The 72089-nt window shown below is 42.4% G+C and overlaps 1 protein-coding gene across 3 annotated transcripts; it reads right to left on the reverse strand.

The window, feature by feature from the left end:
- Positions 1 to 34049: 34049 nt before the first annotated feature.
- On the reverse strand, positions 34050 to 55364 carry E2F7 (E2F transcription factor 7). 3 transcript variants are annotated; one of them, XM_053405786.1, is made up of 13 exons: positions 54833 to 55364; positions 54096 to 54188; positions 49878 to 50156; positions 47139 to 47307; positions 43922 to 44209; positions 42782 to 42940; positions 41658 to 41795; positions 41116 to 41310; positions 39578 to 39644; positions 37848 to 38322; positions 36613 to 36859; positions 35522 to 35949; positions 34050 to 34343 (listed from the first exon to the last, which is right to left on the reverse strand). In XM_053405786.1, the coding sequence occupies exons 2-13, from the start codon at positions 54186 to 54188 to the stop codon at positions 34167 to 34169; spliced, it is 2715 nt and encodes a 904-aa protein (XP_053261761.1). In that variant the 5' UTR covers positions 54833 to 55364; the 3' UTR covers positions 34050 to 34166. The 3 variants fall into 3 exon arrangements, with proteins under 3 accessions (XP_053261761.1, XP_053261763.1, XP_053261764.1); XM_053405788.1 differs by lacking the exons at positions 54096 to 54188; positions 54833 to 55364 and adding an exon at positions 51512 to 51613; XM_053405789.1 differs by lacking the exons at positions 42782 to 42940; positions 54833 to 55364 and having other exon boundaries at positions 54096 to 54240.
- Between the last annotated feature and the right edge of the window lie 16725 nt (positions 55365 to 72089).

Raw genomic sequence — 72089 nt, forward strand, 5'->3', positions numbered from 1 at the left:
AGAACTCAAAAGGGCCTACTTCAGAGCAGAATTGTTGCCCTGCCATCCACAAATTAAATGTGGATAGGATTGCAGCATAAATTAGTTCCTCAGCTGATCAGTGTTTAAAAGTTCAGTTAAGTTCAGTTTCTTTAAACTGTGATTCGTTTTCATATGCCTTTTATTCACTTCCAGCAAGTTTCGCTTGAAGCTCTTATAAATACCAGAGCCAGGCAGCCTTTGCTAAAACTACAGCTGACATGTTTTAACAATGCTTGCTGGAAGTGGTGGAATAATCTGAAGATTTCCCCCCCAGTGTGACTCACCTTTCAGTTCAGGAACCGATTTTGCTAAACAAGATCCAATTGCATGACGAAAACCTTTATATGTTTCTTCTTATTTTGGATTTACATATTAAAGTTTTTTATATTTCTTAATTTTTCTCCAATTTATGTAGCACTTTAGATAATATTTCGGTATTTATTTTCATTTATTAAAATATGTTTAGTCTGCTACCATGGGACCACCAAGGGTGGTTCATGACATTAAAAGCCAAAGGAAAGGAAAGAAATATAGTATGTAAAATAGAAACATTGCCATCTCCCCCCCACCTCTTTCCCCCTTTTCTTCCTAATGTCTCAACAAATGAAACTGATTTGTAAAAATGTTACATGGGGGGGGGGGAATACGAGAGAGAGACATTGCAAACACTTTTGTAAATCAAGAAAATATTTAATAAAAAATAAATAAATAAAAGCCAAAGGAAAGTTGACAAACATAAAAAAACATAGCACCTTTCCATACATGTTTACTCAGAAAGAAGTCTAGCTTCAGTGGACTTACTCCCAGGTAAGTCTGCACAAGGTTGTATATTGTTGTGGAACAGCAGCACGAGTGACAGTAGCAAATATTAAAAACAACAAGTGAACATCATAACTAAAAATACAAATAGTTGCTTTCATCACAGAAAGGAACATCTAAAAAAGCACAAGTTGCACTTGAGGACTTATCGAGAAGAGGCTAGTGAATTCTCATAGTCAGGTGTTCCACAAGCTGGGTGCAACTACCACAAAGACCCTGTCCCTCATGCCCATCAGTGGCACCTGAGATGGAGGTGGAACACACAGCTGGGCCTCCAGTGCAGACAGACATGTGCAGGCGGGTTTAGGCAGCCTTCTAAGCTACCAATGTTCTGCTAGCCCTTACATATTTCAACATCTAGATGGGGGGAAAACATTCTGCCAGCACTCATCATGGACCAGTTCATTACATGTAATGGAAGCTGAACATCTAAAATGGCAATAACCCACTCCAATCTCAGAGCTGCGTGAAATTCCAGGGGTTCCAGGCACTTACCCAAGGTCTGTGTTTCATTTTGGGAATAAGGCACAGCGGAGAGTGTGGTGTTTTTATGATACATGGCTTATTTACACACACACACACACACACACACACACATATATATATACATCACGCGGGTGGCGCTGTGGTCTAAACCATGGAGCCTAGGGCTTGCCGGTCAGCAGTTCGAATCCCTGCGATGAGGTGAGCTCCTGTTCTTTGGTCCCAGCTCCTGCCCACCTAACAGTTCAAAAGCACATCAAGTACAAGTAGATAAAGAGGTACTGCTCTGGTGGGAAGGTAAACGGCGTTTCCGTGCGCTGCTCTGGTTCACCAGAAGCGGCTTAGTCATGCTGGCCACATTACCTCGAAGCTGTCTGCGGACAAACGCCGGCTCTCTCGGCCTATAGCACAAGATGAGCGCGCAACCCCAGAGTCATCAGCAACTGGACCTAACGGTCAGTGTTACCTTTACCTTTACCTTTATATATAACTATATTATATATTATATAATTATATAATTATATATATATTATATGATATATTATATAATTATATATAACATATATAGTCTATGATGGAGGGGTTTAAAGCATTAACACCCCACAAGGTTCCTGCTTTTCCCAGTTCATTCTTCCTTTGATTCAAGCAGAAATCAGCCATGGCTCTCTGATCATCCGCTTGTTGTCGGTCCCCCGCCCTCCCAGCTTCTAGCTCACATTGCAGCAAACTCTGGCCTTTTGTCTTTCTAACTGACAGACAGTTGAGGGATGGAGACCCATTCATTTGCCCTCTGGCACAGAGTCATTCCTTTGTTTCCCTTAATGATCCAACTTTAGCAGGCTATTACCAGGCTGGCCTGACTATTCCAGCAATTGAATCAGTGCTGGATCCAGGATTTAGAAGGGTGGGGGGAGGCATTCAGCCTGACGCCCTGTCCCCCAAACTCATAGCAATATGTAGAGAACACAGCAATCCAGACAATAGACTTTGATCTTTGTGCAGCACTGTTGCTTAATATTTAGGCAAAAACAACCTGATGAATAGCTCATCCCATTCTTTAGTTTTTATTAGAGCAGAAATATTCTTTTTAAAGTGCCCCTGCAATTATGCATCTTGTCCTGACATCTGCCAGGTAGCATGAAAAGACTATTCTCTCCTAGTCAGGAGACGGACGCGAGCTAAACTGATGGCCTTCATCAGATGTTGCTCTACATAATGCTGCCTTTCATGGCTGTTACATGGGTCTGTTCCAGAAGCACAAAATGAAAGGTAAACAAGATCACAAGTTCCAGGAGTCATTAGTTCTGGTAATGGTTATGCTGCTTTTTCCTGTGCAATTTACATCTCTAAATGTACACTTGGGGAATCAATTATCTGATGTGCCACAGCATAGTAATTTCCTATATAATTTCATCCAATTGCTAGAGGAACTCATTTTGGGGTTGGAACAATTGTTAATAAATCATTAACAATCATTAACTTTGAGGTAGCAAGTGACAGCTAATAAAGATTTCCGGACTACATTGTTGCCTTTGTAGGTTCCACATTAATCAAATTACTGACAGGAGCGATTGACATCAGGAGTGTTCGAGGGGAATTCCCCCCTCCCTCCTGTATCTAGAAATGTTAAAATTCCTCCTCTATTGCAGTGATAAAGCAAATACCATTCCTCCTCTGTTCAGTGAAGAATTAGATCGCTTTGGGGTTTGTTGGTTTGTTTTAACAGAGAGAGACTTCAGCTTAATTCAAAAGAGAAGTGCTAATTGCATAATTCCCCCTGAATGTCCACTCTCAACTTCTTGTGTGAAGCAATAAAGGCAAGATAGACAGAAACCCCTGGTTTGTGAAATTATTTCCACCCCAGTCTAAAGTAGTCTGACATCTACCAAGTGCAGCTTCCCGGATAATAGTGCTTTAAAAGCTGCATGGAAAGCGGGAAGAGGAGACCCAAGTGGCTTCTGCATCTGTTTTCCTTCTTTTCAAACATAATGCCTAAAACAAGTGTCACATAATGTTCATTCCACACTTGCAAGGAATCAATCCTTCAGCGTGGCCACACCTGCTCTCTTGAGCTCCTTGCCTATGAATATTAGGCAGGCAGCTTGTCTGTTTTGTTTTTTGGCTTCCACTGACAAATGCTTTGTTTAGGCAAGTAAAGTTCAGCAGAAATGTTTGCTTTTCATGTTTGCTTTTATTGGTATTTTTAATGAATATTTTATATTGTTTTATTTAAGCTGCTTAGAGGTATTTGTTGATTAAATTGCATATAATCCCATTAAGTAAATAAAATAAAACAAGTAAAACTTGTGTGCCAACCATAATCTATCCCAACCACGTATAAATCCCATTTATTTTAATGGGACATTTACGGACACAGTTATATAGGGCATTAAAACTGTTTAATATTGGCTGGATCATGTTGCCGATATGTAGTTCTTAAAACCAAAATGTTACCCATCAGGATATTTCATAGTAAGTTGCCTTATACCAGGTTAGACTGGAATAAGTGTTAGTGTTGAACCAATCAGGGGAGTGAGAGATACTACAAATAATAGAAAGGAACAATACAAATAACAAATGAAATACAACAAAACATTGTGAGGTTTTCAAGTAACTCATCCCATCAGCCAAGGACATTTGGCTGCATAAGGGAACTTCTTCTCCTCTCCCATGTTAATCTGTTCTGGGTTCCTCCCAAGCTTCAACAGCAGAACACAGGAAGAGTAGGGGGGAGTTCCACTGCACAATCTAAAAAAATGTAGTATAAGCACTGATTACTTGAAAACACTGGCCTGCAAGTGCTCCAATTGGAGAACAGCCTTTACCCAAAGGTGTTGCAGACTTTGAAGAAGCACGAACTCAGAACGAAAAGAAGAACGAGCTAAGAGGAAGGCACATCTGGCAAACCCTCACCGTGATCAACTCCCACCCGGAAACCTATGATCCCACTGTGGAATCTAGAATTGGCCTCCACAGTCAAGGACTCATGGTTAAGATTGTTTTCATGGAAGACAATCTTACTCGGCTACAAGCGATCGCCAAAGAAGAAGAAGGAAGTATCTTCATCATAGAGTGACCGAGAAACTCATACTTAACATTTACATTTGCTTAGATAACATGTAGATTATACACACCTGATGCCTGAAAGATATAATAAAATAATGCAAGAGTTCCTAGACAACATTTGTTCTTATCTCACCATTCTGGAACCCTGTCTTCCCTTTGGTATTCACCAGTATTGAATCCAAGGCCTGTGCTTGCTGCCAGCTTGGAAGCCCTGCCTAACTGCTAATACTCTTTGGCTCTGGAGCCCTGCTCCCTTCCCTCAAGAATCTCTGCATGTAAGGATCCTTTCCAAGCCCCTGCAGGCAATATTGAATCTGTCCGCTGATGTGCCAGTAATACTGGTGTTGGGTTGGAGAGCAATGTGCTTAGCAGAGAATGACTGGCGAGCACCAGGATTAACAGATTAGCCACTGGGATTAATTTACTTAGAGAGCTAAACTGCTTATAGATGTACCTCACAGGGTAAAGGGACGTTTAATTGGTTCACATTTGCCAAGTTCCGAAATGCTACAGCCCTATTGCCGCACAGCACTGCCTTTTGTTAACACTGTTGCTTGCCATGCAAACACTGGCTTTTCACAGATTTCCCCTATGACATCACTGCCACATGCATAATACCAGACTTTATTAATAGTACTGCTGTTAATAATGGAGCGAAGGAGAATTTGCCTCTAATGGTCATGTTGCCTAGATAAAGGCTCCAAGTAAATGGATTCCCAAAGGCACACGTTTTCCACAGCCTAAATGGTAAAATTTAGTAATAACTATAACAACCATTAACAGTAATGTCAAATGCCATCTACAGTTACTCACATCCACACCACAGCTGTGCTTTTATTCTGATTTTTCATAAATCTGTGGTGCTTGAGTTTGCACAGTGGAACTTTGGAGACAATCCAGCATGTGAACGGCCTCAGGAGATGTGATTAGCTTTCAGAGCTATAAGAATTCCTTACTAGACTTCCTTTGGGAAAGCATGAAGAAACCTTGGTGTCTTGGGGTTCTTCTGTCAATTGGAAACTTGACTGCAGCTCCACAAAAACTGCCACCTGTAGACACTTGGGGAGCCCGCTGGCTGATATTCTAACTGCACTGCATAAGCCTACGCATGGTTACACAGGAGTAAGTGTAAATCCCAATCCATTCAATGGAATTTACTTCCAAGTGTTCCAAAGGTTGCAGGCTCAATGTGTGGCTGGGGCAATCGAGTCAGATGGGTGGGGTACAAATAATAAAATTACTGCTACTACCACCACCACCACCATCTCATTATTGGGCATAAAGGCCCGAAAAACGAAGAAATGAAAATAACATTTGTTAAAACTTCATTCATTATTTGTACATTATTAGTTCTGTGGAATAGCATTTCTGTTGAGATACAACAGGCGCAATGGTTTCTGAAAACAACTGAAGACATTTTGGTTCTGATGGGCTTTCCCAGCTGAATGAATGGGTCTCTGCCACATGTTTTGACTTTGTATTGTTTTTAGAAATATATATCTGCTGTTCTCTGTGTTGTGTTTAACACACATAGAACACTAGAGCAGCCTTGCAATTATTCACTTATAAAGAAATTCTTGTGTATGTAAGAAATATTATTCAAATATGACAATTCTGTTTGTTTTGGTGGTAATCAAAGGAACAGCATTGTCTAATGCCAAATTGGCAAATGTGCAATGGCACATCATGACGACAACAAAGTAAGCAAAGAAAAATTACTGATGGGTTGCAAACTTACTGCAGTTCCTGTTGCATATTTCACTCTCCTGAAGAGATTAGCAGATGTCATTGAAAGTGCAGTCCTCCGTCTGTCTACAATCCCATAACCAGTTCAAGTGGTTCTGCAAAGAATAAAATCATGTGGCTCCTCCTCGGAGCATGAACCGTTTACTCTGGTTTGGCAGTCATCGGTTCCTGCTTGCCTTTGGCCTTCCTTGACCTTCTGTGGACGGCACTTAATGGAAATAACCGAGAAAGGAATAGAACGGAGGTGGATGTGAAACAAAGGGAGCAGCAGAAGGGAAAGCCCTTTGAAACGCACGTCAAAACTCAGCATGGAGTAAAAGCCAGCGGTTGGAGATGTAAAAGGTTGACAGTGATTCCCTGCCCAGATGAAGGCAGTTTGCTCTTGCGGTGAGTCTCTCTTGTTTTGGCTCTACCTTCTAGCTGTGTACTCGGTTCAACATTCATGTACACACCCCACCAAACACGCAAATCCTGACGCAAGGTTGCCACTCTTGGGCTCCTTTGGGAGGGAAGGGTGGGATAGACATTTAATAATAAATCAGTGTGCATGTGTACTTTTTACCAGGTAGGGATTCTGCATCTTTAGTGCCTATATCACAAGAAGCAGTTCGGCAAATGATGCCTTTCTTGGCACAACTGGGAAATGGCTTGCTGAATTTCTGCAGGAAAGGACACAGGAGCCTTACCATAAATAAAAGTGGATGATCTATATATGTGTACCTATGACTTCTTTGACTCAGTCATTCCTTAAACTAGCCAGATGTTACAGATCCATATTTAATGCAATTTTCTTTTCCTGGAATAAATTTTTCGCCTGGAGGAAGTGCTCGTAGCAGAGTTTGGAAAATGACCTCTATTCATTATTTACGTCACAAACTGCTAAATTTTCCAGAACTTCCTACTACTCAAATGCTAAAACAATGTTAATTACGCAGTTGGGGAACTTTTATCCCTTTACAACAAGATTACCAGATAACGTACATAAAGTGGGCTGAATGATCATACTGTAAAAATTTCCAAGTATTAAGTATGATTATAATATTTATAAACCAGACTTGACACAGCAAAGTCCTTGTAACAAAGTCGCTTTACATTTCCACAACTGAACTACTATTCTTCGCTTAACACACACATCCCACACATTCCCTTTTAAGAAGAAATAAAATACTGCTTCTGTTCTAATTTACATAAGTTTTGGACCTTTTCAGAATACCCTTCATTTTCTTATTAGATCCCCCACTGCATGTATAATTAAAGACAAATCAGATTAAGGTGATTAACATAAATTATAAGCCATTTTACTAATTTCTAAGGGCATATTCCTGCAAGGAATAACAGATACATTAGAGGGCTAATTAGGCCAAAATTACCTTTGCTAATGAATCTTAGCAGTCATTAAATCCTCTAATGAAAGGGACCTTTTTGTGTGTGAAATAGAGGTTGAAGGTGTAATTCGTCAAATAACCTGCTGTAAATCCTCAAAATCCTTTAAAAAGATTATTCAAGAAGGTCCATCCTTGAAAAGCACCATTTCTGTTAAATTCTTTTCGCCATTTGTCCTTACAGTATTAAGTTGCGTATTTTGATCACTTTTCCCATCAAAGGCAGGTAGGTCATTCCTCCAGCGCCACAGTACAAAAACTCCAATCAAACAAATGTGTTTGGGATGCCAAGAAATGCTGGAATCCCAAATAACCACAGTTTTAAATATTTATTCCTAATCATCTGTTTGACATCCATACCAACAGGCAGAACTTGACAAAATGTATCTGGAAGTGTTTTCCCTTCTCCCATTCCCTCAATTATTGACCCTTCACTATCCTTTTCTGTCCTGGATATGCATGCAGGTATTTATGTACTTTTTGAAAAAAAACACCCGAATGGTTCAAGAGCAAATGTTACCAGCCCTTAGTTATCATAACAGACAAAATAGAGGCTTGTGCTTTTTACAGGTGTGAAGGCTGTTAATACCCATCTCCAGGTTGTTGGGTTTTTTTAAAATAACTAAATCAAAACTGAGGTCTTAATATGATGTTATAAATGTGCACATCAGTACTTTTGACCATGGGATTATGAATGGTGTGGCTTGTTGTTTCACTGCAGTTTACAGAAATCTTCCATTAGTGCAGAATATCTAATGAAAATTACATCATTAACATAACAGATTCATATACAAACAACTCCCTACTGTTCCTACGGTATATGAATAGAAAGAGCCTTTCAAATGAACTGCATATGTGCAAAACAAGGAATCCCTGAAACAGCCAAAGAGATTGTGAATATATATATATATATATATATATATATATATATATATATATATATATATGAGAGAGAGAGAGAGAAAGAAACTGAACTGCAGCTATCATTTCTGCTTTAAGGCCTGTTTAATTTGTTCATAATTTCTTGAAATGTCCCCCACATTCCAAAGCTGAAATTTTCCAGCCTTTTTCTTCCTGGGGGCCAAAATCCAAATGGTTGGAGTGTGTAAATGAAGAATTATCAATTTATCAATATAGATATACACATGCACATAAACATGCATGCAAACCAGTGGGGGCTGGCAATCAGACGTGGCAGTGCTCTAGGATCTCACAGAGATGTGGCCCAGTTATTCTGGTTTTCTCCCCAACCTCCTCCCTTGCAAAGATACTGTAGTCACCTAAGCAGTTGCAGTTGTACTCAGCACCTAATTAAACTGCAAGGTGTCTTACTTGGGTTCAGAAGCTGTCTCTGCTGTCACAGTTGCTTGTCTCCTGGCAGAAAAAATTATGTGGCCTCCCGCTGTTCTGGTTCTCGCCCTGTCCTCCAGCTGTTCAAAGAAAGGCTAGTAAACACTTCAACATTTCAGTCGTATAAATACCTAATAGTTTACAACAGATGTCACAATTTCTAGAGACATCACAATAAACATACGTTACTCAGAAGTAGGTCTTGCTGAATTCCAGTGCATACGTACAGGATTGCAAGATGGCTTGTTCAGACTTGCTGGGAGTTGTAGTTCTGTGAGGGGTAAACAACGGTGCCCAGAATTCTTAAAGGGGGAGGCACTGGATTCGTCCAAATCCTGAACCAAATTGGGTTGATTTGGATGGAACTGGGCTTTGACCAAGTGAAGACAGACTGCTCCAGTTTGAACAGGTACACCTCCTGGAGCTGTCAGGTGGTGGCATGTTGTGCAGAAAGAGCGAGCTTTGGCTGCATGTGCCTGTTCCCAGCAGGAGAACACACACCACACACAACATCAAATTCAGCAGGATTGAACCCTCTGCTCATCATCTGGGTGCAATCCTTCAGGCATCGTTCCCTCCACCCTCTCAGAATAAGGCTTTTCCAATTCCATCAGCATCAATCGGAAGTAAACTACTGCAGGATTGGCAGACACATGTTTAAAAACAGTTTAAGTCCTTTCAGTCTCCATTCTTAAAACAAAAACGATTTAAGTAAAAAAAAATAAATTCTACAAACAAGTGATTTTTCTGCCTGGAGATGGATGGGAGGGACCATCTTGGCCTTAGCAATATCGTTTTGGATTCAGTTTGCCTGAGTGGTGCAGAGAGCAAATTGGCCAGAGAACAGGAGGTTGATGGAAATATCTCCAGGAGTCTCTTTAAGTACAAATGGAAGAAATACAAGTTTGTGGGGGACAGGAAAGGGTGTGGATTTGAGCTGTGGACGGTGGAGAATTTAACCAACTTTCCTTGAATTTTCACTTGGGAGAGCAGTGTTGCAGGGGGCAGGCCTCTACTGATGCAGATGGCACACACACAATTTGTAGGAATTTTTGAGCAGCTCTTTAGTATTAAAATATGGTGGGTGGAAAGTAAGAGGAGCATAGTCTGCTCGGAGGAGAAGTACCTTTCAGCATTATTCCAGTAAAGGTAGCCAAATAGTGGGAAGGTTTGCAGTGATGGTTTCCACATGTACGATTCTTTCACACACACCTCTTCTTCAAAACGCTTAATTATTATTCACTAATGCCCTAGAGGATATCTGGCTATGCTGCATGTGAATGGTAAGCTGTACAACAAACAGAGCGGAAGGCACAGCCCTCTGTTTCTGGAGAACATCAGAAACATTGAGGTAGAAAAATGTGTCGATAATTGCAGTGTAAAACAAAAGCAGTTGGCTCCAGGTCTGAGGGAGTCCTAGGCAAAGTGTCCTCTCATGGGGCCTCCTCCAGCATTCCAGAGTTAGGCTTTGGTGGAGATACTTGGCAGTGATGGTAGGTGGCAACAGCTGGATCTGGCCACCCCTTACATTTTCCAAATAGCCCTGGAGAACTGTTTTTACCATTCACCAGCCAAGGGGGTTGAATTATGCCATATTTTTCCAGGGTACTTGCCTCCATTGTTGAACTTTTCGAGTCCTGTTAGATATGTGAAACACATTGAATATGTTATACTAGTTAGCTTGGTAATGTACATACTAATATGCCGTTCATGTGTAATATGTAATACGCAATTCTCCATCTCCTACTAAAGGTCGAGGAGTAGAAATGTAAATCACTGTGAGTAGTAGCAGCATTGTACTTACTATTTTTATGTGTGTAATGGCTGTTTGCTAGACACAATTAACCGAACTGACTAACTGAATCCTCCATCTCCCCAAACATCTCTTTAACTTTATAATAGTAAACATGGTGAAACAGGTAGAAGTTTTGATTAACACAGATTCCCACAATATATTAAAAACCATGATAGGGAATATATAGTGGGATTATAGCACCCATTATCCAAACATTTGGAATATTTTGCTTGGACCCATAAACTTTTCATGTAGGAAGCAATCTTTATGTATTCAGACTATAGACTAGATAATGAAAGGATTTATTTTTTATCTTAACAGCAACTGCAATTTAACTATATTTGCCAGGTTTTTACTGGCCCTGTTCCTGGGCATTTAATAGCGGCCAGAAACAGAGAAAGTTAGTTGATGAAGCTTTCTGCATAGTTTCATTCTCTTCTTAATTTTTGTATGTTAGGGTGCTGTTAAAGATATGGGAGCAATATAAAAAAAAGAGCTACCCTCCTTTAAAGAAAATGTTATCACTGGAGACAGTATCATCAGTACTTATCCTTCAGCAATTTAAACAAGCAGTACTGCCATTAAGTTTGTCTCTTTATAAAATTGCAGTAAAAAACCCTATTTATTTTCAAGTTTTTTTTCATTTTAGGGTCTTTCTAATTATGGGTTTTGTTCTGATTTGATACTTGTGATAAATCTTAAAATGAAGTTTGCTTGTTTTGTGAAATGCTCAGAAAATTTTGTGGTTTTTTCTGATAGAGGAAAGTCTTTTTTCAGAAATGAAATCTTAAGCTCTACTTAGCTGTATGGCTGGCTGTTCTCAATATACAACTTGAGAAATCAATATCCATATTGGATTCCCAGTGCATGGTGGGAGTGAAACAGATGATTGTGGGGCTTTTTTCAAGGAACATTTCACATGGTGCTTTTAATGAGGTGAACGTTAATCTCAGCGTTGGAAAAAAGTGACCTATGAATTGGCTTCAAGTTAATAAATGTCAAAAGTATATAACCATGAAACAGCTCCCTATGAGCTTTTCTTGAAGAGGGCATTTCACTGTGCTTAAAATAAAATTGAATGAGTTGAAGCTGTGCTGTGCTGACCGATCAGCGTAAAGTAGAGAAGTCCTCTTTATAACTGGGTCATCAATCATGCAGAATTACAAACTGACACAATCCTGGAAGTGGTTTTCACTTATCAGTCTAGCAAGTTCATTGTCATATAACATACTGAACTCTGTATGTGTGTGCATGTATATGCCTATATTTGCATATACATGTATCCTAGTACATCATATTTTAGTTGAAATAAGTTTGGTTCATATTAAAGTGTTCATCTTGGAAATATTATTGTTTTCTGTGTAGAAATAATTCCAGCTGCAATCCTGCTCAGATTTATGTGACTGATTTATGATTTATGTGTGTTGCTTATGCCATGGGCTTCAGACATGACTTTAAATCACGATATTCAAATACTGAGCCATAATGAACAGCAACATTGGTGCAAATGAGTTCCTAAGTCTGTTTCTGGCTAGTACAGGGTTCTGGATAGCAGTAATGAGAAAAATGTGGCTGTCCAGATGTTCTTGGACTCCAGGTCCTCTCAGGCTCAGCCAGCATGGCCTATGGGAGTTGTAGTCCAACAACAGCTTGAGAGAGACAGGTTCCACATCCTTGCTCTACAGGCCTGGTCTATAATCCTTATCCAAGGATCACCGTAAGTGCAAAACAACCTTCACGTGCCATGGTTCTTGTACTTCCATGTCCTGTCGGCATCTTCATGAGGATCCACAGATACAGCAGGAGTGAGGAGATTGTACCCCTAAAAGGCAGCTTTTGCTATATTTATTGTTAAATTTCTATACTGCTCTTTATTTGAGGATTTCAGGGCAGTTTACGATACAAACACACAGAAATACATACTATTATAACAAATAAAAATAATACTCTCTCGCTCTCCTTCCCCCAGTTCAAAAGGCCATAAGTTGTTTAATTGGCCAAAGGCCTGGGAGTTGACGAATGTTTTTGCTTGGTGCCTAAAGATATGTAACGAAGGTACCAGGTAAGAATGGTAGCCTACACCTAAGAAGGAAGCTCCGTTTCAGGTTGAAGAGGCGACAAAAAGGCCTCTGTTATGGAAGCCAGGAAGTCAGCTCTTGCTAAATCTATTGAATGCTGTCTCATTTGTGTAAAATGTGCACGGTACAACATTGTCGTTCTTTCCTGTTATTACTTTTTGAATTTATACTTAATCAAACAAACAAAAAGCACCAGACAGAGGACTTCTTTTGAAAGCCAGGAAATAAAATGTTAATGAAACATCTCTCCTGCCTTCTCTTCCCCCCCTACAGCTACCAGACAAGAAGTTGGAATGCCTTGGGGCTCCTGCCAGAGAGGCCCCCAAGACAGGCTAATCTCTCTCCTCACTTACCTGCCTGGATAGCAGGAAGAAGATCCACATTTTAGATAACAAATTCTCTCTTGCTATCACAACCTTGAAAACTTTCAGTACCCCAACAGCTATCAGACGGCAATAACATACAGTGGTAGCTTGGGTTACATATGCTTCAGGTTACATACACTTCAGGTTACAGACTCTGCTAACCCAGAAATAGTGCTTCAGGTTAAGAACTTTGCTTCAGGATGAGAACAGAAATCGTGCTGTGGTGGCGCGGCAGCAGCAGGAGGCCCCATTAGCTAAAGTGGTGCTTCAGGTTAAGAACAGTTTCAGGTTAAGTACAGACCTCTGGAACGAATTAAGTACTTAACCCGAGGTACCACTGTATTCCTGTTGTGCTGATTATTAAGTTCAGATTTGCCCATAAAAATGCTACTAGCCAATTTAGGAATTGGGACTCTTCTCTCTCCCTCAGTCCTCATCGAGAAGCTGAAAGTTGTGACTCTCAGATGCCTCCTTCTCCCTCCTCTGCTCCTTTTTTAAACCTTGCTCTGTTAGGCTGTATGTGTATGGCTATAAGGGGGCATTAGAGTAGTTGTGTGAATTGGGCTGTTAGCCCCTGTGGGCTTATTTACATGGCTGTTTTGTTTTTGTTTTTTATTGCTGTGGTAAAATAAAAATACCAGCAAGGTGATTTAAGATGGAAACTCTTTTGAAAAACAAGCCTGCTGGTTAAAATGAGGCCAGAGCGTCCAGGGAGACAGGTGTGAGCAGAATTGCTCAGGTGCCAGCCTGACTGAAAAGATTCCTTGAACTGTGTGGCAGAAGGCAAGTGGAGGTGAAGGGAACGCCAGCATTCTTTTTGGTACAAGAAACACCCAGTTCTGTTGATGGAGGTAGAGAATACCTGTGCGTGAGTAAGATAAGGAAAGAAGCCAACAAAGGCAGCTCTGTTAAAATCATGCTGCCAGATATAAAAGGCAGGAAGGAGGCCTTAAAAACCTTTCAAGCTGCAGGAAGCATTACATATGATGGTAACAGGTTTCTGACTTACTGAGTGGAGCTCTGTGAGGCAGACAAGACAAAAAGGAGGGCTTGTCCTTTCTTCCAAAATAAAAATAAAAATGGAACAAGTGGCGGAAAGAGACCCGAAGCAGGCTTTCAGTCTTGTAAAACTCCATGGCCACAATCCAGAAAGCTGCTTTAGCTGCAGTCGAAAAGCCTGGGAGCACTCAGTGGGATTTAGGCTTGATTCCTTGAACAGCAGCCCCACCACCCACAATAAATTTTAAATTCCCCCTCAGTTTCAAAAGTGCTTTGCCATGTGGTGGTATTAATGGTGGGTTACTCTCAAGAAATGCACACATGATACTGTATATGCCCCACTGGGTAGATTGTGAGCCTTGATTTGCAATTGCAGAATATTTTCCCCCAATGCCTATATTCTGACAAAACTGCTTTTGACATTACTGTTCCTACCCCTTGCTTGAAAAGTAGAATAGCACCACAATTCTAAACATATTTTGTTGAAACTCCCATTGATTTCAGTGGAATTTAGGATAAGTGTGTGTGTACACAAACACACTTGTCCTGAATGTGTGTGTGTGTGTGAATTTCATTCCACAGTTACATCTCCCTGAAATCCTACCTTGGTTTCTCATTCCCCACACGTATACAAAACGGTGGTGATATCTGAGATATCATCACATAGAATTCATCTATTTCAAATTAGCATAGCTCATTTGTAAGTGTAATCCTGTTTGGTGCAGCCTCTCTGTGGGATAACTATAGCAGAAACCTTTTCTACCCTTTTCCAGCTGCCCAGAAGGGATGGGTCTGAGGAGACTGGGAGGTGATTCCCAGGAGAGTTGAATATTAGCATAGACAGAGAGAATAAGGAGGTTACAGAAAAAGGGGAACCATGGAGAGAACAGCAGTCACCTTTTGCTTGTATACAACCAGGGTTCATGTGACAGAGCCTGAGGCATAGAACTGCACATCCCAGGACGGTGTAGCGAGAGGCACATCAAAGAGACTTTTAATGCTGTTACTAAGTCTAATGCCATTACTGGATCCTGTTCATTCCTGTTCTGTGGCTTAACTTTACATTGTATACCTACCTGAGTTGGCCTTCTTGCTTCCTCCTGTCTCTGAAATAAATCCTAGCGTCTGTCTATTCCTCTCCTGCATTCCCACTGGTTCTTTTCCCTACACACTGTAGCATTACTACAATGCATAGTCCATTAAGACACCACCCACAGGCCAAAGTTGCTTTCACATGACTAGTTTGTTTTACAGTCCAGATAGAAAACCTACGCATATATTGGTTTAGAATGTGCACTTTGGTCTCTCCCGCAGCAACAACATTGTCAGAAGGTAGTGCGGGGACAGCCAACATGGTGCCCTACAGCTGTGGTTTGTTTGTTTCATAAATTTTATATACCACTTGATTGTAGAGAACCTCAAAGCGCTTGATAAAAAAGATAACGTTATCACTTAAAAAAAATTGCAAATGTAATCTAAAACATGTTGTGGGACCACAACTCCCCAAATCCCTGACTTACTGGGGTCATATGGGGGCTGATGGGAGTTCTGGTTCAGCAATATGGACTCCATGTTAGCTACTTAATTGGAGGAATGGTGGGATAGAAATGAAAATAAATAAAAAATGTTTGAACCAAGTATTTAAAGAACAAAGTGAGCAGAGCTTGCAAGAGACAACAGAGTTGTAAATTCGCCTATGCAGATAATGTGCATTTGCAATACAGATTGGTTGTTACAGAAGAAATTACATAATATAAATATAATACAGACCAGCTCTATAACCCTCCAAAGACAAACCACTTCTACATTTCTGAAGGCTTTCATGTCAGTGTTCATAAGTGTAGTGAGGAGCGTGCGGGTGGCTTTCAGATTGTTTGTTTGAATTGTTATCATTTGCAGGATATATGGGACTTCTCTGTTCTGATATCAACTTTCACACTAGCCCAGAAGTTTACAGAATGTACAAAATACGCATTTCCTTCTTTTCTTACCAGATGTATATTTTTACTATTTAAAATGGCTCTTTGGTGATAGGATATGCTTCCTTTCTAGGTCTCTTTTATCTGTTTGTTTAACTAGCTTGTGAAGTCTTGAAAAACTATTGAAAAATAACACTTTTATTCCTTTTAACGCTCTCCTTGCCTTTTTACAAACTGTGTTCAGTGTTTTGCTTGTACTGTACCATTGGATGCCATGATGTATTTAAATCCCATGGCACACGTGTAATTAATGTGTCTTGATATCAAATCCTTAACTGTATCTCTTTGGGCTTATATATATATATATATATATATATATATATATATATATATATATATATATTCTGTTCCAGGATTTATCCCCTAAGCAGCTTTCAACACATCAGAAAATGGTCATGATTTATTTCATTATTTCATTTACTATATTTATAGAAGGCCGCTCAATAACAACTCAGAAGCATAACATGATAAAATACAATTAAAAACCCCACCAATATAATAAAACAGCCTGCAGCCTAAACATTCCCAGCAGAGAGAAAAATAAAGAGAGGTTCAAAACAGTAAACTCACAGCTTATTGTTTTTAAACCTGGGAGATTAAAAAAGTGTTCATCTGGCGCTGGAATGCCCAGCGAGTCTCTCCGAAGTCATATCACAACAGAGAAAGCCTTCTCACTTGGAAATCGACACATATAAGAGCATCTGATGCTTTAAAGAGATAAGAACATACGAATAATTCTGCTAGATCAAGCTAGACACCCACCAAGCCCCAGCATCCTGTTTTCACAGTGGCCAACCAGATGCCTATTGCAAGTCCAGAAGGACTTGAGTTTAATAGTACCTGCTCCACTTGTGATTCCCAGCACTGGCCTCTGAGAACTGAAGGAAACCATAGCCACTTTGAATAGTAGCCATTGATAGCTAATTCTGCCTTCTCGCTTCCTTCTCCTGTATCTCTCATGAAACAGTCTCCTCCATTCCCCAGGTGTGTTTTTGTTCCATTTCTGAGGTGGAATGTGATTTACTATAATTAAATATTCTTAGGAGACAGAATTTGCCTCCATGCCAATGTCTAATGTAATTGAGATGTTTTAGATTACATTTTAAAATTGAATTGCGTTTCAGCGAAGTGTGATACATTTAAAATTCGATAATGTTTTCTGTCAAATGGAAACTCAGCACCATGTTGTTTAAAATCAGGTGCCTGGTATATTATTTATAGCTAAGAATTCTTTATCTATGACGTTTAGAAAGTATTTTGTTTAAAAAAATATAAAAACATCAATAGCTATAGATATAGATTTACACTGTAATACATGATTATCTAATTAATGCATATGTTTTTGGTAACTGTGTTAGTATTGCTAGATAGTTTTTCACATGACTTGATAGATGATCAAGAAGGTTCGTTTCTCCAAAAATATAACCACCGCAAGAGAGTAAAAATCTAAACTTAAGGAAAATGGATAGTGTTATGTACTGAGTCTAAACTTAAGGAAAATGGATAGTGTTATGTACTGAGTTGAATAGGATCCAAAAGGCAGCAGTCTGATTGGTCCTAGAACAATAGGATTCAGAATGCAGCAGTCTGATTGGTCCTAGAACAATAGGATACAGAATGCAGCAGTCTGATTGGTCCACAGGAGCCACCCAACCCAGCTCCAGGAGGAAGTGAATCTGCAACCTGATTGGCCTACAGGTGAATCCCGGAATTAGCCAATCTCATGGGGCCAATTGTGTAAATAATGTATATAAAGCAGACATTCCTCCTCACCACAAATGAGCTGAATGAAGAGCATGAAATCCACTCTCAACTCTGAGTATATTTCAGATAGTTAATTTCATAGTCGTGGCATTAATTTCATCTGCAGAGTCCCTCCTCTGAGAATCCCCTCTTGTTGCATTTTGGAGCATACATGGAGAGGGCTTTTCCGGTGATGACCCCCCCAGCTGCAAGAAGCTCTTCCCAGGGAAGTTCCTCTGGAGAACTTTGCTATTTTTACAGTGATAGACTTATTTTCTCCCCAGCTTTTAAACAGATTTGAGCATTTTTGCCTGTTTATAGTCTTTTGTCAGCCATCATTTTAGTTTATAATTTATAAAGTTTGTTAAATCTCAGGCAGGGATTTGTGTTGCACATAATGCAGTTATCTGCTGATTTTTGAATACAGTGGTACCTCTGGTTACGTACTTAATTCGTTCCGGAGGTCCGTTCTTAACCTGAAACCGTTCTTAACCTGAGGTACCACTTTAGCTAATGTGGCCTCCTGCTGCTGCTGTGCCGCCACCGCACAATTTCTGTTCTTATCCTGAGGTAAAGTTCTTAACCTGAGGTACTACTTCCGGGTTAGTGGAGTCTGTAACCTGAGGTGTTTGTAACCCGAGGTACCACTGTATTTGTTTTATATGTTAGTGTTTGTACTTGAAGGCATTATATGCTGTTTATTCATTTTAACTCACCGAGAGGCTTTTTAGGAACAGAGGAAGCTGCCTAATAGAGAGGCAGACTTTTGGTCACACTGACTGCCAGTGTCTCTGCCTACCTGGAGAGGCTGAGGATTGAAATTGGGAGCCTATGTGCATGGATAGCAGATGCTTTACCACTGAGCTCTGGCCTTTCCCCACTGACTTTTTGTGTACAGTGGTACCTCGGGTTAAGCACTTAATTCGTTCTGGAGGTCTGTTCTTAACCTGAAACTGTTCTTAACCTGAAGCACCACTTTAGCTAATGGGGCCTCCCGCTGCTGCCGCGTCACCAAAGCACAATTTCTGTTCTCATCCTGAAGCAAAGTTCTTAACCTGAAGCACTATTTCTGGGTTAGTGGAGTCTGTAACCTGAAGCGTATGTAACCTGAGGTACCACTGTACATGATTTAAAATTTTAAAAAAATTCTTATTATTGGCATGTAGGTCACTTGGGGGACCTGGGCCACCTGCTACCAACATGCCTGGCTTGTGCTATTTTTCTAGAAAAAGGTGCTGGAACTCACCACGAATGCCTCCCTTATTCTCTTATACAGTCAAAATTCTGCTGTCGAATGTAATCCGTTCCAGAAGCCCATTCGGCTTCTGAAATGTTCAACAACCGAGGTGCAGCTTCTGATTGGCTGCAGAAGCCTCCTGCGCTCAAGTGGAAGCTGCGTCGGATGTTCGTCTTCCAAAAAACGTTTGAAAACCGGAGCTGGGTTTCTGTCATTCGGGAGCTGAAACGGAGCCATTTGGGAGCCGAGGTTTGACTGTAATGGCAATAGTGCCCACTTGAGAGGAACTGAGTTCTGGTGAGTTTCTGCTGAAAAAAAGCCCTTGACGAATGCTGGATTTGGATCACAGAGACCCAGGCTTCAACTCCCATAACCTTGCACCACTCACTGCTTCTCAGTCCAATGTGCCTCATAGAGTTGTGGGGAGGATAAAATGGAGGTGGGAAGACCAGTGTTTGTTACCTTGAGCATCCAAAAATATGTGCTATAAGAAGTACAAAATAACAAACTTTAATTTGTCTTCTCGCCATGCCGAAGCCATTTTAAAGGATCAGGTTTGCAAGGCTGCTCCCCTCACTGTAATACACATAGCCTCTGAATGATAAAGAAAAGACATTTAACTTCTCTGCTAGCGCACAAGCAAAGCTGCACAGCAAGTGAGTACCACGTTCAGTCCCCTGGTGGTGCTACGAGGACCCAGAGGACAATGCCACCAAGGAAAAAAAATGCGTTTGTAGGATGTGTTTGCCTGTAGCTCCGGCGGCAAAAGGGTGGTTGTGCTCAACATCCATGAATTAAGGATGGATTATCATGTCAGAAGCCTGTCGGGGAAGCAGAGCTAAGCAGTGTAACTCTTTGTTGTAACTATCCATGCCAGTGGCTCCCAATGACACCAGAGGCTTGTTTTACCGGCCTTTCTCTCTCTGTGTGTGGTTCATTATTTTTTTTAGCCCCTGTTTGTTTTGCCTGACAGCAGGGGGAAGAACACCACAGTTAACAGCCACATAAATGCAGCCAGATCAATCTTCACCACTGCCTGAGGCACTTTACATAACAAAGTAATGCTGATGAATATCCTCCTGGTGACAAAAGAGCTTGTTTTGATTTTATAGCTTTGTGATTAAAGTTCCAGGAACAGTCTGCATTTAGGAGGCTGCAACACCAGGGGGAAAAAGCAAAAGCCTGATTCCAGTTGGTGACTTCATTTGTCTTTTCTGTCGCTCAGCTCATCAGCAGACTTTGGTTTTCATAACTGGTTTGGTGTGGAAGGTTTTGGCCACATCCTGCAAGAGATGGATACAGGGTACCATCATTTACAGGTTGTGCCAGGGGGTCTTGCTGCCATCATTCATGCCTTTTTACCCAGAGTGTGAACTGCTCCAGCTACTGAGGATCTCTCTGTCTGCTAAGCCCATCAATATGAGACTGAAAATTATTTGGGTGATGCAAGTTGGTTCAAAAGTGGCTTTTCTGCAGTGGCTCCCCCAGAGAGGTTCGCCTGGCACCTTCATTATACACCTTTAAGTGCCAAGCAAAGACATGCATCTTTAACAGGCACTGTGGGTTAAACCACAGAGCCTAGGACTTGCTGATCAGAAGGTTGGCGGTTTGAATCCCCGCGACGGAGTGAGCTCCCGTTGCTTGGTCCCTGCTCCTGCCTACCTAGCAGTTTGAAAGCATGTCAAAGTGCAAGTAGATAAATAGGTACCGCTCCTGCGGGAAGGTAAATGGTGTTTCCATGTGCTGCTCTGGTTCGCCAGAAGCAGCTTAGTCATGCTGGCCACATGACCTGGAAGCTGTACATCGGCTCTCTTGGCCAATAAAGCAAGATGAGCGCCGCAACCCCAGAGTCGGCCACGACTGGACCTAATGGTCAGGGGTCCCTTTACCTTTACCTTTGGCTAACTGACACCCAATGCCCTTTTAAATGGGTTGTGGACAGGGCGTTTTTTCAGCTGGAGTTCACCAGAACTCAGTTCTGGCTCCTCACAGGGGGTGCCATTGTCATTATAAGAAAACAAGGGATGCATTCATGGTGACACCTCTTTTTCTAGAAGAATAGCACTTGGTTGTAGAAGGAGGGATTACAGTGGTACCTTGGTTCTCAAATGCCTTGGTACTCAAACACCTTGGCTCCCAAACACTGAAAAAAACGGAAGTAAGTGTTCTGGTTTTCGAACGTTTTTCAAAAGCCGAATGTCTGATGCAGCTGTCGGCTATTGTTTCTGGGGTGCCTGCACCAATCAGAAGCTGCTCCTTGGTTTCCGAACATTTTGGAAGTCAAACGGACTTCTGGAACAGATTAAGTTTGGCGCTTTTGTTTTTGTTATTTGTGTGTTTGTTTTTGAGGCTTTTTCGGTTAATTTGTTTTTGTGACTGTGTGGAACCCAGTTCAGCTACTGATTGATTGATTGTGTGACTGTGGAAATGGATAAAGCCCCCATCCAAACAATGACTATCATCAGTGCAGATAAGGAAATTTTTTTAAAAAATTTTTGATCATCTACAATACTGTCTTATTTATTTTATAGTACAGTACATTGATTATTGCTTTCATTTTATGGATCAATGGTCTTGTTAGATAGTAAAATTCATGCTAAATTGCTGTTTTAGGGGTTGTTTTTAAAAGTCTGGAATGGATTAATCCATTTTGCATTACTTTCTATGGGAAAGCGCGCCTTGGTTTTGGAACACTTTGGTTTTAGAACAGACTTCCGGAACAGATTAAGTTTGAGAACCAAGGTACCACTGTGTTGGTTTGTTTTTGTTCATATTTCTATTATGTATTTTGTGTTTTTTATATTTAAATTTTATGTTGTGAACGGCCCTGATATCAATGGGTATAGGGTGGTATAGAAATCATTGTCGTCGTCATCATCGTCATCATAACAGGTAAGAAGACAGTGATAACATATCCAGCCTGCTGCCACCTTCATTCTGACTTTGCTTTTGTGATTACAGCAGCCTGATCCAAAGGCATGAAGAATTCTTTCCCTTCCCCCTTGCCCCCCAGGAAGAAAAAGCAATTGGAAATGTTTCAGCTGCTTTATGTCTTTAGGTCAGGGCTGCTGTGAAAGGCCACCTTTGTGGCAACTGCAGTGGTTACTGATTATCTGCTCGGCACGATTTGTGGTGCTAGTTTTGATTTATAAAGCCCTTTATGGCCTGGCTCCAGGATATTTTAGCTAGCACTTCTCTCCATATGAACTTTCACAAGCTATATAAAATATATATTGGAAAGTTCCCACCTGCCCCTTATCTGTAGAGAAATGTGGATGTCAGCTTTTAGGCACAATTCAAGGTGTGGGTGATAACCCTAAAAATGTCCAGGCAAAGTTATGGTGGTCAGCCAGTCATGCTTTTTCTTAGCAAGGGAGATGTGCTGATTAGGTGTGAGTAGATATCTCCATACCCCTCCTATGGCCTGGAGGCTAGTTACAGTGCAATTCCTAGCCTCCAGGCCATAGGAGGGGCATAGGATATGCTGAGAATGACTCTATACTGGCAAGGAATGTTGAGACCCCAAAATTTGGGATCCCACTCCAAACCTGTGCCAAAGTTTTTGGAGTGAATTGGACAACACTGGATTTTTGGCTGATACCTATGATCCATAACTTGAGTGTCAATTACTCAGTTTGGGGGCACTGCAAAATGGCGGCGGTTAGTTTTGCTGCAAAATGACTATAAAACTTTGGCACAGGTTTGGAGGAGATCCCAAGATTTGGGGTTCGTAGTTAATGAAGCTTACGCAGGCTGCACCAAGCAGAAAACCCTCAGAACGCAGAAGGGCACCATTGGCTCTGGGTCAGTTGCATCTCTGCGCTTTATGCTACTTGCTCCACCAATCTGTTGCATGTTCCCATATTTTATCCTAATTCCGTTAGTAATTGCAGCCATTAATTAAAACAATCAATTACCTGGATCTTTTAAAAGAAAAATACAGGACACAAGGGAAAAGTCATCTTCTCCAAGCCTCAACATGATTTGCTAGAAATCATTTCTATAAGGAATGATTCATGCATCCTGCAGCATTTAATTTCCCTGGCTAGCAGCAAAATCCCATTTAGAACCAGGAACAACCATTAAAACAAAATAAGTTTAAAATGTGTGCCTTTATCTAGTGCTGAATCTGTGAGAATATTGGCAAGAATTGTTTTAAAAGTCAGCTGTTGGACTTTGGCCTTGACGTTTCAGCATGATTTAGTTTAATATGCTGCTAGTAGACTGTTTCAGCACAAGGAAGCAATAAGAAATATCGTTGAGAGCTATTAAAATCTTGTTGAGAGCTATTGTTTCATACTCCCTAAGCTCAATGAGCAAGACTGTGATTGCATTTACTCCACATTTGTGCTAAAGGAAGTGAGCAGAAGACACTCACATGCTTGTGGTGCTCAAAGCTAGCCCTACTCTCAACAAACGGAAGGCCCTTCGACACTGAAGAATTTCCAGAATAAGTAAGATTCCTAGTGGGCTAGGTGACCAGAGATAGGAGGTGATGAATACCTTGCAATTATGCTAAGAAGTGTTAGGGTGGTATAGTGGTTGGAGAGTTGAATTAGGACTGAGGCGACCCAAGCTCCAGTCCATATTAAGGTCAGAAAAGTCACTGAGTGATCCTAAGCCAGTCATCATCTTTTAACCTAGCCTACCTCTCACGAGTTGTTGTGAAGGTAAAAGCGGTAGGAGAGAAACAGGTGGGGGAAAGGTGTGATTAATGCCAGCTGAAAATTGTTTGATCCAACAGGCATTCTCTGTGGACACACAGGGTTATGAGAAAGGTGGGTTAGAGCTGGCAATGTCTCATTTCTAAACCTTCAAATGGATTTTTTAATGTTCATGTTAAGAAATTGCAGAGTGCACCATTGTACATCTCTGGAACTACCATTTCCAATCAGCTTTCATTTTTAGAGGTATTTTGGGTGGGCCATAATCCATACAATATGTAGAAAAGATTTTTTAATAGGAATGCTGAGGTCATCTGACATTCTTTACTTAATATGTTTTATATTCAGAGCAAACAGTTGAAAGAAACCAGCTCCCACTCCTCTACGTTTGCAGAGCCAACATACCTCAAGGCAGTATGAAAACATTTGATGTACAAGATCCATTGAAATGAATGGGCTGAGTATAAACAGAGGAGTTCTCCTCCACAGATCTGGTCCTCTTCAAACCTGCCCACTGAGGATATGTTCTCAGTGGGTGATGTCCCCCAATGAGTAGAACCCCTTCATTGATTTGAATTGAATATAAGTTTGGTGCCAAAGTAGTCAGGGGGAAACACATCCGTGTACTGGCAGAAGACCATCATAACCCAAATCTGAGCATAGCACATGATTTCGTTTGCCCATAGCTGACTTATTATGATAAATAATGTGCTCTGGCTCTGATACTCAACTATAGGTGTTGAAGACCTGTGGGGCTCTATTTATTGCTAGACAACAACTAGGTACAACTAGTTGGGTGAAACTCTTCACTATTCCCAAACATTCTATAAGTCAGAACTGCCAGGGAAGCAGAATTTTATTCTTCTGTGATCTTTTCATACAGTAAGCAGCACCAACTGATCATTGTTTAACTTGGTCTGTTGTAGCTGCCCTGTTTGATGGTCCATTTTATACGTAGTGTTACATTTTATGAATCAGTGGGTTATTTTTCTGTTATGTTTTGTACCCTGCCCTGGTCTTCATATAGATGAAAAGTGGGTCATAAACATTTGCTACAAACCAACCAACCAACCAACCAACCAACCAACCAACCAACCATAGGGTGGCGCTGTGGGTTAAACCACAGAGCCTAGGACTTGCTGATCAGAAGGTCGTTTCTGTGTGCTGGTCTGGTTCGCCAGAAGGGGCTTAGTCATGCCGGCCACATGACCCGGAAGCTGTACGCTGGCTCCCTCGGCCAATAAAGCGAGATGAGCGCCGCAACCCCAGAGTCGGTCACGATTGGACCTAATGGTCAGGGTTCCCTTTACCTTTACCTTAACCAACCAACCAACCAACCAACCTCTGAAGCATTCAACTTTTCATTCAGAGGAAAAGCTTATGGCTCTAACTGCTTGATTATTGCGCATCACATTATTAAACAACTAAAATTGGATCAGTGGACCTGATAAATAATTGCAGCTTTAAGCAGAGAGGACAGAAACTTGGCCCACGCTTGTAGCACAAATACATTCCAAACCTTCTCTATATTCTCCTTGTAACCCAACCCCCAAAATGCTCTGGGGAAACTATGATAAATCTTTACACATTTGGAAGCCTGAATGCATTATCTTATGGCTGCTCCAAATTCTAAACACAAATCGGCTGCTCCATACTGAGCCTATTTATTTCAGTCCTTTGGAGACTGATAGTCTCATAGAATATATGTCAGGAGAAAGTTTTTTATTTTTTATTTTAAGCATATTGAATTTTGAATTGTTCACAAAACATGAAAAATTGCAAGTTTCTTACAGAGTGGAACAATGAGAAGTAATCATTTGTGGCCTGTTCTTGCTGCTGGTATGTTCGCAGTCAGAGAAACTGAAGCTTGTTGGAATATTTTAGCATGGCGGAGACAGAATTTATGCTGCAAGGGTTTAGAGATATGGTAACACTGTGACATTCACATTAGTTCACCTATTTGTTCAGAATCTGGAAAAATGCCTGAGTGGAATTTGCTCGATTTCTCCGTTTACACTGCTTGGAGATGTGCATTCCAATCTGTATTCCACTGCCTCTGAAAATGTGTGTCCCCCTCTCCTTGTATTTTATTGCATAAATGGGGACTGCATTGATGACTCAACTCCAAACGCACCTTGCAATGCAGATGAGCATCTGGACATGCATATGCATCCCACAACAAAGGAATCAGCATACAAAAGCTATTTTTGTAGCTTTAGCTAACTGGGAGAGGAACCAGAAATCAGTGCCCTGTGTAGACAATGCTAAGTGAGATGGTCTGACTCAGTATAAGGCAGGTGTTTTATTCATTCCTCCTTTGCTGGATTAGAGCATTGGAATGCATCTTCCACATTAGCTATGACAGCCAAGTGATCCTCTAGTACAGCAGAATTTGAGACATCTGGATGTATGGATGTGATTCAAACCAGCACTGGGCTCAGAATATTTAGAAAAATAATCCTCAAGAAATCATAACCCTCCATAATTGCAAACACAAGAAAGCCCAACATTGCAGAGGGCAAGCTTACTGCGATTCTGGAGAGGCATAATATGCATGTAATAAATTGTATGTAGGATCCCCACAGTGGAGGAAGGAAATACAGGGCATTCTTTGTGGTAGCCTCTTCCCTGTTGTTGTTTTAGAGATAGCTGAACAGTGTTTCAAGGGCTTTGACTTTTTTTTTAATTGTTTATATAAAGGCTGGTTGCCTTTGTCCTGTTGGTTGTGCTAATTCTACTGCAGTTTACTGTGGCTGGTTTATTGATTTGATTTGTCAGATTTATTGGATGCTTTTTTATTGTTGTATTTTGTAAACCCCAATATATATATTTGACTATCAGCATAAAATACTTAAATTAATTAATATATTTACTGCAGCATAGAACTTTAGCAAGCAATCTCAAGTTCTTCTACATATGTAAAGACTTAGAAATCCTTTCTTACAGTTTATTTTTCTTGGGTGCTTTCATCATGTTTGAAGGAAGGACATGCTGATAAAGAAGGGACTCAGGCATATTTACGATCAAAGTTCTTATGTGAAATGTACTTTCTAACATTTTCCAACATTTTGCAATTTATGCAAAAGGAAACAGTTGACTATTAAGTTGGTGCTTAATTATAGCCATTCAAGTTTTGATTCCTGTGTGAGCAGCTGCACTGCTTTATTATAAATTTGATGACCCTGTCATAATGTGTGGGACTTTAGAGGTTTCCAATGTCTTCATCAGTTCTCAGATTGATTTATGGGTTATTGCTGACGCAGCCCATGGCTTCACCTACAGCACCAAGGAATGTTATTATATAGAATCAATGGGCCAATAAAATGGGGAATGAAAATAAGAGATGCAGAAGCATTCTGCTACATTCAGTTCGTTTGAACGAAATTAGCTGAAACGTTTCCAAGCACAGGCAAGCACGAATATGCTACTTTCTGTACAGATTGCACAAATGTTCTCCTGGAAATTGCATTAGGAGAAGCAATTTGGTGCTGCTAAAGTCCAGACTAGACTATTAAGTAGTTCCCCCATCCCCACGTCACAAAAATCTCTTGGTTTCAGATTTCTTTGTGGGAGCAGTTTCAAGCAAACTATGTTTTGGTGGGTTAGAGAAATGATAATCTCGCACTGGCTTTTACTACAGCGGAATTCAAACCATTGCAAGCACTCTAGGTCACATAGCCTGTGCAAAACTGGAGGGGGTATACCCCCAGCTGTAGGAATGCCAAACCCATAGGAACTACCTCCCCAAAAAGTTGATGGGCATGGCAATTCAAATAGCGTGCATGCAGTGTCATGTGATTTGATTATGCAAGGCGGGGCTTACCTTCCCCTCCATATTGTATTCAAGTTGGCACCCCTAGCAAAAACAGTACAGAAGTTCTATTGATGTCACCTGGCATGTTGTCATTGCAACAAAAACTCAGCCCATAAAGTAGACGGGATGTTTTGAGAGAATTTAAGAAAACAAGCGGACAGCATGTTCCACACAACATTGGCTGTGTGATAATGCTAATGTTAATACAGTGGTACCTTGGGTTACAAACACCTCGGGTTACAAATGCTTTGGGTTACAAACTCCGCTAACCCAGAAGTAGTACCTTGGGTTACGAACTTTGCCCCAGGATGAGAATGGAAATCGCGAGCCAGGCCCCATTAGCGAAAACACACCTCAGGTGAATAACAGTTTCGGGTTAAGAACGGACCTCTGGAACGAATTAAGTTCATAACCTGAGGTACCACTGTACCCATATCTGCTACTGTTAACCTGTATCTTACTAGTCACCATATCTGTTTGTTTTAAAAGAGAGCTCAAAAGCTTGTTCCAATTTTGTGACATTTTGGTTGGCATTTATTTGCTGTTCAATGCCAAGATTGGCTTCTAAGTGGTTTTCAAAGTACGATACAAACAAAGTTCTTCCCCCAATTTTGGATTTTAGAGGCTTCCCCCCCTTATGGACCAGCATGGGCTACATTTGCTTTTCATTTTATTATTAATAAAAAATATTTTTATTATTATCAGGAAATAAAGCATGCACAAAGAAATGATTGCAACTGGTCTGAGGCTTAGAGCTGCAGGATAGCCAAAGGAGATGTTGCTAAAAATTATAGAGGGTCACCCAGAAATACCCAAACTCTGCCCTTTTAAAAATATGAATGGTTAGTTTTCTAGTTTGTCACATAAGCACTACTGCCATCGTGTGGTGAACCAAGACAAATTCTTTGAATCGGGAGTGGTACAACAAAAAGAGAACACAGAACTCTTGGAAGCCTCATGTCTCATTTGATCAAAATACTCATGCCCAATATCTAGAACATACACACACAATTAACACAGGCCTCAAAACAATGGCGATGTTGCAGTTTCACACTTCAGGGAGCTTTTCTTGTCAGGTATTAGGTAAACCAAATGTTTACAGCACATGACTTCTCCCAAGGAATCATGGGGACTGTAGTTTGTTAAGGGTGCTGAGACTTGTAACTCTGTGAGAGTAAAACTACAGTACCCAAGATTCTTTGGAGGAAGTAATGTGCTTTAAATATAATGTGAGTATGCAGCCTATGGGTTAAGAAACATTGTTCAAAGAAAATGGGCTGCACTTCTTTGACAAGTCTTATGTGTCCTTTCCCTAGGTTTCTTTTAGGATCATTATGTAACTCAGCCTACGCTGCTGGCAAAAACTTGACTGTCCGTAGATATATATTCTTATAAGACTTGTAGATGCTAGAATTTAATTAAGGCTTGTGTGTTAAAGCTGTGTATCAGACCCCCAAGTCTTAGAATGTAATCAAAGCTAGTGTGTACTAGACACTTCTAATCCTTAAATTAGCATGTGAGAAAAACTAATTCCATAGGCAAGCTTCCTAAATTGTGTATTAGACACTTCTAGGCCTAGGAAATTAACACGTATGATTATTTCCTTTGATGAGTTAGCCTGGGGTAATGAGTAGTTAACAAAAGAGGATTAAAGGGGAATCTGGCCTCTCCCAGTGTTACAAAAAGCAGGGGAATAGGTTAGCAAGAGATGTGGCATGAGGGGGCAACGTAAGTGGCTGGGCAAGGACGCTGCTGTCCGTATGGAAGAATCAGGGGCCCTCTTGGGTTGTATATACAGTCATATCTCATAACTCATGTTGCGATAGGTTCATGTTGCGTTTTTGGGTTGCGAACCCAGCAAACCCGGAAGTGTATACTTCTGGGTTTCACCATGCGCGCTTCGCACATGTGCAGAAGTGCTTTCGTGCTTGCACAGAAGCGCCGCTCTAGTTACGGACTTTTCGGAGTGTGAACGGCACCTGGGAACGGATCGAGTCCATAACTAGAGGTAGTACCACTGTACATGTAAACAAACCATATACTGTATCACAAAAACAAACCATATATCATAAAGACACCGCAGTCTCCGCTGTGCCTCATTGTCCAAAAGGAAACACAGACTTGCTGTCAAGTGTGCCTGAAACTCCCTGGAATCTCACACTGCTGTGGAGCTTGGGGGTGGCATGTAGCAGTGTATTTCCAGGCACAATTCAAAGGGCTGGTTATGAAGCCATCTGGCTTAGGCCCAGGCTATCTGAAAGACCATATTATCACATATGAACCTGCCTGGGCTGAGAGATCTTCAGAAGAGGCCCTTTTCTCTGCCCTTTCACCATCACAGGTGCAGATATGGGAGAGGGCCTTCTCAGTGGCTGCTCCCAGGCTTTGGAATGCCCTTCCTCGAGAGGCCAGACTAGCTCCCTCATCGCTGGCAAGTGAATTTTTTTAATTTCAACAGTCAGGCGTCCCTTTACCTTTACAGTTTAGGCCAATAAAATAGCCTGGGGTTAAATGTCCCTCCTCTACTGCAGCTGCAACCCAAAGTGGTTGCCCATGTAAGATGCTTTTAATAAAAAGTGGTTGTGGTGGGGAGAAATGTCAGGAGCCCTTATAATGTACATGTTGAACTGCATCTCATTTGGCCCCGTCAGAGGAAAGAGATGCATGGGATCGCTGTGATCAACTGCGTTCAGAGCTGAGGAATTATTAAATGCATGGTGGAAGGTGTTTTTGCAAGAAACAAAAAGCAGCAGTCCCTTTTACTTTTGGCTTTATGTTTATTATTTTACAAAGATTAGGAGTTATCTAATTTAAGTATAAAAATATGCCCCCCTCCCCCGTTCAAATAGTGTGTGCTCTTAATAGTTTTGAATGCAGAGTGTAGCAAAGAACCTAAGACAGGCAGAGAGCAATTTCTAACCAGTGAAGGCCCACAAGCAATTGAGACGTTAATACAAAGATAATAAACTAGCAGTGCAATGTTATAAACATGAAGCAGCTTTACATTATCAAAAACAATACAGCTTTTTAAATACAGAAATAGCACCTTTTACAAAAGGAACTGAGATATGTAAACGTGGTATATTATATTATTCAAGTATTAAGTTATACACACACTCTCCCCCCTGCAAACGGGTTAGTGCCATAGTACCAGAGTTAAGGTTTTTCACAAGCCCTGAAATCCTGCACAAGTCAGTGCATGAGCACTTGCATCAGTGCAAATGAATGCTTGCCTCTGTTGAAGCAGTTTTGCCACAGGTTCTGTGAAACAGGAGTCGTAAGACAAAACACCACATTCTGGGTCGGTCACCAGACCTGCAGGCTCCTGCTTTCACCACCAAAAGCTGCAGTTTCACACTTGCTTCTGTTTACAACCAGTCTTTTAATAGTAAAAAGGTCGGCCCCAGAAGCAAACCTTGGCCTGTTCACACCACCGCTTTGGCTGCCACCAAATCTGATTCCCCTCTTGCTAGCTATATGCAACAGGTCTCACTTCATGCTGGTGCACAGAAAATTTGAATCTAGCCGATTCTCCAGTTCACGCAACCCGAGTATCTTTAACTACACTCTCCTCCCCACACCTTGCTTGCAAATACAGCTGACAGAGGTAGCGGCAAGCCTAGCGCAGCTAGTCTTAAACTTCCAGCCTAGGGATAAAGTGGCAGCGGTTTGCAGATGTTTGTGCCTTACAGATAGCTTTTTTGCCCTGGTAGTTCTGTGATGCTGGATGTTCAAACAATCACTTCACCACTTCCTATCCTGTCACCAACACAGCTAAAATATGCCCAAGAAAGCAAGTACAGTCGTACCTCGGAAGTCGAACGGAATCCGTTCCGGAAGTCTGTTCAACTTCCAAAATATTCGGAAACCAAGGCACAGGTTCTGCAACCCAAAAGTTGCAGAACCAATGCTGGACGTTTGGGTTCCAAAGAACGTTCACAAACGGGAACACTCACTTCCGGGTTTGCGGCGCTCGGGAGCCAAAACCTTCAAGTCACATGGTGTTCGACTTCCAAGGTACTACTGTATTTGGTTACTGAATGTATAGTTCTATTGATCATGAAAAAACAAGACATACCGTCTTTTAATGTTTTAGAATCAAGAGTTTTTCCATCGGCCTTAATTGCTGAGAACCACCCCTTTATTGCCACATGTAATGCATATGGAGGAGGGATTACTAATTAAGAGCAGGCACATCAGCTATCTTTCTGTTAAGAGAAACAGTATCCTTTGAGCAAAAGAGGTACAGACTTGAGTACACCAGTAAATCAGGCACCTGCCGCAATTATGCTTGGCAACAGTTGTTACTAAACAGAAGATTACACTTCATGTGGGAAAACTTGAATGTGGGTGAATAAAACAATGCATTGGGTAAAAGTCACAAAAACGTGAAAATTCTGTAGTGTAAAAAGTTTTGTTTTAAGGTCCTCTTCCTTCATGTTCTTCAATCTCCTATTGTGATTGAACTAAAGAGATTTAAGAAACATTCAGTTGCACTACACTCCTTGTAAGGCTGTTATTGGTCTATTCTAACATAAAAATACAATATTCCCAAATTATTTTGCAGCTCTAAAATTAATTACTTAATTTTCATAACACATTCATTATTCAAAACTAAATGAACCAAAATATCTTGTCACACAAAACCATTGTTCTTTCTTAAACCTGGTGAAATGAAAGTTCAGAAAACTTTTCTGACCTCAAGAAACGTACATTATGGCTACAAAGTCATCCCTAGGTTAAAAAGAAGAAGAGAGAGCCAGCCACACTATCTATTAACTTGATTTAAAAATGAAAAATATCATGATGAATTTTCTTTTAAAATCAGCAATGAGTGACATGTTAGTCTAGGAAACTGGTGAAATAAATGCAAAAGTATGCACTGCTCAGTTAATTTGTAAAAAGTTAACCCATTTCCAGCAGCAGACTCTAAACTGACTTGTTTCCTTTCTATGGTGTAAGTAAATGAAGAGTGGCCCATAAATTAATGCAACCCTTTCACTGATCACTCCATAATTTTTGTATTTCCATGCCGGGATACAGATCCTCTATTTCTTTCTGTCATAAATCCAATCTTTCCTCAGCAGCCACTCATGCCATAAATACCGTGCTCAAAGGATTATCTTGATGAAAACTAGACCTGTTATTGTGTAATTCATACAAGTCCACATTATAGGCAAATCTGCCCAACTAACGACAATTTCTTTCAAGCTTCAGAGCCAGTGGCAGAATTACAGAACATGCTTTGCCGTATATTGAACCTTGGCTCAGTAAGAAAAACACAGTGGTACCTTGGTTGTCGAATGTAATCCGTTCCGGAAGACTGTTGAAACGTTAGACAACCGAGGCACAAAGGGCGGTCAGCAAAGTCAATGGAGGAAAAAAAAAATGCAGCGGAAGCCATTCGACTTCCGAAGCAATTACTTCTGGGTTTTCGGTGTTCGGCTTCCGAGATGCTTGAAAACCGAGGTACCACTGTATATGGGATTGTCACTGCAATCCTTTACACTTACCTGGCAGTAAACCCCATTCTATTCAATGGGGCATATTTCCAAGTAGATAAGTATAGAATTACACTACAGTGGTACCTTGGTTCTCAAATGGCTTGGCTCCTGAACAAATTGGCTCCCAAATGCCGCAAACCTGAAAGTAAGTGTTCTGGTTTGCGAACGTTTTTTGGAAGCTGAACGTCCGACGCAGCTTCCGCTTGACTGCAGGAAACTCCTGCAACCAATCAGAAGCCGCAGCTTGGTTTTCGAACGGTTTCGGGAGTCGAACGGACTCCCGGAATGGATTAAGTTCGAGAACCAAGGTACCACTGTATATTTAAACTAGGGATGAATTTCTACCATACACACTTCAGAGACTCCTTATTCTTGAAGCAACCTATTACACCCCCTATAGTGTTGGGGACAGGCCTTTTTATCAATTGATAATTGGCTGGTATGTTTTGTGCAGAAAACAAGGACACAGAGAAACTACGAAGTTCACTAATACAAACCCCACTGAAATATTTTAAACTTCACAGTTGTTTTGGTCTTAAAGTATTTCACATGAATACATTCACTCCTACTGTAAGTTATCAGACGTCTCCGCTTTTAACAAGTGCAGGGGAAACTGTACATCAATAACATTCAAGTACTCCACAAAAGTCTGTTTTTCTGAAGTTGCAATACTTCAATGTTGTAGCAAAGAAGCACCGGCTCCTACACTTCTTTTTTTACTTAGAGGTCCCCCTTGGCCTATCCTGCATACTTAAGCAGGATAGTGTGTTTGTAAAAGAGCATTTCCCCTATATAAGTGCTAGCCAGCTTCCCCCAGTTTTGGACTTCGGAACAGACCCTGGTAAACCTGCTCACATAACTGATCACTAATGCAATTTTATAAACTTCCCAAAGAGAACCTGATGCTCCCTTGTATCAGCATGCACATAATTCAGATTTTAACGGGTATTAATATTTCCACAGCTGGGGTGATTCACGAGGAAGAATGTCAATAGGGTAGTGGGCAAATGTGCCTGTTTTCAAAACCTCTTCTCTCCTTTTTATGTAATAACTGATTATTTCTGTAAAAAAAGTTTAAGGCTCTGCATCCTAAGCTGCCCACACCTCTGCTGTGAGCAGGATTAGTCAGAGCTGTTGCTGGAGATCTCTAATCTTCTTTGAACAGAGCTTGCTGTTCTGCTCTGGTTGCCTTCGCTTTTCCGCCATGCCACAGGGTCTTCAAGGCTGCCAGGGGTCTTGAAAAACACTTCTTGGGGTGTGGAATGCATGTTCTTAGGAGTCAGCGGGGCTGCAGAAGACTATTCATAGGGAGAGACAAAAGGAATTCAGTAGCTGTTCTCTTTCAAATCCAATTCATCTAGCTCAGAGGTGGGGGGAACCTGTGGCCCTTTAGATACTGCGAGGTTACAACTCTCATAATCTCTGACCCTTGGCTATTCCGGCTGAGGCTGTAAAGAGTTCAGCATCATTTTGAGGTTCCCTGCCTCTGCAATCACTAAAATGAGTTGCAGATTGAGGTTGAATGGAGCGAGTAATTTCTAGATGGTAGCCATGGTCTTATAACCGGTTTCTTCCCCCATTAAAACTGTTTTGGTTGAAAAACCATGGGTGCAAGGAAGTTAGTCCCTCAGCCTATTTGAATTTGACCACCACACAGAACAGAAACCATTCAAATCTAGTATGAATGAATGTATGCCACTATGAACAGTTCAGGACAACCCCTGTATTAGCAGCACTTACCCAAATATCTAATTATCCCAGCCTTTAAGAGGCTCCAGTCAAAAAACAAAGCTGGACTCTACTCACAAGAGCTCCAGAGAATGATGGTGTTTAACATTAAAACAAGAGTGCTTAACTTTTAAGCATGCACTCAGTTGTATAGGATTGCATTAATTCGCCCTAGTTGCATGGTTCCTGATTGGGTGACACTCAATATAAGGAATTTCTTTACTGAAATCAACAAGAGAGTTACTGTGGTCTAGGGGTTAGTGTCGGGTTAAGACTTGGGAGACCAGAGACCAAATCCCCACTCAGCCATGAAACTCAATGGGTGGCCTCGGGCCAGTCACAGCCTAAACCACCTTGCAGGGTTGTGGAGATGAAAGAAAGAAGGGGAAAACCTTGAGCAACTTGGAGAAAAATATGGGATAGAAATACAATAAATACATAAAACCTGCGTAGGTCGTAAGTCCATATATGTGCTGGAGCTTATTATAAAGATGAGTGACTTTGCCCTGTGTGAGTGAGCGGAGGAGAATCCTAAATCCTAGCTTCATTTATAAATAAGCACCTGGCTGATTTCATAAATAGGAACTGCTGTTTACAAAATAATAAAATAAAACGTTTAGCAATTTTATGATCTTCAGCTGCCACAAAAGCGCCAGAGTTTTGAAACATAAGGTGATTTGGTTTAAACAGATGCATTTTACGCGCTCCCAATCTGAGCTTCATTCACACCCTATCTTTGCATTCTCACCTGCTGGAATTTCAGGAGGGTGACTGGGTGCCCCATGCAAACCGGCGAGTCTGCTTTAACGGAGCCGCAGGCAGACCCGAGGACAGGGCTCAGGTGTACAGCTGGCTGAATCTGCTGGTGTGGCTCCAGGGTTGGTAGCTGTGATGAATTTGGAGTGACGACTGCTGCTGGGGTCCCAATGAAAACAGGTGTTGTAGGTGCCAGGCCAGGCATTCTGAAATTCATGCACGTGACATTTGAGAAGGAGCCGGCAGGAGCGGAAGAAAGTTGGCTTGTGACCGCCGGGGAATAGATGAGAGGGAACGGTGCCAAGGCCGTAGATGGAACCATCATACAGGGAACGTTAAGCGAAGGCAAACGGCTTGAAGACAGGTTGACGGGACCAGGAGCTTGGTTGGCAGGAAACAGGAAATTAAACCCATTCAGTCCTAAACAAGAGAGAGAAGAACAGAGGCAGACATTTGCAGTTAGATGAGACAGTAACTGGCGGGATTCGCCTAGTTGGCCCCACCAGTGTAAACCCTGTTTGACTTCTGCTTGCACAATGGGGTTCTCCTCCCCCAAACTGACGTGTGTGTGTGATGAGAACCTCCAGACCAAAATACTGGGGAAATGCGACATTGAATTCCACCCACTGTATATCCTTCTCTCTTGAGAAAGGGCCAAGGTTGGTTCATGGGCTAGGGGTTCTCCAGCTCTGCTGTAGATTACGTTGGCAAACTACTGGCCCGGTGGCCATAGTAGCTGGGGCTGATGAGAGTTGGGGGGCACAGCACCTGGGGCACTACCTTGCCTGCTACTCTTTCTACAGGGCATGAGTGTTAAGCTTGAAAAATAAAAAAATCTGGACAGCTTCTGCTAAGCTTTACGAAGTAGAGATGATCTAGTAGATAGATAGCACGACTTCTCCATGCCACCCCAGACTTGGGGCAAGTTTGCTACAACAAAGGGGATAGGTAACAGTGAAAAGATTTCGATTTGGAAACTCCACCTCCCTACCTAGTAATCGGTCGTCATTTTGCATGAACCTAGTTTAAAGTATGTTCTGGCTAGATGCTACATCAGTACCTAGCTCCTAAGAGTAGCCTTACCAGCTGCAGGCTGCACATAGAGATACTGTGGCAAGAAGGACTGCTTGCCATTTTCTTGAGAGGCCTGTTCATTTTCCTTTGCATTTTCTTTCGAACACTTATTCCTAAATGGCTTTTCTTGCTCCCAAGTTTCCAAAGATTTAGCAGCTTCTGTAGCAGCAGGCACCCCTGCTTCGGGCTGAAGTTGGTCAATGGGACTGCAGTTACGATCTGAGGCAGATTCTGCATCTGTTGGCTTAGCGTTCTTCTAAGAAAAACAAAAGCACAATTCATTTCATTAAAGAAATGCAAAACAAAAGAGGTGCAGCTCTATTATGGGACTAGGACCCTAGCACAAATTATGTCTAGCTTTGAAAGGTTAAAAATAGTTGATCAAGGGATAAATTTATCATAAAATAGCTTTTTTTATTAGGGTCCTCCCCTACCCACCAAACCCAAAAACGAAATGAAGCTTTGATTTCCAATGGAGAACTGGCAGGAGTTAATTCATGCAACTGGCAAAAAATGACAAAGTAGTAAGAACCAATTATTTGTTTCTGAATGAGATACAGCAAGGACTGCTACAATCTTGAACAGGAAGCTGGGTGGGCAATGACTTAGTGATAGCATTTTGCCCTTGCTCAGTCTGACTGATAACTTGGGAGCGATTTTGCATCCAAATCCACTCATTAGGGAATCCTTCTGCTACAATGTCTGATTTGATTCACTGGAATGACTCATCCAGGCTTATTTGCATGGCATGTGGCACATTGCGGAGGTGTTGGTGGACCGGTGCTTCTGAGCAAATGGCGGGGGCCAAATGGCATTTTGACTTCTTCAAACTCTAGGAGACGTTTCGTTTATTTGCTTTCCTCTTCCAATACTGGAGGGATTGAACACAGAATCATGGAGTTGGAAGGGACCCTAAGGAAGAGATTCCTTCAATGCAGGAATACACAGCTGCCCCATATAGGGACTGAACCTGCAACCTCGGTGTTCTCAACACCACGCTCTTAACAAGCTGCGCTAGCCAAAAAAACATTCCTTGCCATTTATCACATGTCTCTATGATGACTTCTGCAGCACAGAGGGGAAGCAAATACCTCATGCTTTACAGCAAACACGTCAGGGGCAATGAATGCTGCCTAGTTCTCTGCAGTATGCTAATTCGTCTAGGTGAGGGTCATTTCAGTACAGCCTTCCATTTCTCCTGCTGCAATCAAAACCTGGATATTGGTCCAATGTATTTCTCTTACCTTAGATACCACCAGTGAAATGGGACCATCGCTCTGCTCCAGACTCTGCCTTTTTGCCGTTGGTTCCCCTTCAGTGGGAGGAACACGCCATTGGGAACTCCGCTTCTGACCTTTAACTGGAGACTCGGCCCCTTCTGATGGGCAGGGTGAAGCCTGGCCCTTGAGGTCCCAATTTCTCTTTTCTGGAGGACTTCCCCTCGAGAGACTCTCATGAAGACTGCCGCACAGCATGTACAGAGAGGGAGATGGCAAGTAAACAAAAGGTTGGTTGGAGAGCACAGTGGTTTTGCCAGCCTCTGACTTGGAAGCCGATAATCCTTGGTCATTTATCCCATTTGGCAGAGACGGCTGTGACGTGTCTGAGCTTGCATTTGAGGAGTGGGGAGGGAAGGTGTTAAGACAATAGTCTGAGTCTCCAGGGAGAACAGAGAAAGGGGGAATGATGCCCAGGTTTCCTGCTGCTTCGAGACCTTTGCTATAAAGACAAAGGGAGAGATAGTTAGCCTAGAACCATGGAACACGCTATTCTTGCTCTACTAAGAAAAACCTGATTTATTCTACTGGCTTAGGGAAAGAACTAAATCACCAAAAGGTTTGCATGCATGTGTCTATTTATTCCAGTTTAGGATGGGAAAATCCAATGAACAAGATTAGGCCTGAGGAAGGCTTGTTGCAATTTTCTGACGTGCACTGAAGGCCTTCACACCAGAAGGGCGAGATATAAATGTTTCAATGAAAAACAAATTAAAATAAACAATTTGCTCGGTCACAAAATGGCAGTGCCATATAAAAAACACACACCCTCCTACCGTCATTGCCACCCTTTTTAATGGCTTCACCTAGATTTAGACACTAACTAGAACATTATGTGATAAGTCACCATGTTATTACATGAGCAATTTTCTATGCAAAAGGTAAAAGGGGTTTAAAATTTATGCTAGACTTGTAAAAGAATAGGAGAATTGACACTCTATAAAGAGCTGTGTGGCCGAGGTGCTAGCTGATCAGTGCTATTCATGACAACACTCACAATGATGAGTACTCATTTCAGGAATTTTTATTTGCCTTATGAAATGAGCACTGGCGGCCAAACAAGATTCTCAGCAAGCTGTCTCTGCCGTGTTTAAGTTTAAGATGGTCCCATGCACATTTTACTCAACTTTAAATTCATATAAAGGACCACATCCTTGGATTTAATCCATCGCAATATTAGAACACCTGTGTTATCAGGATAAAATGGCCACTGGGTAACACAAGCTTTATTTAAATCCAGCTTCCTCTTTAGATTTGTTATTCAGTCTCTCCATGGTAGCACAGATAATTTTCGGAGGTGCCATTCATTATATTTTAGTGCAACCAAAGCTTCAAATTAGAGAGCTTCAAAATGTCTACCTTTGCTAAAACGTTAGATAGTTATTTACTTCACTTAGTGGGATGCATATTTTCACAACTATCAAGGAAACATCACACCCTGAGTTCACTTTATTCTGTGTGCTGCACCTTGTGCAAAGCCAAAATTTGTTCAAGTCTAATGAGCAATCCAACTGGAGCAGCTGCTGTACCCCATGAAACTCTTTGTGAAACACGCAAAGGCACAAACTGTTACTGAACCATGGCCTGTTCTCATAACATATGGATGTTGCACAACAGCTAAACTTGGAAGACTGAAGCTCGTTTTAATACAGACCAAAGCTTTTGCAGAATATCAAGCTTTAAAATCCACAACATACCTTGCGTCATCTTCCATCTTCTGGCAGCAAACAGATGCTAGATTTATCATTTTGGAGCAGCAGTCATCTGAAGAATGAAGGAAAAGCAGAACGCTGAATTAATTACCAACGGGTGACGGTTATGTTTGTACCGTATGAGAAACAGCCATGCAAACACCCAATCATGTCTTCTCTTGAGAAACAACTAAAATTCACAGAGAGACTTAGGAAGACAGGCAGCACCGTTGATGAGTACTGTTTCAGGGACCATGTATATAGGATCTGGTAATTATGCATTTTCTAGGCTCTGTCTCAGATGGGGCTGCAATGGAAGTATTGAGAGCATTCTTCGCTACGCTCCCAGTTCTTCCTTTGAAGTCACACCCTGAAGTTTCAATCACTTGACATCAGATTTCAGATGACTGTCACCCTCAAAGTGATTTGCAGTAGGCTGGACACTGCAGGTCCCTTCTCTAGCCTATATGAAAATACAGGTGTCCACAAATTTTGGCTGGTCATTGTCGACAGCTAAAACATCTGGTTGCCAGGATGCTTCCCCACTCGCCGCTGAGCTTGGGAATGCGTATGACTGTGAGAACGATCATCTTCCCACTCACCCCACAGCTCTCTAGCATGTTCACGTTGAGCTCCTCTTCCAAAGCTAAGCATGATACAAAATCAAAGAATCATAGAATTGTGGAGTTGGAAGGGACCAGGAGGGTTATCTCATCCAACCCCCTGCAATGCAGGAATCTTTTGCCCAATGTGGGACTCAGCCCCCTGACCCTGAGGTTAAGAGTCTCATTCTCTACCAACTGAGCTATCCCAGGTCTAGCCCAGCCCTTCTCTTGAGCCCAGAGTTCCCGCAATTGTGCTGCACTTCAGAGATCCTTGAAGAGGCCCTGAAGAACATCACAATATAGATACACATTTCTTTTGAGCTGGGAGGGGGGCCCTGTGTAGGATTGTTCTTGAAGCTGTACCCTCCAAGTGTCTCTGAGGTTCAGTGGAATTGCAGAAACTGTTTCCTCCTTCCTATCCCAGGAATTTATGGACCCCCCGGTGAAAATGGTGGCCTGGAATTCAGATTGATTTTTTAAACATATTCTATAGCTCAGCCCCGATACCTCCAACTTACACTCAAGCACAGTTTGTTTGCAGTTGGAGAGAGGCAACTCTATTGTTCCATAGGCCAAGGTAACACAGTACTTTCTGAGCTGGGCACCGTGCACCAGGCAGAGATGGGCCAATTGCCATTCTAGTAAAACCTTCAAATCACTTTATAAAGCCTGACAGTGCTGAAGTGTGAAAGTACTATAAACAGGATTGTTCCAGCCAGCTCCATCTTACCAGCAACCATAAAATAATATGTTCTCTTTCCATTTAAAGGGCTTTAATCTGCCTGTGCCAAATTCTAACAAAAGGAGCGCGCTCTAAGTTTAAGCTTGTGGAAAGGGAGCCGCTTTACCCGAAAAGAGATGCACAGACGCACGGCTGTTAGCTGGAAGCTTGTTAGCAGAGCTGGTGGGTTGGAGGAGCACAAGCCCTCCCCAGGTTACCTTGTTTTCCCCTGCGTGGGCTGCTGGGTTCTGAGCTGGCCTTCCTCTTGGCCACTTCGGAAGGCTGAGCCGCGCCAAAAGAAGCATGTCGCGAGAGCCGCTCTTTCCTACCGGCACAGGATTGATGGGGGACACGTGCCGCCCCTTTCGCTTTCGTCAAAGCAGCACAGGTCGGAATCTCCATCTTTATGCCACCTAAACAGATGTGTTCTTCGTTAAAATCAGCTCGCCAAAGGATGACCCGCAAGCCACGCTCAACATGAAGAAGCCCTGGAGCATCACTTGGGCAATAAACCAGTTCCATTGACAAAGCAAGACACTTCGCAGGTGAAGTGGAACAGCTATAATCGGAAGATGCCTACTGAGGCCCCTTGAATGGCGCCCTTGCAATGTTAAGGGTTGGGCTTTCTATTCTTCACATTACTCGAGTCTCCTTTACAAAAATACGAGAAACCATTTGAGCCAACCTGGGGTGGGTTGGTGCTGTTAAGGCTGTAAGAAATGCATAAGAAGAGATAATGACATAATATAAAGAATATTACCATTGTCTCCAGTGAACTCCACCGGCCCAATCCATTTGAAGGCTGGCTTACGACCTCTTTCCTCTGTTACATGCACTTTCTCGATGAGCCCAAGGCTTGTCAGGACATTGGCAATATCGTACAATCTCCGTACCTTTGCTAAAAGAAAACAAGTTTAATTATTGAACAAATGCATTATGTTACATTAAGATGTAACTAACCAGGCTGAAGAACTGCTACCAGAGAACCCAGAAGTCAAATCATGAAGAAGAGTTTGTATTTGATATCCCGCTTTATCACTACCCGAAGGAGTCTCAAAGCGGCTAACATTCTCCTTTCCCTTCCTCCCCCACAACAAACACTCTGTGAGGTGAGTGAGGCTGAGAGACTTCAGAGAAGTGTGACTGGCCCAAGGTCACCCAGCAGCTGCATGTGGAGGAGCGGAGATGTGAACCCGGTTCACCAGATTACGAGTCTACCGCTCTTAACCACACCACCACACTAGCTCCCCATGAGGACTGGGTACAAAAAATATAATATATTTTAGGTCTTTGGGGTGGGTGGATGTGGTCTGAACTATTACTCTTGACCGGTGGATGAATGTCCTAGCAAAATTACTATGCATAAAGATTTATATCTGGAACATGAATACGCCATATTCAATAAGAAAAAAAACCATAAAACTAATTGTTTTATATTATAGTCCTTGAGTTCAAACCTTGGTCCTACATAAATCAATGAATTGATTTTAATCCAGCAGGATTGCAGCCTCTTTAAAATACATTCATAACCCAATCTAGGATAATAAATTTCGTTTCAGAGCTTTGTGTGCTGTTTTCATTTTAGGCAGGACCACAGGGGATCATTTTATCGTTTAGTTTTAAAAATCTGTTTTCAGTGCACAGTGGCCAAGTAATCATTTAATATTCGTGTACACGCATGCACACACTTTGCATCCTGCACAGGCTAAGGTTTGAACTAGGCTCCTGTATCACCTGCATGACATGATGCAGGGCCATCGTGTTCCATATGAATCCCACCCCCCTAAAAAAATCTGAAAAACCAAGTATGTTCCCTTGTGATGTCAGTATGACTGTTATTCTCTGCAGTGACTAAATGATAATTCATCCCAGAAACAATCTTACTTTTAAACTTGCTGTGATCTGCTGTATCCTGGCTTTCTTCTATCAATATTTTCGCTGCTATGTCGAGAGTAACTATCTTGGTCTTCGAGACGAGGAACAGCATGACAAATTTTTGGCTCATAATCCTCAACGACTTGTCCTTTCTGCTGTTTGCAGACGCTGTATTACAAACACAACCCAAGTCTCAGCATGCTACATCTATCACAGCCAAGAAAGCGTTTTGAAGGCTTCTCAAGCAGAAAAAAAGAAAAACATTTCCTTGTTGGGAAGCAGGTTTCTTTAATGAGCAGAAAATAATTGCCTATAGCAGATGGGCAGTTGCACTTTAACTCTCTTAAGGAAAGAAGGAAGGTCATAGCAAAGTATCTTGAAGGAGTATGTGGAAAGCAGGACAATCTGAGGATTTTATTCTGCGTATAATATAGGAGCAAAGAAGAGTGAAATCAGAAGTTAGAAGGAAGCACCAGAAGAAAAAGGATATGTCGGATAACTTATTTTATCTATTTATAAAAGCATTTATATAGCACCATTTATAAACGGCCTTGGCCTCGTATACTTGAGGGAGCGTCTCTACCCCCATCGTTCTGTCCAGACACTGAGATAAGCGCCGAGGGCCTTCTGATGGTTCCCTCACTGTGAGAAGCGAAGTTACAGGGAACCAGGCAGAGGGCCTTTTCGGTAGTGGCGCCCGCCCTGTAGATTGTCCTGCCATCAGATGTCAAGGAAATAAACAACTATCTGACTTTTAGAAGACATCTGAAGGCAGCCCTGTTTAGGGAAGTTTTTAATGTTTTATGTTTTATTGTGTTTTTAGTATTCTGTTGGGAGCTGCCCAGAGTGGCTGAGGAGACCCAGCCAGATGGGCGGGGTATGAATATATTATATTATTATTATTATTATTATTATTATTATTAACTGCAATATCAGGGCAGCGTTTGGGGCAACAAGAGATGGCAATGACGCAAGAGCTGACCCTGATATAGTTCCACCATTTGGACGAAAAGAAGTCTTGTCCCCCCAAAAGATACAATCATGTTTCAATGCAGTAATTTACTTCAAAAATAAAAATCGAACACCTGTCACATGTTGATGATGGCAAGGACCTCTCTCTTATTCTGCCAGTAGCCTTTGCTAACTTACCAGACGGACAATCTGTCTCCGAGAAGTCAAGCAACTGCCGGTCTTGGAAATCTAGAAAAGTCTCTTTTTTGTGTTCTCCAAATTTACAGTCAAGGTCTAGCTCTTTATGCTGGAAAGAAGCCATAAGTTCTTCGTATTTCTGCAGCTCTCCTATTTCCTGGAGGTTTTTGAGCGTTTGACTCAAGCTGTGACGACCGTGCCAACAGTACTGATTCTTAGCTACTCGGCTAACGAGATCAAGAGACTCCAAGACATTCACTATGTCATAAATTCGTCTACGCTCAACCCCTAGATGTGGAACGAAAAGCAAGACAAAGAGAATAAAAGCAAAACATCGCAAAATACACCAAACAAAACAAAACTCCCTTTCCCAGGCACATTACAAGACAAGTCATGGTGGTATTCTACTCCCAAAACAAGGAACACAATTATGGACTCGTGTTCTACTGTTTAGCAACCAGACAAGATACAGACACAACAGCTGTCAAAAGAGCAAAACTTTTCAGTGGCTCGTTAGAGATGTGCTGTAAAGTTATATAACAGGAGAAAACTGGTCTCTTCGGGGCTACTTTCCATATTATACAAGCCATAGAGACTTTCACATAATTCTAGCTGAAGCATTCGCATCACAGCGATGTCTCATGGTCTGCCTAGCTTGGCCTGGCCTGGTGTGTGTGTGTGTGTTTGTGTGTTAGGTAACACCAAAGGGTTAATATGGTGTCTCTGGCTTAAAAACAGTTCCCAAGCATATTGTCTCCCCCTCAGCCTCAACAACTTGTTTTTGAGGGAGGCGCCCTGGATACCGCTTCTGAGCAGGCCTGCATAGGACTGTGTGTTCAAAGTAACCTGTCCAGGTCCTTTGGCTCAGAGTTATCCTATAGGAGGGCTTTTATGGCTTGATCACAATTTGGATTGTAGCCCACATAGCTACTTCTGTTAAAATGATTTATCTTTGTTTGGGTGCCTCAAGGTGGAAGCATTCAGCTTGAGAAGTGCTACATGAATAGTCAATCCCTACATCATCCTTTCATGTCTAGACACTCTCGTTATCATTTGAAAACGCCAATCCCGGAATGAAAAGCTCTATGTGAGAAGTAGCTCATGATTGTCTATACCTAGACATTTAATTTAATTTAAAATATCAATTAGGCAGTTATTAGTTTGTCACACAGAACAAGAGAGAACAGGTTGCTGACTACCATCCCAGTGTTAAACTAAGCGGCCTTTGCCACTGCTAAAGGGACAAACAAAAGTACCAGAGTTCCTAATAACACCGCCTTCTGAGGAATTAGTGTGGCGGTGATAGGAAATCTTCACGTAGTTAGAATCTCTGTCTCTCCCCCACCCCCAATAAAAGAGTAAATAATGTATAGTTACTTAGTCAAAAACAGCATGTGGCTTTGTGGCGCTTGTTACAGCATTAAAATCTATGCAACGATCCTTAAATTTGCATGGCAACATCCATAAATTATCCCCGTTAACAGAAGAAATGCTACTAAACTGTAAACTGCAGTCAAGTCCTCAGAGAGAAAGAAAGTTATTCCGGCGGTAGCCAATGTGGTACCCTCCAGGTGTTATGGGCATACACGAGGCACCCCCAACCTTCAGCCCTCCAGATGTTTTGGACTACAATTCCCACCATCCCTGACCACTGGTCCTCTTAGCTAGGGATCATGGGAGTTGTAGGCCAAAACATCTGGAGGGCCGTAGGTTGGGGATGCCTGGCATACATCATCCCCAAACAACACAGCCTATGGTCAGGGATGATTGGACTTGTAGTCCGTAAGATCTGATGGGCACTACATTGGCTGCTCTTTAGGGTTATTCGGAGTGGACGGCAGTGCAGCGGTATGCTGATGGGGCAAGAGAAGGCAGCCTACTTTGTATTAAAACACAGTTGCCACCCACCTCCTTCAAGTATTTATTACTACTATTCTAGGATGGACAGGCAGAAGATTTGAAACTGTTGGGCTCTGGGTGTAGTTGAGTTGTTGCTGTGATGTAGAGCTCCCTTGAATTACAATGTCGACGTCCGCTTCAACAAGGCTTGGAATTCACCTGGGAAAGGGGATGGTACCGCGAACTTGTGGTAGAGTCATCCACCCATTTATTCATGCTCCAGGTGAAGATTTACAGCTGGGACCAAGCAGTGTCCCTGCATCATCACTCACAGGCTAAGCCACAGATGACACTATTAATTGGAGTTTAGGGAACTATGAAAATGGTGCTCAAGTGGAAGCGGAGAGGTGCCCCCCCCTTCAGCAGCAGATCTGGGGCGGTGAGCCTATAGTGAAAATGACTTAGCGCCCTGCTCAATATTTCTTGACGCTGTCACATCTCATTACATCTTCCATTAAACTTCCTTTAGCAAAAGGCTACACAAATCTGCCCTAACAACACCATGTCAAAAATCTATTTTAAGAAAATATGCTATGCAAACAGAAAGATGAAAAATAACTTTATACATATTTATGTGAAACTTCCTTCTGTGCCAGATCAGACTATTGAGCCCAATACTGCTTTACTCTTACTGGAACATAAAAAAGCTGCTTTGCCTTATACAAGATATCCCAGTGTTGCCTCTTGTGACTAGCAGTGGCTATCCAAGCTCTCCGACAGAGGTCTTCCCTATTATCTGCAACCTGCTCCTTTTAACTCGAAATTACAGGAGTTGAACTTAGCAACTTCTGCCCCCAAAGCAGTTTTCTATTTCAGTCCTAAAACAATTTGCTTAGAAACAAGACCTAGCAGTTACAATTCTTGGAAGAAATGTGCTCTTCCAAATACTTGTGTGCAAGCCATTTATTAATTAATGTAATTTATAGGCCACAGAATTTTCAGGGCAGCTCACAACAAGAAATGCATAGAATGTCACAGCCCAAATCTAGTTAAATAAAACATATTTGGGTCCATCTGATTTTCCACCTCAGGTTTACATCTAGTAAGAAACTGCTGTATATATTAAATATCCTGTTTCAGATAATTGATAAGTAGCATCGGGGGGAATATTTTCAATTTCAGTCATTGAGTTTTCATGCCAAAAAACCCCCTGGACCTTCTCCCATGGAAACACCACTGAAATGCATGGGAAATTTCACGAGAGGATAGTTAATTTAAATGGGGTTTGTAAGGAGAACTGCTTGCCTTAAAGGGGCTACTATCTAGTTCAACCGGAGCATTCATTCCTGCAGTCAGTATTCCTTCCTTGCATACGTACCAAGACTAGAAGCCACTTCGTCCAAAGAAATTGTTGTTTTTTCTGCTGATAAAGGATAACTGGGGTAGCGGGCTAAGAACTTTTGGCACAGCAGCCCTAAGCTTTTCTGCTTTCTGCTGGGTCTCTGCTTTTCATATTCATCCACTGTTCCATCATCTACGGTGCCACACTAGAAACAAATAAAATGGGTTGTAGTTGCCTGGTTTTTGAAATAACACTTTGTTATATGGCACGGCACCAGCAATACATGTTGTATTTTTAATATGTAAGACCTGGACTTTCAGCAGGAAAACGAAATACATGCATAAGGTATTAAGCAAGTCTAGAAAGTGGAGTTGTAGATCAAGGATAGCCAAGTAACCTCCGGACGTTGCTTGACTACAACTCCCATCTCCCCTGACCATTGGGCCAAGACAGCAGCATGGCGGACAGGTCTTGGACACTGGTAGCTCCTCTGACAAGCAGGACAGTACTGGGAATGTCGTGGTTTGCAAGGCGGCAAGGATAAAACTGGTCTGCTGTTGAACGTAATGAGCAACACTGCATATTAGTTTTGATTGGGAGCCTTTCCACCTATCTCTAGAGGGATAGACCATTTCAACTTCACGAAGCACCCCATACCAATTAAAAACAATTGGCCTAGGGGCATAGGAAGCTGCCTTTTACTAAGCCAAGTAGCTGGTCCATCTAGCTTTTGCCCACACTGACTGGCAGCAGCTCTCCAGGGTTTCAGAAGGGACATTCCCATCCCTACCTGTAGATGCTTCTGCATGCCAAGCAAATACTCTGCCACTAAGCTGTAGCCCTTCTGCTGCCTGCAGGCTTACAGCCCCAAAGGCACAACACAAGGAAAACTGGATGCAGAAGAAAGAGGGCAATTTTGAGAGAAAGCTCTTTAGCAACCCCGAAGGCCAGGTTTCATACCACAAAAGAAAATGTCTGAAGCCTCTTACACTATAGTGAGTTTAATTGGCCTCTGCACCTAAGAGAAATCTTAAAAGATGCTGGAATGGCTCCAGTAAATAACTTTGGGGGCTACTGCAGTGCAACAAGTGGTCCTTAAAAGGAACATTTGTTAAAACAGCCTCAAATGCTGAAAGAAACTGCAGCTTACATTCCCCCACCACCTGAAGTTGTATTTTAAACAAGAATGTATGAAAGCGGTTCTCACTAGATTGGTTCTGGGAGTGACCATTCTCAGGAAGATTTCGGCTGCCTTAGGTAGCACTATGTTTTATGGTGCATGGTGGGGGCAGATTTCGGCCTTTGTATTTTAAAGAATTTGCAGAAAGCGTTTCTAAACAGGAACTGCTGATTTTATCCAAGGGGAGCAAGATTAATATGGCCAGTGAGTACAAGTAATCATGCTTTGAACAGGGAGCAGCCAGCATTATTTGGAGAAGTTCACCAGAGGCACAATACAGCAGCTGGATCGGAGTGTACTTTAAACCACAAAGGGGTAGCGTAAGGCTCACTGGACCTCCTTTGCTATTTATTAGAACCCAGCAGCAGCCAGCAGGGTGGGGCCACATTGCTACCCTGACTTCCCAATGCTGCAATTCGCAGGGGCTCACTGAGGGAGTTCCAAGGAGCTCAGGGTGGCGTGTGTGCAGCAGCAAGTGTATTGGCTCTGCTACCACCCAGAGCTCCCTGCGCCTCGCCCCTCTCATTCTCCGTAAGCAGCAGAAACACACAGCGTGGGCAGGTTGGGGCAGCAGCCAGTGCCCCACCCACACTGCTCCTCTGGCTCCTGCTGCTGGAACCCGAGGATGTACCAAGCAGCCTGGTGTAAAAGACACACAGTGAGCCAAGGAATCCCTTTTCAGTACAAAAACCGAGCTCAAAGTCTAACTCATGCTAATGAGCTTTCTTTATTTCGGCAGCCTAATTTCAGAGGGGAAAGTTGTACAGGCTGTCATGATGATTGTTTTATTATTATGCTGTATGTTGTTATTTATTATTATGCTCCATAAAGTATGTTTAATGTTGCACACCACCCTGGGAGCTTTTGATGAAGGGTGGTATATAAATAAAATAAATTAAAAAAACATTGTTACTGCTTTTGTAAAACAATTGGGAGCCAGAAATCACTGCTCTGCTGCAAACTATCTAGAGATCTACCAGTGGATCCCAATCTACTACCTACGCCCCCCACTTTGAACCAGGGAGGGGTCAACTCATTGACATGAGGATTTCTGAAAAACAGGAGAAGAGTAAATTTTTTTCATATTTTATGTATACATAATTACATCTTTTTAATTCATGATTCCAGTGACACAACAGCTGGTAGTCATTTATTGTGCAATATATTTGTAATGGCAGTGAAATTTTTTTTATTTTTTTTTTTTTGGGGGGGGGAGGTTTAGAAAATTAAGTGTCTTGCTCATGTCACTTGGAAAGCACAAAGAGTCTGCCTGCTCCCCCATGCATTCTTGTTTCTAAGGAAAGTTCACACTCTCTAAATCTTCCATGCTGGTGGCCCCATGAAGCAGCTGTGCAGAGGAAGTAATATGTGACAGTACAGCTCAAAATGGCAGGCGAAGAGACAACAAAGGAAGTGGCACTTTGGTTATGTGAGCAGAAATAGGAGAACGGCTGCTAAAAGTCAAATCAGAAAAAATTGGGAGAGCTGTCCACAAATCAGATAAATGAAGAAGGCTACAAATGAAATATTATTTAGTTCAAACAGATAATAAATGACTAATTCAAAACAAATGTGCTATGGAAAGTCTCTCTTACCTGCAAGGAATCGGGAAAAGCGTCATTAAATTCATTGTTCTCAATTGGCCTGAAGAGCTCCTTCTTCTTTTCTCTGTCCCGCATGTCAGGGCTAGCAGCACTAATAAGCATCTTTAGGTTAGCTGTCGGGGTCCATGGATCTGCCAGGGGCCTATCCGTCAGCTTAACAGGTGTAATTGGACTTCTCTCGGGGGTGCAGGTTTTTTGCTTTGACAAATCAATGGGTTCATTTTTCATAGGAGTCTTTGGGGTCATTCTGGGTCGATCAAATATGTTTTCCTATTAGAAAGAAAAGATAGCTTTGGAGATAACTGGAAGGCAGAGAAGCAGCCAATCAATGCTGTGGTCCAATCGTACCAGGAAACAGTGGCCTGCTTAGTTACAAATGGCTCCCATAGAGATCTACAGGGAAAGGTACACAGGCTAAAATTTAGGATGGAGTTGAGAGGGAACCTCATCCCAGACCCTTGTGTCTCAAAGGAAGGAGACAAGTTTATATCCAGTGCATTGCTTTACCTTAGCCATATAGGCAGGGAAATAAAGCTCCCCCATTTTAGAAGAACTCTACTACTATACAGTCATACCTTAGTTCTTGAATGCCCCGGAGCTCGTACGTTTCGGCTCCGGAACAATCGAAAACCGGACATGAGTGTTCCAGTTTTTGAACGTTCTTTTGGAAGCCAAACATCCAATGGGGCTTCCACGGCTTCTGATTGGCTGCATGAGCTTCCTGCAGCCAATCAGAAGCTGCATTTTGGAAGTCCAATGTTTCGGAGGTGGAATGGAGTTCCAAAACGGATTCCATTCGACTTCCGAGGTACGACTATATTTTACTTCCTACATGCCCACTCAACTGCTTCAGTCTGGGGAACTGGCACCATTACAGCTGCCACATAATATTATTCCACAACTGAAAGAAAGTGATATTTTAATACCTGCATATTAGAACTCCCTGCCTACTGACAGCAGACAAGAACCTCTGCTGGCTCTTTTCGGGACCTGCTCAAAACAGGTTTTGTTTAGGCAGGTCCATCCCAACATGTAGAAGTTGGGGTGTTTCAGTCTCTTGTACTGTTAATTTTTCTATCATTTTAAAATCTTTTTAATTGTAAATTTTAATATTTCATGTAAGCCACTTAGAGGCTCTATTACACCCAAGCAGTATGTAAATTTTGTTAAATAAAAATAAATGAAATAAATATCTGTGACCCCCCTCACATCCCAGCCCCCACCAACGGACACTACCCTGAGGTGCTAGGATGTTTTAAGAGCAAGTTATCACACAGCCACATAGGCCCTCCCTCTAAACACGCTTCACCCAATACAATGACAGGCATTTTGTTCAAACATATTGTGCCTGAGCTAAATACCTGTCAGTCCAGTAGCAAAGACCAAAATACAGTTTTATGGTCAGGGAACAATGCTCAAGGTTAGCATTGTTCCTAAGATTAGCGATTTAATTTTTGCCATAGGATTAAACGCCCTTCATGTAAATGGGTGAAAAGTGGACTGAAACCAGACAGTGGATTGGAACAACCCCGGGGGGGAGGGGGGGGATACAACTTTTTGTCCCAGGCTCTGATGACCACAATATGTGGGGAGAGTCCAGTTATGTCAAATTTAAGCCTATTTACCCTGTTCATAGAACGCAGTGGAAGCCATTCACCAGCATAGGCCCTTGACATTTTCATAAACCTATCCAGATTCATAGCTGTCAACTTTTCCCTTTTCTTGCGAGGAATCCTATTCGGAATAAGGGAATTTACCTTAAAAAAAGGGAAACGTTGACAGCTATGTCCAGGATACTATTTCTTGGTCACAGAAGAACATGACAGAACCTATGGAAATTACTTCTGTACATTCTGAAATCTTATATTGGTTACCAATACTTAAAATACAGGGAAAACCCAGTTTTTAAATTGTGCAATGCTTTCACTCTTTTCTGGAAGGGATAACAAAAATACATACACACAATTCTCTTTAAAAAAATCTCAATTAAAATCAAATTAACTGGGTTAAAAATAGTTGCTAAGTTGATGAATGCACTTGGAGAAAATTTCACATTGAAACTATACATTTCTATCTGTGGGAATTGCCAAGGTATGATTGTACAAATCTCTGAAGAAAACTGTCTATTGAACAAGTATCTCATCCCTGTTCTGTGTGATACATCATACTGACTCATGTATTCTTTAACCAGTGATTAAGTTCATTTGGCAGGGATTTAACAGACTCACTAATCTGGTCTATTGCATATTTTGCTTGACTTAAATGCCAGAGACGCAGGCCTGGTTCACACACTGTGGTAAAGGTTCCGTGCAAGTGGGCTCCTGAGAAAGCCCACAAGTCACTTTGGCTGCAAAGTCTGACTTAGCATCCCACACAAATGCAGGTTCATGTTTCAGTTCCCTCTTCACTAACCATGTGCTGTATGGTGTCATTCAAACCCAGGCTTGTAGTTAAGGACTCTTCTCACTAAACACAAGTTGTAGTGAGGAAAAGCATAACCATGGACCCAGGTATCAATGACATGCTAAGCCAACCTTGGCTGAGCTCAGGAGTAAAAATAGACTGGGGCTGCAAGGTCCCAATAAACCAGAGTTTGGCTTACTGTGACATGCAAATGAAGCCACAGAATTCCCTCTCAGCTGTGGCCCAAACTTTAGTCTGCTTATTCCATCCTATAGAACTCACTTTGTGAGGGCCAAATTGAGTTTTCTTTCGTACTGCGTTTCTCCTGCAAGACACCTTAGTTTTCTGCTACTTCAGATTTAATACATCTTACCAATATGGTCATGCCAATGCACGCTGCTGTACCAGTACCATGTTTCTTACTTAAACCTCCTGCTTTTGGAAACTTTACAAGGCTGAAAAACAATTGTACTGCCCTCACTGGGACATCTATCTAGCTTTTCTGGTGGGAATATAACCACAGCAGTCAACAGTCATATAGACTTGCATTGCCTGTTTGGTTAGCTAGTGTTAGAGATCTACTATAGATAACCGACAATGTCAAAAGAGCCAAAAGTGATTGCAGAACTTGAACTGATTAATACCTACAATGGCAGCAAACTGAGACAAGCATTTTTTAAAAATTTTTTTAATGCTTTAAAACTATTGTACCAGAGAGCAAGATTATTTGTATACTTAATTGAGCTTTCTTCTGGCTTCTTCACTTTTACACACACATTGCTTGTAAATTTCCAGGCCTATTGTTCCACTAGCAGCTAGTCACTGCTTTTGCAGATTAAAAAGTGCTATTTTGAGGTGAAGGTTGTGCTTCCCCCCTTAGATAAAATCTATAATGTGAGGCTCCAGTCAACATAGAATGTAGCATCTCAGGAGAAACCAATCCATTACATTGACTTGTACGCCTCATTGATACAGGAGATCTCTTGATGTATTCTGTTTTTGCTTTAATGCAACTGCCAAGTGTGTGTGTCCCAGTTTGAACGGAACAGCCCTTTCCTGGAAGGAAAGCTCATCTCTGAAGCTGCAGCGGAGCATATAACTCCACTCCTCTCATTTGGTTAACAGCAGCTTCAGAATGGTTGGAAGATAAAGGGTTAAGTACCCCTCCCCCAATGCCACTGCTCCATTCAAATCCAGACCACTGCATTAAAGTAAAAACACTTGACACTGGAGACATCTTTCTTGCTGTGCTTTCTGTTTAATCAGGAGCACCTCTTCAGGTTTACTGTTTCATATCTGAAACCAGGTATCGATCCATTTTGCTCAGTGAGAGCACTAGTAGGATACAGTACTGCATCAGCTTCAACCCTTTCACAGGTCTGCCACAAACATCCAATCAGGAATGACAGGATTGTCCATAATCCCATGCCCATATGGCAAATGTCTTGCACAAAATCTCATTAATAGAAAAAAATGACTCCTCATTTCCTTTAAAGGGCAGGGGTGGAGAAACTGGCTTTCTGTGAAATTAGAACCAAGGGGAAGATCTTTCAGTGCCCAACTGAAAGAGTGATTAAATATGTAAATTATTACAATTTTATTTTTAAATTTTATGGAGCTACTAACTATAATCATACTTAAAATGGTTTTGTTTTTTTGAGTTGGACATTACAGGTAGGTTTTACTACTTTGGAATATTGTAAGTTTCACCATGATTTTAATAAATGAGAACACAGTTTAGAACAAAGCCTGACGGCCGTGAGCAGTTTTGAAAATACAGAACTGGGTGTTTAGGCACCTGCTTACCTTTTGAGCACTTTCCCCATCTTCATCTATAAAATCCCTTTTTCCATGTCTCAAGCTGATCAGGTCTTTTAGCGTTAAGCAGTTAACCTCCATCTGTAAAATTGAAAGTTGCACAAGAGGGTCAGCACTTTACATCATCTCCCACCTAAAAAAAAAAATCAGCTTTCAGGTCCTCTTCAAACCCCAAAATAATTCAGGCAAAGCTTATGAAGTTCAGTGTTTTCTAAACTATCGGGTATTAAATTAAAAAAACAGAACAAACTCAAAATAATAGAAGGATCAGATTGGAGGCCAAGGCGGCGGTGAAGAAACGTATTACAGTATTAAAATATCTTCAGATTCAGTAGAATAGGTAGAAATTGGCCTGGGAGAGGAGGTGGGTGTCCCCGAAAAGTGGGGATCTTCTGAGGGCGAATCTGTCATTTGGGAGCTCAGGGTGTTCGCCCCGGGATCAGTTACTTTTGGCGCAAAGAACCTGGAAGTGAAATCCCAGCTTTGAAACTGAAGCGGGACAGAAACTGCCCACCTCGCAGCCCAAGGCGGTTGAGCGAGACTCGCGCCCTGAGAGCGGGAGAGACCCCGGCCCCCCTCCCCAAAAGGTGGTCTCCCGCCCCCGCCATGAAGCCTCTGGCTCGGCCGCCCCCTCGGTGCAGCCGTAGGGAAGAAGACGGCGGCACAAGCGCGGGAGACCCACCTCCCATTTTTCCCGCCCCGCAAGAAAAGTTCAAGAAACTTACATTTTTTTTCTCGAGTTTCCTTCCTGTCCTCTCAAAGGGAGCCCTTCGCGTCAGCGCCTCCGGGCCCGCTCAAGCCGCAGCCGGGCTTGAGGCTCATGGGGGTGCCTCCGAAGGGGAAGAAAAAGAGCCCCCCGCCCCAATTCGGCGTTGACCTCCCGCGCCCTTCCTCCCTCGCTTGCGCTTGCGACGTGCCTGCACTGGCCGCTTCCCCGCAGCCCCGAGATTCCACTAGGCGCTAAAGCTTCTATTCTGGCGCCCTGCAACATATTTTTACAATCCGGCCAATCAGGCTCTCTCCGACGGGGCGTCCCCCTGGCGTTCCCGCCAATCAGATCGAAGCCCTGGCTCGGCGAGTTTGGCGCGGCATTCGGCGCGCTCTTGTCCCAAGGTCCCGCGCCGACGCGGTGGGGAGCCTTGCGGCTGTTTCCCCGCCGCCTCTGCCGCCCTCCTCCCACCTTGCGCCACCTGGGCCGCCCCGCTGCCGCCGCTGTCGCTAGGCAGGAGGAGCGGGCAGCTGCGGATAATAAGAGGCGGCGCAAGGGAACAGATGGGGAAAGCTGGGCGGGAGGGGGGAAAGCTGGGCGGGGGGGGGGGAACCTGATCCTCGGCGACGCTGCGAAGGGTGGCGGGACCCCTCGGCTTCCTCCCTCCCTTGCAAGTCTGCCGTTGGCAGCTTGGGCCCCGCCTGGAATCGCTAGCGATGACAGGAAGTACGGAGCTTTCCCAGAGGGAAATACAGAATAAAACGAAGCGCCCTTTTGTTTTCCTGGCAGACAAGCGTTTCTGGAAAATAGGCACATTCAGACGTGCAGTTTGATAAATAATTTAAATGCGCCCAGTTTGCCTGGCTGGCAGAATTTTCACGTGATTCCCACCTTTTAATGCACCAGGTCAGATTAAAGCCAGGCGCCCTGTGGCTAGAAATGCGGCACAAAAGGAAGCCTGGATGAACCCTTCATTCAGAGTTGCTTCTTCACACGTTAGGGATTTCCTACACGTAAAAAAGTGCTCATCTGTAAGCTGGGGAGGCTTGTGAGGAGGTTGCGCTGCTGTGAGTACGTTCTCTAGCTGAAAGCTATGACTAGCTGCACACCTGTAGCAAGAAACCTGTTGGATCGTCCCATATTGATATGTGTGCTTATGTAGCAGCTTTGGACCAGAAAACAATTTTATTAGTTTCCAGATGTCCCTACCAAGTACAGCAGAATGCCCATATTTAAAAAGAGAGAGTGAAATCAAAGTTATATGAAGTATTCAAAAAGCTTGCATCTCTTTGGGGATTTTTTTTTAATGTAGCCCCCTGTCCATGCCCAAATCTATGTGTTCCCTAAGCCTTAAACCTTAAAAATCTAAGTGGTAGTGACTTAGTTATAGAGCCTGACTGCCTGTTAAAGATTGAGCTGCATAACGAAGTACACTTCTGACACCCAAACGAGTAACTGGGGAACAGCATGACCCATAAGACAAGCTGGCTGTGCCAGATATAGAAGCAGTTTCACACACTTTGGAAACTAAGGTGCTTTTCAGTGTTGGATAGACAGCAATCTTTTTCTTGACTTTGACCCAGATAATGGCAAAGTATCAAGTTTGGACAAGGCAGGTTCCAAGGTTGACTTGATGCAACTGTGAACATGGAGCTGTCTTGAGAAGATGTCACCTGGGCCCAACTCAGCCTCACTAACATCAGGGACACCCAGTGACAACAGGCAGACTCATTTGTCTAAATCTTGGTCTGCCCTAACCATGTATGAAATGACTTTTGAGTAATCTGACATTGAGAGCAAAAGAGGCACACACCACCAACACTTACATTCCTGTCTCCAAGCATTTCCAGTGGAATTTACTTCCAGTATGGGAGCTTGGTGTAGGAGAAAGATATACAGGATATGGACTCTGAGGAGGTACAGGGAGATGTTAGAATCCTCACCCATGCGCTTGTTTTGCTCTAAATGTAGCTTTATACAGAGCCAGTCCAATACATTTTGCTACCTGAGAATAACAACATGGCACCTACTCATCCCCAAAGCTAACTGCACTGGCAGCTGAATCTTCACTCCTGATGACATGACTAGGCCTAGGTGATATATTGCCCAGGACCGGTATGAGGAGCAAATTGTGATGTCAGTTTCACTCAGTGGTATAGTGCTGGTGAAACCACCACCGCACCTGAGTCCCTCTGCTAGCAGCGTCCCCTGGAGGGAGTCAAGAGTTCCTTCCTCCAGTGGGCGATGCTAGCATAGGGACTCAGGAGCGGTGGTGGTTTCACCAGCAATGTATCGCTGGGTGAAACCTCCATCCCCAGGGCCGGATTTGGATGAAGAGAAGTGCTAGGCTACTCCACTTGTGAGGCCCCTCCCCCTCCCCCACCCACACAACTAGAAGAAAGTGGAAGAGCGTTATAAACAAAATTCAGTGAAGCCAAGGATGATGACGGGTATTTAAAATTCTGCAATTCACAATTTCTCTTTTAAATAACGTAAGATATTATTGTTAAATACCATGGTGATTTTTTTAAAAAATGCATAAAATTAACACTGAAAAACTTTTGCAATAACTGAACTACCGCAGGCCGCAGGCCTGGCTGGGTCTTCCTGTTATATACCTGCTGGGATTGACAAGGCATCTGACCCTCACCTGAATCTCCTAGCTCTCCTGATGAGTGCTTTGGTCCAGGACATAGGTGTCCTGACTGTGACAAAGGTGACCTGTGTGCTTGCTTGCTTGCTTAACAGCTGTTGGAAACTTCAAGGTCCCTGCTCTCCCTTCTAATGACCTTTGTACTGGACCTGGAGACTCCAATCGAGAGCATTCTATGAGGGCAAGTGGGCACCCTATCAAATGACAGGGCAGGAATTACACAGAGCAGGGCCTTTTCACTGGTGGTGCCCATTGTATGCCTCGCTCTTCCCAGACCTGCTCTCTTTTGGCCTGTATTTTGGAGCTTTATAATTTAGGAAGACTTTGGAAGAACTGGTTGACAAGTCTGATCAGTCGCTGACGTATGAGCGAATTTTATTTGCTGCTATTCTGGGCTTCTGGTGCACCAGGGTTTACACCAGCGTAATAGAGTTGGCCAGGATGCCAGAAGGGATACAATTTATGAGCTTTCTCCATTATCTGCACTGCAGGGGGTTTTCAATTTTGGGAAAGGAGACTGCAGCACTGGGGAGTGAGCAGGCTGGAGAGGCCCCATAGATTTAGAGGCCCAAGTTGTCCTGCCCTCGAATGAAGTCTTGTGTTTGCAATTTTGGGAGAGGGAAGACTGCCCGCTGCGGAGTGGGTGGGCTGGCGAGGCACCCTAGATTTAGAGGCCCTAGGCTTCAGCCTACTTATCCTATACATAAATCTGGCACTGGCCATCCCACTCTGCCATCATACTATAGAGAGGGAGAAACAAGCTGTATCAGTGAGGCGTCAATACAGCTTGTTCCCCCCTCTGCTCAACTGAGGAGTGTGCAGCTGCCCTTGCCTCAGTCAAGCAGTTAAAGGAGCCCCCAGCCCGGCGCTGGCTCCTGCAAGCTGGCAGTGGGGTGGAGGGTCTGTGAAACTGCTCAGCTGAGGGGAGCGCAGTTGCCTGTCTTGGCTGGGTGGGGGGGGGGAGTGGACAAGCTGCATTGTCCCAGCCTGCAAGCCTGGGTGAAACCGCCTCTGCTCTCAAGGGTGAGAGCTGGGGCAGTTTCACCCGGTGTCTCATGAGCAGAGGCAAGTGCATCTTGTTTTTTCAGCATCATGGTATATTGCCAAACTGTGATGTTTGCCTGGTAATGCACTGCGATGTTGAAAGCTGATATTGCCCAGCGCTAGACAAGACGGCATCTTCCACTACACCCAAGGAAACCAGGCTGGCTTAGAGGGTGCAGGGCAGGCCACCTGGCACATAACACTTTCCCAGTGCCTCACCACTTGCTCCTGGCTCTTGGCACAGATAGGGCCCTCTGTAAAGGTACAGGTAAAGGGACCCCTGACCATTAGGTCCAGTCATGGTTGCGGCGCTCATCTCGCTTTATTGGCCGAGGGAGCCGGTGTACAGCTTCCGGGTCATGTGGCCAGCATGACTAAGCCACTTCTGGTGAACCAGAGCAACGCATGGAAATGCCGTTTACCTTCCCGCCGGAGCGGTACCTATTTATCTACTTGCACTTTGACGTGCTTTCGAACTGCTAGGTTGGCAGGAGCAGGGACCGAGCAACGGGAGCTCACCCCGTCGCGGGGATTCGAACTGCCGACCTTCTGATCGGCAAGTCCTAGGCTCTGTGGTTTAACCCACAGCACCACCCGCATCCCTAGGGCCCTCTGTGGCACTCGCCAAATCAGACACAAGTTTGCATAAAATTTTCATACACTTAATGTAACATGAAGATATCTACCCTTTTTTGCACATGACCCAAACATAAAATGGGTCACACACAAGTAATAAGATGTCCGACAGACAGACTATCAAACTGGCAATTCTTTCCCCATAATTGTAGATCCATAGTACAAAAGACTTACTTTGTATAACATCTACCTGCCACATATCTATTAAAGACATGAGAGCCCTGCTCTCCTCTAATGCCAGCTCTCAGTCTTGGGAGAACCCAAGTTTCACAAATTGTAAGTGAGTCATGTTAACTGTAAATCTTTCATCAGCTGATCTTAGGGCGGCAATACTACGTTCAGGGCAAGATCAGACCTGGCAGGGGAGCAAAGGTGGTTTAAGATTTACACCAATTCAGTTCAGATGCTCATGCTCGGATAAATTAAAGATTTAAATAGTTAAAAAGCAAGCACCTTATTCATTTGCTGTGGTTATGTATTAATGTCTCATAATAGCAGCAGTGTTTTCTTTCTTTTTCATTTCTGGAGCAAAAGGGATTTGAAATCCTCACTCAGTCATAAAGCTCATTTGGTGCCATTCACTGTCTCTCAGTACAAACCTACATCACAAGGTTGTTGTGAGGATAAAATGCCCATTTAAGTGTTTGTACCAGCAGTGGCACCAACCCACCCGCCTCAAGAATCCCAATATCCCTTCACGGGTGAGATAGCCACCCCTCCTTGTATATTGTTGCTACAATCAACCAGCCGCTCTCCCTGCCCCACTGCTGCATTTACATTGATGGGGGGACGACCATGACGGCCCACTATCAGATTGGATAACAACACTCTCTGTCTTTTTCCAGCTCCCAACTTCATACCAATTAAACAAAGAATATCTCATGGACTGTTCTCCTGCCTACAAGATGATGCAGCCCCCAGTCAGGTGAGGTGGGGGATGCCTACCCCCCCAATAAAATAACAACAACAACAATTTATTATTTATAGCCCTCCCATAAGAGATCACCAGCCAGTTGTCTCTATGGCAAGACATCTGTACTTTACCAGCTCTTTAGGCACATACAGTGGTACCTCGGGTTAAGTACCTAATTCGTTCTGGAGGTCCGTACTTAACCTGAAACTGTTCTTAACCTGAAGCACCACTTTAGCTAATGGGGCCTCCTGCTGCTGCCGCGCCGCCGGAGCCTGATTTCTGTTCTTATCCTGAAGCAAAGTTCTTAACCTGAAGCACTATTTCTAGGTTAGCGGATTGTGTCTAGACTGAAGCGTATGTAACCTGAAGCGTATGTAACCTGAAGCATATGTAACCCGAGGTACCACTGTAAATGGTCGCCTAACAGACTTGGCCAGGCCCATTATTTTAACAAAGAGGTTGGTTTGACCAGTTCAGCAGCCACTTCTACTACAAACTCCTTTCTTACAGATACAAGATTACAGACCTAGTGGGAAACCAGAGGCATCATCCAAACCATCCCATCCCATAACAGTACTTTTTCTTTTCTTTTCTTGAGAGCCATTAGTATATTCCTATGTAGATTTGATCAGTTAATCTATTAAGACTCACAGGATTGGTCGACTGAATTTCCTTTAATTGGATATGAGATTTACAAGTAATAGTAGTACCCATGATTCCGTGTAATTGCTTAATATTGGCCGTTATTTTCACAACACACATTAAAAAACGCCATAAAGTCATTCAGGGAAGTAAATGCCAGTGCAGCCAAACTGCTGAACTGAAGTTCTAATGTGAGACCCTTTGGGGGAGGAAAACATCCAAGCGATACTGAACATATAAGCTGTGTTGCTAAGGATATTAGTGTTCTGTGTTTTGCTTTTTGTCGCCTAGATGGAAGTCTGCTGATTCAGCATTCCTTTTTTGTTCGGCTGGTTACTTCTATTGCCTTCTCAGGTTGCTTGTGACTTTTACTTAAGTCAGTTTCAGGCTGACAAGTCTTAACTACCGGTAATTGATAAAATATTGATTTATTTCTTCTTCTTTTAGTTTCAGTTTCAAAGTGATCAAACACATACTTCAAATTTAGCTTAATTGAACAGCTCTGATCACTGGGAGATGGGGAAATTAATAACCACAACAGGAAACTGTTAGGTTTTTTTTTAGCGTAGTCATTCCTTTCAAGAAAGTCAAACATTTCTCCTTTCAAAGTTGCTTACTAAGGTTTCCAGTATGTTGTAACTTGCTAGAAAGACAGTCATTCTTTTTTTTAAAAAAACCAAAAACATTATTTGTGTTTTTAAAATTATTTTAATGGATTTCTAAAATGTTTAATTTAATCTTTTTAAATTATTTGATTAGAAATCTGTATCTATACCAGACGTTTTCAGTCACAATAACACCATGTACATTTTTTTTGGGGGGGGAACCCTCAAACAATTGAACAAACAATGATCTATGACGGGTTATAAATAGATTGGACTGTCCCCAACATTTCTGGGAGTTCAACATGCAGAAGTATATCCTTAAATTCCCAATGATGGTGCAGATTATGAAGCATTCTGTCATCCAAGCACCATTTACATCTGCTGCCTTCAGGCTAGCCAACAGAGCAAGCTCGGATCATCTCAAGCTCTTTTTTCTGCATTACTCACCGTGTCCTAATCTGCAATTTCACCATTGCCAAAACGCCCACAGAAACCTCATGCTATTCTATGGTGATACTCACTTTCTGCCACACTGACACAATAGATACACTGGATATTTGCCCTAGCTCTGTGAACTTTCACCATGGCTAATAACATATTGCTGTTAAACGATGGATTTAATTGATCTGTAATTAAACAACCAGAATGTGACACTGATTTGACATAATTTCGATGCTAAAGTAAACTATTGCATGAGCTGTGGTGTGTGTATGTGTGTTCTTAGCAGAGTGTGACTATATATTGATTGCAATTGCAAATCTCTGGTTAGTGAAAGACGGGGAGGCAGAGGTCCAAGCACTTGTCAGCATCCACTAGTGATCATAAATATGATGTATCTTGCTGATTTAAATGCTATTCCATCTCTTTGCTGGACAGCTGGAAAGAGCCCGATACTGTTTTGAATAACCTGGTGCATTGGCTGGTTTTGCTCTTGGTTAAAAATGCCTCTGAATATAAATTGCTTTTTATCCCCTGAAAATATTTATAGAAGTACTTATTCAAATTAAATTTGGCATTTTTACGTATTTAATGCTTAAACATGAGCTAACCATGAGACTTATATATATATATGTGCAGTGAACATTTGTGTAGAGATCAGCTATCATCGCATAAAAACTCACTTGCTTGTCATAGAACACTGTATCAAGAGCTCAGGCTTCCATTAAGCACCCACGCTGAATTTTTGCTAACATTTTGGCAAAAGTTGCAATACAGTCCACAGTTGCTGATACTCTAGCCTTTGCAGGATCGCAGCCGAAATGTTTTTATCCTCTCTCAAGACTTTATAATGGAAGTTGGATAAGAGTAGACAACTTTGGTTAATTAAAGAAATTTATTGACTGAATATAATTATAATGTATGCAATGTCTGCAATCCTATACCAACCTACCTGAAAGTAGTCCCTGTTGAACTCAATGAGGCTTACTTTTAGGTTTACTAAGGATGCAGGTGGTGCTGTCGTCTAAACCACTGAGCCTCTTGGGCTTGCTGATCAGAAGATGGGTGGTTCGAATCCATGCAACTAAGTGAGCTCCCGTTGCTCTGTTCCAGCTCCTGCCAACCTAGCAGTTAGAAAGCATGCCAGTACAAGTAGATAAATAGGTACCGTTGCGGTGGGAAGGTAAATGGCATTTCCATGTGCTCTGGTTTCTGTCACAGTGTCCCGTTGCACCAGAAGCGGTTTAGTCATGCTAGCCACATGAACCGGAAAGCTGTCTGTGGTCAAACACTGGCTCCCTTGACCTGAAAGTGAGATGAGTGCCGCAACCCCATAGTCGTCTTTGACTGGTCTTAACCGTCCAGGGGTCCTTTATCTTTACCTTTTTTTACTTCTGAGTAGAACAACACTCTCAATGAGGCAATGAAATTGGTGTAGGGCCATTTGTGACACTTAATCTACATGGTTTAACCATATAGGGGGAAAGGGCTGTGCAAAAAGATCATATTGTGAAAATATTGAAATTGTCTATTTTATTGTGATTACCTTTGCCTGGGAGCCATTCTTCCAATAAATACCACGATATAACTTTTTATTTCCCCCCCAATCCCTTCCAATAGCCAGTCTCTGCAGTGGACCAACTGAATGTAGGGCATGGTGGCTTTTAAATAAATTGCAGGGAAGGAATATTTTCTTGGAAATTAAAGCAGTAACTACTGTTCCAAACTGTGTGCCTTTTCCCTGAGCATTTTCTGAAAATTAGTAACTCTTTTCTCATTCATGCCTCTAGCTTGAATGCTAATATGTACGATCAGCCAACATCTGACACTCTCCATACCAACAATTCTGGAGTTCATTTACAGAGAAAGTCATAACTCGGTTGTGTGCTTAAATGTGCAGTTCTGTTTTAGAGTGTATTTCTGAAGCATTCAAAAATATGATGAAAGGTAATTTGGAGGAATGCAGGAAAGGTGATTTGGACAAAGATAAATCCTAAGGATTGGAGCACAAGAAATGGATCTGAACAGTGTAGTTTCTATAAGTGAATATGGGAAGGACATGTCTAGTACGTTCTCAAGACAAAATTTTATTCTTGGCATATCTGCAATGGATTTTGCTCCATGATTCACCTGTCATTTACTTGGTTAAATCTCTGGTAAAGCTTCCTACAAATATAGGTGAAACGAACCTCTGAGTAATGTATTCTTCTTGTTGAAGAACTTGTATTCTTCTTCTGCACTTTTCTAAGAAATATGGTGGCCATAATTTTCCAGGTAGAAATAATTTATTGACATATGTCCAGATTCTACAGTGAGGTACCCTTAATTTCATTCAACAGGTTAAGGTTGGGAGGAATTTCATTTAATAATGGGCAAAACACAGTATTCTAAAACAACATCACTGCATGCTAGGGATATCCTTAACTAAAACAGAAATAGACAGTTGTCAGGCTCCATCTACTGGTAAACGACATGTAAAGTAGGCTCACCTCACCCACTGTCAGCCCTTGGGCCAAATGTGAATTTAAAGTTGTCAAACGAGTTGTGGAAGGCAGGGCGCAGAGGGCTGTCGCAACATAACTTCACTTGCAGGTTATGCTGGAGGGTGGAGCTGTCCCCACCTTCCTTTTCAAAGTGGTTGCTAGAAACATGTGAGTGAAGTCACTCCTTCAGGCTGAGTGGCCAAACACATGATCTGGGGATAAACGAAGAAGTCCCTGCTCCGAATGCCACCCTTTATGGATTTCTGGGTGTCATCTAAAAGGAGCAGGGTCTTATCTGTAGTGGCTCCCAATTTACAGAAGGCTCTCAATAGGTCCATTGATCCCCTTCTCTTGTTTTCTTTCAGAAGCAAGTAAAGCACTCCCATTCTTCCAAGCTTTTGGAAACTGAATTGTCTTTTGCTATTTGTTTCTAATGTTGTTGTTGTTTAAAAAGTTTTTATGATGTAACTCACCTTGGAAACTGTGTTGAAAGGCGCTATATATACGGTGTATAGAAATAAGTGTGGGTCCACCAGCAAAAGTAGTTGCTGAGCAGGTTTGTAAAGCAAGGTCTGGCATTCACACTGGGAATCTGTAGCAAATGTAATAAATAAATGAAATAATTCACTTCAGGTATCACTTTCCTCAGGACAGTGATGCCTTCTAGATGTTCCATGTTGGGAATCCCAGTACTAGGTCTTAGTATCTGGCCCTATGGATGCAATCTAACCATATTCAAAAGCTTCACGTGGATCACTCCCTGTGATTTATTAATGTATTATTATTCACCACCCCAAAGCTTTGGGGCAGGATAAAAACCCACATAAGCACAGACTGCTCATTGTAAAGAGCTTGGGCTATTTGTTTATAAGCCAAATATCAGTGGTACAAAGACTTCGTCATTAGCCAGAAGAGACTGCTAGTCAGCCTGATTTAAATGTTGTGCTTCATAGGTTTTCTGGCAAGGGAAGCTTTTTAACTATTGACCCTGTACACAAATCTAATCCTATTATAAAGTGATAGCTGTCATAAGGACGGCTAGCCAGATTCATTTTAAATGGCTGTTGAGTGTTCATCTTTAATGAAACCTTGAAACATCTGTTTGTGGTCAGCTGTGAAGCATTTCTGTAGCTCACGGTCATTCTGTCTTGTATGTTTTTTTGTAGTTAGGTTAAAAAAAAATTAAGAGCCCATGTCTGGAATCTTGATCTAGGATTTAGCCTCTGGGGTGCTAATGCTACCATTGGCATTGCAGACATAAACTGCGTAATTATGCTGCAGTGATGTTGTCTCCAGCCTGAGTGGATGAGCTGCAGCCTGTGCAATCCGATGCTCCCCATACCTCTGGGAATTCACTCATAGCTTGAAATTAATCTCTTACAGCTGCTTTGGTAAAGCAGGTGAAAAGTGAAAATAATTATCAAAGCTCTGTGACCTCTTATAATTGTGTGAAATCCGCAGAATATGGGCTGACAGAGGTCGCTAACGTAGCTTGCAGTTTGCTGAAATGACATGCTGCTTAAAATAGATAGCACTGGGGTTTTTTCTTCTTCTTCCCCTTTTTCTTTTCTTGAAAGGGTAGGTAATCAATTCTGCAGGCTTGGGAACAGTCCCCTCTTTTCAAGCCGTCCCGTGAATCAATGGCTCGTGCCGCAAATTCAAAGGCCTAAAAACACACAATCAGTGATCCACAGGGGCGCATGCCCTAGATCTGCATGAACACTGAGGTTTTCTGCTTGTTTTGTCTCCGATCCTGTCAAACCCATAAATTGCTTTTTAAAATTATGCCAGGTTTTAAAGAAAGCAGTTACAGTTCTTCATGGTTAAAGAACAAATGGGTGTGGGTGTGTGGGTGCGTGTGTATTGAGTGCATGTGTATGAGGCTATGCATGCCAACAGATCACCTATGCAAATTATGCTCATGTTCCCTCCCTCCTCCACTTACAGTTTTGTTATTGCAGGCATTTCTGATTCATGTGCCCCAACCTCTGTCCAGTATCGGCAATTATATTTCACCATTTCATGTAATTCATTGTCTTCATCTTGACCAAGCATAGAAACATGCTTTTATAGACATTATAATGGGCATTGTTTATATATTTTTTTCCTGGATGAAGCTGATTATTTGGATCCCTTTCAGTCTAGCTTCCATCCTGGTTTGATACCGAAACTGCCTTGAGCTGTGCACACACTATGCCATTAAAGCACATTCAAAGCACATTCTTTCCCTCAAAGAATTCTGGGTACTGTAGTTTGTTAGTGGTTGCTGGGAACTGCAACTCTGATAGGGGTAAACTACAACACCCAGAATCCTTTGTGAGGAAGAATGTGCTTGGATACTCTGGATGACCTGCACCGGGAGATTGGTGGGGCAGTTCATCCCTTTGGATTCTCAGTAGCATTCAGTACCATGCATGATGTCTTCTGGGTTATCTCTCATGAGTGGAGTTGGGGAACACTACAACTAGCATTGGTCAATTGTGTGTTCAGACCTTTAAACCTCCCCTTAAATAAATTCAGACAAGACTCAGATTTTGGTTTGGTTTTTGGCAGAATTTAGGCCACAACTTTATTGATTACAGCAAGTGAGTGCTTGCATAGGTTTTGGTTCGACTAGCTCCCTGCCATGCAGGTAGCGCTGACCCAGGGCACCAGCATAGGTCAGCCTAGGGTGAAAACCTGGATAAGCGGAAAGCTGGGAACAGGCTATCTCCGCCACCCAAGTGCCCCCCTAGACTCAGGCACAGGCACAACTCCCTCACAGGGGTTGACCAAACCATTAAGTCCCTGGATTCCTTTAACGGAATACCCTTCACATAGGGATGGCAAGAGCGTTTTCCCATCCACTTCTTTATTAAAGCAAACAAGACTGAGAACTGAGGAGGGGAGAGCTACATTTATAGGGACAGGGAACTAGCTAGAAGGGATACATTTTGGAGGGAACAATATCAGGCAATCACAGTCCTGCCTTTTGGAGGAAACCAATAAGACAGAGGATCCAAATACAGCAGCTTAAATGAACCAATAGTAGCTGTACCCTCTGGAACCAAAAGGCAGTTACTATACCCTAATGCACATACAGACAATAATAATACAGATATAAAATCCTTTGACTCAATACACAACACTTACAAGTTGTGACGATTTGCTACGCAGCAGGCGAAACCCAAATGGCACCTGCCAATCAGCCAAGTGAGGAAAATTCCTGCCGTGCCCCTGTCCCAACGACAGATGACACACGACAGCATAGCAAGGTCAAGCACACAGCCCTAAATATAGGGAGAGGTGGGCTGGTGTTCCGAATGCACGCGCTGAAAGAGGAAGCTCTGGGTCACGTGCATGGGCATAAATAGGTCCCTTGATCTGTTTAGCATGTGTCCCATTGGCCTGATTAAACCCAGCATCAAGGGACCTACCAATTGGGTGTTGTGGCTATCCAATCATATCCACCCACAAGACAGGGTTTGGTTGCCAGGTCTCACCGCCACACGTGCCCTCTTTAAGCGAGGGCCCGATTTCTAAGAGCCAGGAGCCAAAAAGTGGTTAAGAATTACTTCTGGCCATCCTCACAGCCATTGCCCTATGGGATACTGCAAGAGTCCATCTTGCCCCATGTGCTTTTTAACACCTGCATTAAATTATTGAGTGGGACCAGAGTGTTACCACCAGCATGCTAATGATACTCAGCTCCAGTGCTATTTTTCTAGAAAAAGAGGTGCTGGAACTCACCATGGTTCTCTTAGAATGGCAATGGCACCCACCTGAGAGGTGATGGAACTTAGTCCCTCCTGAAAAAAAGCCCTGTTCAGCTCTGTCTCTCACTTTTATCAGATGTTAAAGAGATAGTAGGGATGCGGGTAGCGCTGTGGGTTAAACCACAGAGCCTAAGACTTGCTGATCAGAAGGTCGGTGGTTCGAATCCCCGCAACGGGGTGAGCTCCCGTTGCTCGGTCCCAGCTCCTGCCAACCTAGCAGTTCGAATGCACGTCAAAGTGCAAGTAGATAAATAGGTACCGTTCCAGCGGGAAGGTGAATGGCATTTCCGTATGTTGCTCTGGTTCACCAGAAGTGGCTTAGTCATGCTGGCCACATGACCCGGAAGCTGTACACCGGCTCCCTCGGCCAATAAAGCGAGATGAGCGCCGCAACCCCAGAGTCGGTCACAACTGGACCTAATGGTCAGGGGCCCCTTTACCTTTAAGGAGATAGTGGAAATCATAAACTGAAATGTTGGGGCAGTAAAGAAATGGATGAAGGAGGACAAACTGACACTTCGTCCAGATAAGGTGGAAGTATTTTCCATAGTATTTTAGTTTAACCAGCAGCAGGAGTACAATGACCTGCCTTCGATGGCGTCGCACTGATAATAGGTTTGCGCCTTAGGAGTGCTACTTGATTCAGTCCTGCTTTTGAATACTGAAAAGCTAGTAGTGACTAGGGATGCTTTTTTTAGCAGCCTCGTCTGGCCTGGTGGCTATACCCCTTTCAAGAGAAGAAAGACTTGGACACCGAAATTCAAGTCTTAGCAGTGTTCCGACTATATTGCTTATAAGACACTTTATGTGAGGCTGTCCTTGAAAAGTGTGTAAAAAAAATCAGTGAGTCTAAAATGCTGTCACCTGCCTCTTACCTGGAGACTATTAGACAGTGCAAAAGACTCCAATATTAATTTATTTTCGTTGTCTACTTGTTACCGTATTTTTTGCTCCATAAGGCGCACCTAGTTTTTAGGGGGGGAAAGCAAGAAAAAAAATATTATTTCCCCCCCCCCCAGCCCCAAAGAGCTTCTGGGGCTGTCAGGGGGAGCCCAGGTTCCCCCCACCCAGCCCCAAAGAGCAAAGAAGCCAAGACAGCGAGCAGGATGGATCCCGCTCACTGCTTTGGCTTGGTTTTTGCCGTCCGCAACCTCTCCCGGCTGGAGAGGTTGCGCACGGCTTTTGGCACAGGTCCTCATGTAGCCCTTTTAATAATCGGAAGGGGTGATTGTAAGGCTGTTCCCTTTCTCATACCAATGTCCAGCATTCGAAACTTTTTCTGCTCCTGCGCCCCCCACACTTTGAAGGAGGTGTGTTTTTCCCTGCCAGCAATCCCACTGGCTGTTTGTTTATTTGGGGGAAGAGGTATCTTTCTCCCACTGAAGGGCTAGCTCCCTGCAGAAAGATTCTCTTCCTCCATTATGTCTGAACAGTTTTCATGCTGTCCCTGGAGAATCAGGGATAATACAAGCATAGTGTAGTGCAGGAAGCTGATGTCTGTGCTGCTAAAAAAAAAAGGTAAATAAATCAGCCCTTGTACAAGCTCTTGGTCTCAAGCAACAATCAGCTCATAGTGGGTAGAAAATCTTTGCTTTCTGTGTCTATGGTACATGTTTGCAATGCAGCTTTTGCACTGATACCAGTCAATTTGTGATAAAAAACTACCCCACCACTCAACACTTCATTTCAGAAAATTAGCCCAGATCTTCTGACTCCATGATTCCAATGTCTTTTACTTGCCTGAAGTGTGAACCATGATAGCTGCAATCAACAAGGGGATAACAAGCTGGCAAGCAGGAGATGGTTGAATTTCTTACCTGATTGAAAAAATCTGCAGTGCTTTGGAAATTCACAAAGCATTGAATGTGTACAGTAACTTTGAGAAATATTCAAAGATTATCTTACTAACTCAGTTTTTTTTAAAAAAAGAAATATTGCTCTACAGCATCTGGTAGAGTCATTGTTGGAAAGAGGATAATGAGCTAAATGTTTCATTTACTATGGTAATTCCTTCCTTTCTCTCAAAGTGAAGTTTATTCATTCATTTGGTGTATCCATCTAGAATTCTCAAGATAGTACATTTTTTTTGTAGCTTATATGTATGCAGTACACTAATTTGACTTGATCCTAGAATTTGATTAGAGTCTAAAAAACCTTGCAGTTGGATATAGAATCTAGGAACTTCTTCAAAAGCGTGACATTATAAAAAGCTACACTTATATTCTACCTTTGTCTCCTTTGTGCCTTTCAGGTCATTTTTACTGAGAGAAGATCTGTTTCTGGTGGTTCTGAAAAAACAGTGGATGACCCTATAAAGGCAACAGTAGATGCATAGGAAATGGAAAGATGTCCAGTAGCTCTTGGGTACCAATCTATTTCAACAGGAACGCATTCATTCTTTCACATGAAGGGGGAAAGTGGCAGGTATCAATCAAGATGAGATCATCAAGATGCCAAGCAAGCAATATAGAAGAACAACAGGACAACAGCAGCGATGGTTCCGAAATTTCAGTTGCTCTCTGATGCAGCTGTAGGCAAAAGTAGCATAATGTAGGGGTCATGGGTGCAGGTGTGCTTCTGAATGCATATCCAGTTTAAAATAATGTACTGTAGATAGGCCATTTCCACATTTGGATCCATGTTCAGATCCACATGCATATTTAGCATCTGTACACATCAAAGGTAAATGTATAGTTCTTGATTTAGCAAGGGATACACATGTATGGATCTCCTTATCAGGACTGGAGTGATAATCCCAGTTTCCTAAGGTAATAAGCATGATCCAGTTCACTCAAACACACATATGTGCATCTTGCATTGAACTGGGCTACTGTAGCATGAGGTTCAATCTCTCTAAGCTATAGTTAAGAAATCAAAGACTGCTCCCTTGCTCTGAACCCACTTCCATCTGCAGTGAATTCTCCCCTCCTTCATCCTTAACAAGGAGCAATGTCCTGTGGTATATTCAGTAAGTATTGAGATAACTGATCTTTGGGAAACAGTACAAATTCCGTAGGTATGTGGGAATTCCTCAAATCGGTTTATTGTAAACTGGGCGGGGCAAGGGGCTTTTGTGCAAACTTAAGTGAGAGTAACGAAAGCTGCACAGTGACTCGGCCTGTTGGATTGCACCTTATGCTATCAAATTTCACCATCCACTTTGTGCTGAGCAAAATTAAAGGAAGGCATGAGAAACCATTTCAGCCTCTTGAAGTCGTCTCAACAGAACTGCCAAGGACTTGTACAAGGGAGGTCTTTAACGTAACCCTGAAAATTAAATATGAGAGTCCATTGTGAGGAGAAGAAACATATTTTTTATTTTTGAGGATCAAATTTTGATCCAAACATAATTGCATCCAACAATTCCAACCCCACCCCCAACACACACACACACACACACACACACACACACACAGAGAGAGAGACTTAAAGGCAGAACTTTGACTGAAGAGCCGTTAGCTTCTTCCTGTTTGCCTGAATGCCTTTGTGTCTTGAAGGAGGAAAAAGAAGTTCTCTTTTCCATGTAGTGAAATAATGTATTTATATTCCAGTTATTAGTTCTGATTTGTTTACTCCTTCAGTCTAGTTGTAGACACACAGCAGCAGTTTAAAAGGCAGAGAAGAACCTGTATCCAACTTGCTTTAAGATCAGTGGAGGAAACTTTCAAAAAAGAGAGAGGGAGGGAGAGGCTAATACCCATATTGGCTGCAATCGCTCACAAAGCTTAATTTGGCCTCATAGAATTTTAATAGTAGGCTTAGCAAAATTTCCCAGTTCTTCATTTCTCTTGAACAACACCATTCTCTATCATTAAAACCCCACCTGAGGCCTTTAAAAAGAAACGTATTAAAACTACAGGGGCAGTTATGGAAAGATCTAACCTGTAATTTACTCCCTATATTTAACACTGAGGGGTTTAGGGTCACCTTGAGCAGGAAAGTATATCTCTAAACTATCCCACTTAATAGATGCCCTATTGAGACTCACTATCCTCCCACTTAATCTCGTTTTGTAATGCATTCCTAACCATAAGAATCACTCTCAGGTGCCTCATAAATAGCCTTTTGGGAAGTATTGATGAGTTTGCTGAACACAACCGAGGA

The sequence above is a fragment of the Podarcis raffonei genome, chromosome 10 (assembly GCF_027172205.1).
Source record: "Podarcis raffonei isolate rPodRaf1 chromosome 10, rPodRaf1.pri, whole genome shotgun sequence".
NCBI lineage: Eukaryota > Metazoa > Chordata > Lepidosauria > Squamata > Lacertidae > Podarcis > Podarcis raffonei.

Bases quoted from the DNA above. Each gene is read 5' to 3' on its own strand.
- E2F7 (XM_053405786.1), bottom strand. From the start codon at position 54,188: ATGGAGGTTAACTGCTTAACGCTAAAAGACCTGATCAGCTTGAGACAT. The intron at 44,210-47,138 runs GTACGTATGCAA...TTCCACATCTAG, and splicing joins CGAAGTGGCTTCTAGTCTTG to GGGTTGAGCGTAGACGAATT. The intron at 42,941-43,921 runs GTAAGTTAGCAA...TTTGTAATACAG, and splicing joins GGAGACAGATTGTCCGTCTG to CGTCTGCAAACAGCAGAAAG.